This window comes from Geotrypetes seraphini, chromosome 3, assembly GCF_902459505.1.
Source record: "Geotrypetes seraphini chromosome 3, aGeoSer1.1, whole genome shotgun sequence".
Classification (NCBI taxonomy): domain Eukaryota; kingdom Metazoa; phylum Chordata; class Amphibia; order Gymnophiona; family Dermophiidae; genus Geotrypetes; species Geotrypetes seraphini.
Window position 1 is genome coordinate 223,173,817 of NC_047086.1, and position 72,089 is coordinate 223,245,905.

Below are 72,089 nucleotides of genomic sequence, written 5' to 3' on the forward strand. Positions count from 1 at the left end.
GTCATGCAATTTTGTTTTAATTTATGTGTTTTTATACATGTTTTAGATTGACAATTTAGTTTTTTGGGTTGTTAGTTGTTTTTTGATTACTGTATTAGTGACCCCTAATGTTGGGTCTACTTTATACTGTATATCCTGGACTGAAATAAACAAGCTTTGTTTTATCCTGCTGGCTCCTTTGGATTGCTTGTTCCTACTTGTTTCCTTGGTAGCAGTCATGAAGCCATTTTGAGAGAACAGAGAATTGCTCCTGTCCCAACTAGACCACAGGAATTGTAAGACAAGCCTGAAGAGGGTGCTCAACAATAGCACAAGTTTTCAGCTTTTCACTGAAAAAACTAGTTTAGCCAATACTGAAACCAAGGCCATAGCTTTGGTCAAAACTAGGCAAAAAATGATTTGGGGCCCTGTTTCAACACCATATCCAAACCCAAAATGCCGTCAGTCACCAGCCCCCAAAGCAAAGGCTTCACACAATCAACTGGGATCTCTATGAGCAGGGAAAATGAAGTTCTAATCAGAAATGAAGTGGAATTGTCCAGAAGAGAATGAGAATGATGTGCGCTAAATAAATACCCTTCGATATGTCTGATGATTTGAAGATCTTTATTGTTCAAACATCAATAAAATATATTCACCAACTCGACATGTACATGTTTCGGCCATCAAGGCCTGCCTCAGGAGTCTTGAAAGTACAGATGACGATTTGAAAAGTAGGTTCGTATTCGTGAAAATATGTGACCAAAAATCAAAGAGATATCATCCCGCGCTAACATGGGAGATGTTGGTTTCCACCTTATGTATTTTATTGATGCTTGAACAATAAAGATCTTCAAATCAGACATATTGAAGGATACTTCTTTAGTGCACATCATTCTCTTCTGGACAATTCCACTTTGATTTATGCAATTTTGTGATTGTGGTGTGTTCACCTGTTTTTTTTTGTGTTCTAATCAGAAACACCAGATGTGAGAAGAAAGCAAAAAAATAAGAAATCCCACGAAGCTGATGCTGCAGCCTAGGTCGGCACTAAATATTTTGTCCAAAGCTCACAAGATACCACACCCCAATAAGTAATGAAAACCCTTTCTACCCCCTCCAAAGAAAGACTCTCAGTACTCACATACCCTTAGAGCAAATTAACTGTAGAAAGTTCTTTTCACTCAGAGAATAAGCTAATGTGGGAGGGGAGAGAGGGAGTAGCCGACTCCTCTCAGAAGTTCCCAGGCTCCTGAAAAACTAAGAACATAAGAAAGTTGCCTCTGCTGAGTCAGACCAGAGGTCCATCTCGCCCAGCGGTCCGCTCCCGCAGTGGCCCATCAGGCCTATTGCCTGAGCAGTGGTCCCTGACTATTTCTTTAACCTACCTCTACTCCTATCCCTAACTAACTTCTCTTCAAAAATTATTTTTTAAGTAAAGAGAAAGGAGCACCCATTCCCTCAACTGATTACTGTATTTACTCGAATATAAGTTGAGATCCACATTTTTCCCCAAAAAAAGATGAAAAATGGTCAACTTGAATATATGATGAACGGTTTAATATTCAAGTGCCTTGCCAGGATCTACACCCAGCACCCCCTCCCTGCCTATTGTACCTCCTCTCTGCCAATATCCTGCATACCGCCATGCCTTCCCTATACTTGTGTACCTGGAATCCCTGGTAGTCCAGAAATAGTGGACAGGAGCACACTTTGAGTGATGTGTGGCTTCCTGAAGGCTGCAGCAAGTCTCATGAGAATTCGTGAGAGCCATTCAAAATTGTATATTTCGTGTTAAACATTAAACTGTACCTGCTGTGCACCTCCTTGCATTAATCTCTTCATAAGTGCAGTTAATAAATTCCAATTAAAGGACAGAGCCTTAAAAAGTTTTTAATCTGTCTCCATCTGCTGGCTGATGGGCATAACTCACAAGGTTCTGAACTGGTCTGGTAAGGATGCTAAGGAAGGACTAATTTACTAAGCTTTTCATCAGACAGAGAAGAGAAAAGCTTTAACACATCAGGCCATAGGTATTTCCAAACACAGGAAGTGCCCTCTTCTAGAGGCTTTTTATGTTAGCTCTACAAATTCTCAGCTCTGGCCAACAACCTAGCTCAGACTCGGGTCTCTGGCACAGCAACATTCAGCTAATTAAGGTGAGACCAACATGGAGATTAAAGTCACTCAGGAAAAGGAAAATAAGACATTTATGGATTCACCTCGTTTGCAGTTCAATGCTTTACTGAAAAAAACAGTACACCTTCACCACAAATTTTATAATGCAATTAAAATATACTGGAAAGATTTATAGAAAGACCAGATCTTGTCAGAAAGGTGCATGTTAAACAGGTCATACATATTTTTTATAACAAGGGATGAAGTCTGTTTTACTATAAGGCATGCTTTCAGAGCATTCTACCTAGGTTGAATAAGATATACTAGCGAAATACTAGTGAAATTCTTGTTATACTATGCAGATGCTCTATTTCAAGTAAGAATTGTTCAACACCATATGTACAGATTACTTTACAGACAGAATACATGAAAAGCAGCCATTTGTATTGCCATCTACCTTTATTTCTTGCTATCTACCTTGCTGAAGAGCATCTTATCTTGAGGTACAACCTCAGCATGAGATGTGATCTGTCCTCCCTTCTTGAGCTCAGTATACTGTACCACCCATATCTGAATAGCCCATATGGACAGGGGATCCAAACTCACATCCACTATGCCAAAGCCCACAACATTCTGACCAGAGCAAAGCTCTGGTTTGTTATTATTCAGATCTAAAAGGAGATAAAGATAAGATAATTTTCTATTACTGGACTGTAACCTGCAAAGAACAGATTCAGAGAGATGGCTAATATAGTCCTCAAAGCTAAAAGCTGCTGGCACTGAGAGACTTTGTACTCCGAGGGTTTTAAGATGAGGGTCAACTGAAATCAAGAGCATTTGTGAAACAGTAGTGCTGCTGTGGAAAGGAGTGCTAAGCATGTGGCAGGTACATAAAGCCCTAAAATTCCTCTAGTTCACTACAGTGCAAAAGGTGCAAGAATGAGGAATACCCCTTCCAATAAGTAAAATTACCAACTAACCTGCGCCCCCCCACCCTAAGCTATATACCTTTAGTATAACAGTCATCAGTACCAGATGTTTCTGCCTCATTCATAACTTTAAGGAATGATCAGATAAAGAACCAAGTCAGAAATATACAAAAACTTAATACTTCTTTTTCCTCAGTTATGTACTCTTTCCTTGCCAGCTGGCTACATATAACCTTTGTAAATTACGCCACCTACAGCAAACTGAGGCTGATCGCAAAATCTCCCCAACAAACTGGTAATTGTACAATGAGTGGCTTTATCTAGAGAGCCAGTGTGTCCTTGATCAGTCTTCACATTGTGGTGATACAGAGGTGCCAAGTGAATCTGTAATTTGGTAGGAGATTTTGTACAAGTAAGGTTGAACATCTTTTAAACTTGTGTCAAAAACATTGTCCACCTCCGACTGTGTTGGCATCTTTGGCAGGTACTCATGCCTGTTCATCACTTCCACAATATTGATGATCTTTTCACCAAGTTTCTCCCCCACCTTTTCCCGGCATGTCTGTTGCTCTTGCTCATTGGCCAAGTTCACCACATTGACCTTGATGGTCCACACCTCCCAAGGGATGCACTCATCTTCAAGTGGCCAATATGACACTTTCTGATAAAATTCCAGGGATATTTGTCCTAGTCCATCACTTCCAGAATTCTGCAGAGCATCCTACAAAGAACAGAAAATATTAAATATGGGCAAAATAGCCAAAAATGCATATACAACCAAATATTAACTTTTTTTTGCTAATGTGTAAACTAAATTTTATGGAAAGATTAGGTTCTTAACTCAATCTTATTTTTAGTAGCTAAGACACTATTCCTGAACCTGTGGGTCGTCAATCCCTTTCTGTAAGAATTCCTGTAGATGCTTCATTAGCATTCTTTTGCTCCTCCTTCCATCCCTCAGTTCATATCAAAGCAGATAGTCAGACCTGGAGAGGAATCAGAATAGGGAGGGGTATGGGGACTCTTCCTGAGAAACATGTCAGTTCGTCTTGTATCAGTAAGATAAAAACCAAATAAAAAAACAACTTACCATTTGCAATAACATAAAGTGAACATGAACAAGTTGCCTTTCTGAGCATAACCTGCACTAACTGCCTCTTTTACAAAGCCACGCAGCCCTTAAAATCTCTATGGGCTTCAGGGCCATTAGCCCAGCACAGCCGCTAGTGTGACTTTGTAAAAAAAAAAAAAAAAAAGGCCACAAGAGTGTGGGAGATTCTACAGATACCCCCTAGATTCATCAATGCAGCAGTTGTATCCTCTATCCTTGTTAGAACTAGATAAAAGAAAGAATCAAAGGTCCATATGCCCCAGCACATTCGAGGCAGTAAGCAGGCAAATGAACATCTGACAGGGTGGGCTTCAGGAATAGAGTGTCTGTCTACTAGAAAACAAGATTAGAGGTAAGAACCTAATCTTTTCCTTCTAGTACGACAGACACTTATTCCTCTCAAGTTTAGGGCAGGACAAACGAGCCTGCTAACAGAACAGATGATCCGAATGTGAAGACCTGTTTGTCCACCACAGTCCACTCTTTTAAAACTAAACACACACCCAAGATAAACAAATTTTGTGAATGTTTGGAGAAAGTAGCAAGTTGCCTCTCCACAGATTTCTTCCACTGAAGATTCTGTCCTTGAAGCAATGCTTCTAGTGGCGTGTCCTTTCATGGATATAGGTGGATGCTTTTCACTTCCGATACTGGCTGATATGTACACTTGAGGCCGTCAGCCTTTACAGGCAGTCCCTGCTAAAACAAATGATCTGACAATTTAAATTTGTTCGTATCCTCTAAATACCGCAGTAAAAATCTGCAAACGTATAACAATTTCACAATTACAACATCCAATCACTGTTTCTCGATCCTCAGCATATTTCTTGGTTGATGAGGAAGCTGGAAACCACTTTCAGTAACAAAACAAAACAAAAAATGAAGCCTGAATAAGACCATACCTGAAACAAAAATAAGGAAGGGATCTCTGCATGACAAAGCCTGTAGTTCAGACACTCGAACCGAGGCAATCGCTACCAAAAAAACCACCATTCTGATGGTAAGGTCCATCAGATAAGCTTGCTCCAGAGATTTGTAGGGTGCTCTAGCTAGCACCCGCAGGACCAAAATTAATACTTCATGCCGGAAAAGGCTGTTGCACTGGAGGAAGGGGGCATAAGGTGCCCTTCAAAAACCTGGCCACATCTGGATATGCAGCTATGGTGCTTATTAATCCTAGGTCCAAAAGATGAGCCCCACAATCTGAGTTTTCAGGGAGCCAACTGCTAGGCCTTTTCAGACCTTCCTGCAGGGATTCGAACAGAGATTGGTGCCGAGCTCAGGTCATCACTTCTGAGCACACCAAGCTTGGAAGCATTTCCAGGCTTTTGCATATGCTGCTATAGTAGTCTCCACCCTTCTAAGATATAGGAAGAACACGTCTCCATCCGAATAGCCTTTACACACTAGCAACATTTACTCAAAAGCTATGCCATAAGACCAAAACATTTGGGACCCTGCCTTATCAGCCAGGGACGACAAGGAAGTCGAGACCTTGATCTCTTTGTAGACAGACCAGGTCTGCATACCTTAGTCATCTTGACCTGTAACTTCATCGTGTCACCTGGTCTCTTGTCATTTTTGACAGTGTGAAAAATTGATCCACTAGTATCCATTCTACTCCACTCAGGATTTTGTAGATTTCAATCTTATCTCCCCTCAGCTGTCTCTTTTCCAAGCTTTTTAGTCTCTTTCCTCATACAAGAGGAGTTCCATTCCCTTTATCATCTTGATCGCTTTTCTCTGAACCTTTTCAAGTGCCGCTACATACAGTGGTACCTCGGTTTATGAGTGCACCGGTTTGCAAAACATTTGCAAAATCAGCACCTCGGAAACCTGAGCATGGCTCGATATACGAGCACCCCCCCCCTACCGCATCTGGATGGATGGATACATACACACACCTTGAGATAAGGAGACCAGAACTGAACGCAATACACAAGGTGAGATCGCACCATGGAGCGATATAGGTGCATTAAAAACATTCTTAGTCTTGTTAACCATCCCTTTAATAATTCCTAGAATTCTATTTGCTCTTTGACTGCCGCCACACATTGGGAAGAAGGTGTCATTGTATGTCTCCGATGACACCCAGATCCTTTTTTTGGGGGGGGACAATGGTATTAATAACTTTTTGCTGAGATGTGCTAAAGACAATAGGGAAGAGGGGTGAGGTATTTATGGGAACACAATGCCTCCAGTAACTGTATAACATAAGGGCTTTATTAAAACAAGTTGAAGGATGCAGCACAAAAATGAGCATGTGATGGGAGGATCGGGTAACCATATATGGGGAATAGAAAATAGAGTTGGTGGTCCAAGAAATAAGGATAATGGGAGAAGTAAACAGATACATGGATAACTGAAGTAGAGTGAAACATTTGACAGATTATTCAACGCAAATTCAGCCTCCTTATAAGTAATATTTGGCTTATGAATTTAAGCTGGTTATTATAGCTTGCTTAAACAGATGAAAAGCATTTCTTACTGCTGGATGCCATTACATCTGCTACATTTTTATTATGTTTTGATAAATACAGAATAAGACATGTGGCAGGGATAAGGCTCCCAAATGAAGTGCTTTCATAGTTCTTTCCCATTTTATTTACATTCTGCTTTGTATACTTCATAAGCATATCTGCACATAAAGCATTTTAACAGTGTCTCATAATCTGTTTACACAGATTGGAAACTACTTTACCTTGAAATCTCCCACAGCCTTTTTTAAAATCTGGTCAAGTTCCTCAGAAGACGCTCTAACATAAGTGAACTCGATGAAATCACAATCTATGTCTTGCATTCCCACTGTTCCAATGGAATAGGTCCCTTCGTTCTTGTAGTGGAATTTCCCAGTGCTCCGGTGGAAGAGGATGGTATGAAGCAAAGCAAGCACTGCTTCCTCAATCTGCCGACCCTCCACTGACACTTCCAGCACTTCTGACCGACAGTTCATTGTAGGAACTGATGTGCAATCGGGAAGCCTTTCCTCTTGACAAACTTGTTCTGAAAATCAGAAAGAATAAAAACCCAAGAATTATTTTTAACAAATGAAATCTGCTCAGCTCTTCTATAGTAACACTCTTGGGAAAGTTAATACACTGTTCCAATAAAAAGTTATTTTACTGTCTGCAAAGACCTCAAAAACAGCAAACAATACAAAGCAAAACTAGACTTGGTCATAAATGGCATTACTGGAAGGGCAGCAGATGTGGAAGTTTCGGCCCCGCTAGGGACAAGTGATCATAATATGGTCAATTTTACCTTGGGCATCCAAAAGCGAAAACCAATCAAGACTGAAACTACGATCTTTAACTTTAAAAAAGGCAATTATGACAGCATGAGAACTATGGTTAGAAAACGACTCAGGAAGGACATAGCAGACCTCCGAACAGTTGAACAAGCATGGTCTCTACTGAAAAATACCACCGTAGAAGCACAGAAATTTACACATTCCGAAGATATCCAAAGGAAGGCAAAAAAAAGAACAAAGGAGAACCAGCTTGGTTATCCAAAGAGGTAAAAGATGCAGTGAGGGAGAAGAGGAACTCGTTCAAAAAATGGAAACGAGAAAAAACGACGGAAGCCTGGAACAGTCACAAAATCAATCAAAAAAAGTGCCATAAGGTGGTAAGAGATGCCAAGAAAGTCTACGAGGAGAAGATAGCACAGGAAGCCAAGAACTTCAAGCCCTTTTTTAGATATATAAAAGGAAAGAAACCAGCAAGAGAGGCAGTGGGCCCCCTCGACGATCTAGAAAGGAAAGGGTCAATAAAAGAGGACAAACAGGTTGAATTCATTCTTTGCCTCAGTCTTCACAAATGAAGACACTTCAACAATGCCAGCCACAGGGAGAATATTCACCGGGGAGATAGAGGAAAGCCTCACAACAGTAAATGTGACGTTGGAAATGATTTACGTTCAGATTGACAAACTTAAAAGCGACAAATCCCCAGGACCAGATGGAATTCACCCGAGGGTATTAAAGGAACTTAAGGAGGAAATTGGTGAACTATTGCAATCCATAGCTAACATGTCAATTAGAACTGGGCAAATACCAGAAGACTGGAGGATAGCGAACGTCATCCCAATTTTCAAGAAAGGATCAAGAGGGGATCCAGGAAACTACCGACCTGTGAGCCTCACATCGGTCCCAGGGAAGATGATTGAAGCACTAATTAAAGAAAACATTGTACAACACCTGGAGGATCATAATCTATTAAGGGCTAGTCAGCATGGCTTCAGGAAAGGGAAGTCATGTTTGACAAATTTACTGCAATTCTTTGACAAAGTGAACAAACAAATGGATAGTGGCGATCCAGTGGATATAATTTACCTGGACTTTCAGAAAGCGTTTGACAAGGTCCCACATGCAAGGCTCATGAAGAAACTACTATGCCATGGAATAGGGGGAGAAGTGCACAAATGGATCGGAAAATGGCTAGAAAACAGAAGGCAGAGGGTTTGCATAAATGGGAAATACTCTGACTGGGAGAAAGTGACTAGCGGCGTGCCCCAGGGCTCGGTTCTTGGACCTATATTGTTCAATATTTTTATAAACGACCTGGAGGAGGAAACATCATCCGATATAATTAAGTTTGCTGATGATACAAAACTATGTCGGGCTGTTGGCACTCAAAGGGACTGTGAGGACCTTCAAAAGGATCTGAACCAGCTGGAAACTTGGGCGAACAAATGGCAGATGAACTTTAACATAAACAAATGCAAGGTGATGCACCCTAGGAAAGAAAAATAAAGAACATGAGTATATGATGATGGGGGTGAAGTTAGCAAAATGCACACAAGAAAGGGATTTGGGGGTACTGATTGACAGTACCCTTAAACCATCGGTACAATGTGCAGCGGCGGCAAAGAAAGCTAACAGGATGTTGGGCATAATTAAGAAGGGGATTACGAGTAGATCGGAAGAGGTCATAATGCCACTTTACAGAACAATGGTCAGACCGCATTTAGAATACTGTGTTCAACACTGGTCTCCATACCTTAAGAAAGATATAACTCTGCTGGAGAGAGTGCAGAGGCGAGCCACAAAACTAGTCAAAGGGATGGAGCATTTGGATTACAAAGATCGACTCAGGAAACTGGGACTGTTTACCCTCGAGAAGAGAAGACTGAGGGGGGATATGATAGAGACTTTTAAAATATTAAAAGGATTTGATAAAATGGACCAAGATACAGCATTACTAACATTCTCAAATGTGACACGGACTAGAGGTCATAGCCTGAAACTGAGTGGCAGTAGGTTCAGGACAAATGTCGGGAAGTTCTGTTTCGCGCAATGCGTGGTGGGTGCTTGGAATGCACTCCCCGGGGAGGTTGTGGAGGAGACTACTGTACTGGGATTCAAGCGCAAGTTAGATGCACACCTACTTGCATATCATATTGAGGGATATGGTTAATTATGGGTCTCCAAAAAGGAGTACTTAAATGGGCCGCCGCGGGTGCGGATCGCTGGACTAGATGGACCTCGGTCTGATCCGGCGAAGGCGTTTCTTATGTTCAAATCAGATTTAAGGTCTATAGAGAAAGACAAATTTCATAAACAAAAAAAAACAAACACACAAAAAAACAACTTTAGAACAAAAGGAAAAAATGATTCAAAAATAAAAATGATTAGGGATGATATTCAACTAATGGGAGGGGGGAACTCGGGTTTAAAATCATATAACCAGAGAACAAATTAATATTGGGAGCTGGCCGAGTCAGAGAGAGAGCAAGAGAGTCAGGAGGCGGGACAGCAGGAGAGCAGGAAGGAGAGAAGGGAGAGTCGGAAGGAGAACCGGGAGCAAGGGGCAGCAGCAAGAGAAAGCTCTGCCCACCCCCACCGCATCATTGCCTGGGCTCCCCCTTAAAAGGGAGTGAGCCAATGGCGTGCAGCCGTTCGGTGTGCGGCAAAGGCGCTCGCCTTAGTGAGAGTGCCTTTGCAAAGGATCCGAAATCTAGGACACCCAGAGTGACCTAGAATGTAAGTTACAAGTTCTATTTGTAGCTGCTGCGAAACAGGGATCACTTCTTGCACATCACACACCTAGAGGAGGAACATTCACACAGACACAGCAGCACCAACAGACCCACAAACAGGAAGTCAGGTCACATCCAGCTGACAGAGACAGAAGGTTCACAGCAAGAAGCCCACATAACTCAGAAGGGGAACAAGAAATGATAGCCCAAGGAAGTCAGAAGATGAGCTTTCCAGTCTTCTGCACCAGCTGTAATATGTATGACTACCTCCCCTCGGGGACTCGGGCATACATATGCAGTCGATGCATGGAGCTGGATAGCCTGATACAGCAATTCTGGCTGCTAGAAGAGACAGTAAGGGAACTAAAAGAACGCCTCACCTTTGAAGAGGAAATCCGCGAGCAGGAGAAGCTACTAATGGAGTCCAGTACCAACGAGGAGATCGAGGAGCTAGAGAGAATTCATTGAGGAAGTCCACTAGCAACATGTAGAGGTCCCAGGGCTGGAAAACTGTACCCAAGCAACCCAGGAAAATGGTCTAGATGGGTTTGGAGGAGACACCACTACAACTACAGTTGTGACAGAAGCGGAGTTAGAGGGCAACCACTCACCGAGAGGAAGAGGGAGACCGCATGGATACGCACCTCAGGAGAGAGAAGATCAGCCCTATACTATGGATGTGGATCTACGACCCCTGAAGAACCCCCGAACTGAGAAGATGGGGGATTATTGTAGGAGACTCCATTATATGACATGTAGACAGCCACACTGCAGGAGGAAGCGAGGATAGACTTGTCACCTGCCTGCCCTGGAGCAAGAGTGAAGGATGTGGCCAACAGGATCACGAAGATCATAAACAATGCAGAAGGAGAGGACACTGCTGTGCTTATTCACGTGGGAACTAACGATGTGAGCGGACGGAAGTGTGACAGGGAAGAACTGAAGGGCCAGTTCCACTCGCTCGGAAGAAAGCTGAAAGTCAGGGAGGTGAAGATGGCCTTCGCTCTTGGTACAGGGAGGATCTCGGAGGACGAGAAGAGGCAAGAGGAACTGCGAGCGATCAACGCCTGGATGAGAAGATGGTGCAAAGAAGAAGGCTTAAGACTTCGTGCGCAACTAGACGGCGTTCTGGGGAACTAACAGGTACCACAGAAAGGATGGATTACACCTCACCAAGGAAGGAGCAAGAGTATTGGCAGGCAACATGAGGAAGGCCATTGACAAGGCTTTAAACTAAAGTCAGGGGAAAGCCGACAGTCGACCACCAGTTGATGGCCCAGGCAACAGAATGCCCAAAGAAGGATCGGCAGACAAGTACCCAGACATAGGGGGTTAAGACCACAAAGCAATTGAGGGAGACAATGTAGGAGCACATACTGATACCGTGAAAGACACAGTAGAGGTATTATGTTTTAAAAGATTCCTACAATCCAGAACCTATAGAGTCAAAACAAAGAAAAATCAGAACCATGGTCCAACCAGTTCGGAGTTCCAAGGATCACCTATCTCCCATGCTATTCAACCTATACATTGCCTCCCTCAGCTCCCACCTAGATAAACTAAACTTAACCTCTTACAGCAATGCAAACGACATAACCATCCTTCTTCCTTTTGACCAACCAATACCCTTATGGCAGACTCAATACACATAACATTCAAAATAGCAACAGGGATGAAAGAACGCAAAACAAACTTCATTCTACTTTAAAACAGCAAAACCACAACCATAACAAATCTAGTCATAAACTCTCATACCCCATTCAACTCACTTTAAAAAAAAGTCCTGGGAGTGCTGATACAGACGCTGTACCATGCAGCCACAAAACAATAAAAAAATCATTTGCAGTTATGAGAAACCTAAGGCAAGTTCAAAAATGTGACAGGAAACACCTCTTGGTACAATCCCTAGTCCTAGGACAGACTACTGCAACATACTATATCTCCCATGCCCAGCAACCTTGATAAAACAACTTCAAATACAAGACACAGCCTTGAAGACTTATCTACTTGCTGAAAAAATACGACCATACGGAGGCATACCGCGAAACACACTGGCTCCCAGTTCAAGTGAGAGTAGAGGCTGTGAAACTTAGAAAGTCCAAGAAGGGACCACAAAGGGAACTTAAATGTATGTATACGAATGTTAGAAGCTGGAGGAACAAAATGGGAGAGCTAGAGATAATAGCAAGACGTGATGAACTAGATATCATTGGCATAACAGAAACATGGTGGAATGATGAAAATGAATAGGATACAATACTACAGGGATACAAGCTATACAGAAAGGATAGAACAGGGCAGAAAGGGGGAGGTATTGCCCTATATGTTCAGGATGGAATAGAATCTGTTAGAGAGGTAAAGACAGAGGGGAAAGAGAAACTGGAGTCCCTCTGGATCAAGATTCCTAGACGCAATTTTGCAGACACAAAAATTGGCCCCCAGGACAGACGGAGGAGACAGACTCAGAAATGATAGAGGAAATCAAACAAGGATGTAAGATAGGAAATGTAATGATCATGGGAGACTTCAACTTCCCGGGGATCGACTGGAACCTGGGAACTTTAAACTGTGGTAAGGAGATGAAGTTCCTGGAAATGATAGGGGACTGCTTCCTAGAACAAATGGTGGGAGAGCCGATGCCATCTTGGACTTGGTCCTAAATGGCATTACTGGTCAGACAAAAGATGTAGAAGTCACGGTCCCGCTTGGGACGAGCGATCACAACATGATCAACTTTAAACTAGACATCGAGAAAGGGAAACATACCAAAACCTTAACTACGACTTTCAACTTTAAAAAATGAAGATATGATAGCATGAGCCACGGTGAAAAAAAAAAAAAGGCTCAAGAAAAGGATGGATAAAATCAGAATGATTTATCAGGCATGGTCCTTACTAAAATATACTATCACTAAAGCACAAAACCTCTACATTCCACAGATAACCAAAGGACGGGAAAATAAAGGCAAAAGAGAACTTGCATGGCTTACTAGAGGTGAGGGAAGCCATAAAAGGAAAGAAGGACTCCTTTAAAGAATGGAAACGTACGAAAACAACCGAAGCTCGGAACACCTAAACCATGCATTGGTTTTTGTAACTTTTTTTTTTTTTTTTTTTAAACAAATATAATTCTGCATTATTCATGCTGGCATGGTTGCTAAATCCTCTCCTACAACTTCTTGTCACTTTTGACGCCTCCTATACTTTCTAGCCACCCTTGTTCTCTTCCGGGGGACTTAGTAAAGCTTCTGGTCTCTATGGACACTGCTGGTGGCCATGCCGAGATGCAGATCTCAGCTGTCACCTGGGCTGACAGACTCCGAGGAGCAGTACTGCACTCTTTTTTCTTAAAAAAATAAAAATAAAAAGAGCCTTCCCCACAGCGCCCTGGAAGACCGGTTGTTTGAGCCCATGTTAAGTCACAACTTTATTATAATAATAATTTTTATAAACTGCCAATCATTTCATGGCAGTTTACATGCAGCTTGTGACCTCAAACCATTGCCCCATACCTACTGAAATCCGCCAGTACGCTGTTTCACACCCAGATTTTACAATGGATCCAGACTATACTCGGATGGCCTTTTCCCACAAGACCTCTGTGAAAAACACCCAATCATCATCACCCCAATCCTAAAAGACCCCAAAGGAGCAACAGACCAACCGTCCAACTACAGACTCATAGCCTCAATACCGCTCTATGTCAAGCTAATAGAAGGCCTCATAGCCAAAGCCCTAACCTTATACCTAGAAAACCACAATTTACTCCACCCTACACAGTCTGTATTCAGAACCAACTACAGCACAGAGACTCTCCTAGGTTCTCTCAGGGACACCGCTAACACCTCTCCACAGTCAAAAAACGCCGATTATTCAACTGGATCTCTCTGCAGCTTTTGACCTCGTGGACCATGACATCCTTCTACAAATACAAGACTCTATAGGAATCACCAGCAAGGTATTATGTTTTAAAAGATTCCTACAATCCAGAACCTATAGAGTCAAAACAAAGAAAAATCAGAACCATGGTCCAACCAGTTCGGAGTTCCAAGGATCACCTATCTCCCATGCTATTCAACCTATACATTGCCTCCCTCAGCTCCCACCTAGATAAACTAAACTTAACCTCTTACAGCAATGCAAACGACATAACCATCCTTCTTCCTTTTGACCAACCAATACCCTTATGGCAGACTCAATACACATAACATTCAAAATAGCAACAGGGATGAAAGAACGCAAAACAAACTTCATTCTACTTTAAAACAGCAAAACCACAACCATAACAAATCTAGTCATAAACTCTCATACCCCATTCAACTCACTTTAAAAAAAAGTCCTGGGAGTGCTGATACAGACGCTGTACCATGCAGCCACAAAACAATAAAAAAATCATTTGCAGTTATGAGAAACCTAAGGCAAGTTCAAAAATGTGACAGGAAACACCTCTTGGTACAATCCCTAGTCCTAGGACAGACTACTGCAACATACTATATCTCCCATGCCCAGCAACCTTGATAAAACAACTTCAAATACAAGACACAGCCTTGAAGACTTATCTACTTGCTGAAAAAATACGACCATACGGAGGCATACCGCGAAACACACTGGCTCCCAGTTCAAGTGAGAGTACTCTTCAAATTCTGCCGCCTACTATTTAAAGCCATAAATGGAGACAGCCCAGCATACTGAAATAATCAATTAAATCAATCCTCCTCAACCAAACACAGGAGAACCCACACACCATTCATGCACCTGCCAACCAAAAACGTCAAACAAAAGAAGCTGTACGACAACCTCCTAGTCACTAGAGCTGCAAAACTGGACCACCAACTCTCCAACCTACTAATCACGACCACCGACTTCAAAACCTTCAAAAAAAAAAGGAACAAAAACCATACTATTAAAAAAAATAACTAAACTAAACCTTAAGTTTATATACCGCATCATCTCCACGGGAGTGGAGCTCAACACAGTTTACAAAGCTAAAAATATAGGAAGAGAGAGGGGAAAGATTTACCAGGGGATATATAAAGAGGGGATGAAACAGAGGAAGAGATGTTATATGTTAGAGAAAAGCCAGGTTTTTCAGTTGTTTTCGGAATAGTTGGAGGGAGCCCAGGTTCCTCAGCGGGATAGTGAGATCGTTCCAAAGGCCCGTGATTTTGGAGAGGATAGATCTTCCCAGTTTTCCTGCATGGAGAATGCCTTGTAGAGAGGGGAAGGATAGTTTATGTCTGTGGGCTGATCTGGTGGTAGCAGGCGTCAGGGCGAGGAAGGATAGGGGGATTAGGGGCGGAAGGATGCCGTGAATGATCTTGAACGCCAGGCAGGAGCATTTGAAATGAATTCTGGAAAGTACTGGGAGCCAGTGAAGATTGGTAAGTAGTGGGGAGACGTGATCAAATTTGCGTTTAGCAAAAATCAGTTTGGCTGCAGTATTCTGGATAAGCTGGAGTCTGCGAAGACTTTTTTTTGTTAGGCATAAATAAATGGCATTACAGTAATAGAGTTTGGATAGGATAATGGATTGTACAAGGACGGTGAAACACACAACCAGACTTGACCTAAGCACAACCTGCAATAATCTCTGATCCTTACCATCTTAAATTTCCAGACTACTTATGTATCTCCAAAAGACCTAATACCCCATATGTAATACTATCGTCAAATATATTTTATTGAGCACCAAGAGAAACATCAGAAACAAGTACAAAGAACAAAGCAGCTCTATGTTTCACACAAAAATCTAGCAAACCCACCCCACCAACCCAACCTCCAAGCCCTCCCCCCCTCCCATTCTCACTGACGCCAAACAAAACATAATAAACAAGAGGATAAAACAATACCAGGGGTAGCAGTTCAAGATGCGACTACGAGCCACCAGAGACAATGTTGTCCAAAAGGGCTCCCAAATTCGCTGGAAGGCCTGTCCAGACAAGGAAGAAATATCCTGAACTCCCCTCCGTTCCCAAGAAAGCAACGTAATCATGTGACTATGCCAAAGGGAATAGTCAGGTGCCTCCACTTCCATCCACCTAAGCAAAGTACATTTGATAGCAATCACTGCAGTCCAACGAAGGAATGCGGAGGCCCCGGGTCGGCGAGGATGAAAATGTAAGGAGGCACCAAATACCAAGGTAGATCTCTGAATTGTAATGTTCCAGGTGGTAATCAACAAAAAGAAAAACAGCATCCCAAAAAGTCTGTATGGATGAACAAGACCAAAACATATGGCCGAGACCTGTGTCTGGAGCACCACAGCGCCGGCAGTCCAGTCGAACAGAGCCCCGCCAGGAAAGCTCTCCGAGGAGAAATACAGGTGGAGAGTCAATTTGTAGTGTTGTTCCCACAAAATTGTATATTTACCATACAAAGGTAGCTTTTTGATGGCATTCGAAATTACTTCAGAGAATTCCATATTTAAATCCCCCATCCAAGCATCCCGCAATCTGAGTCAATCAAACATAGGGGATTTGTCCTTCAGATGTCTATGGTGAAATTTCAATGGGACAGGCTGTTGGGAACCAAATGTAAAGGCCTCCATCAACAATTCCCGACAGGAGGCCGAAAGATGAGTACTCGACAAGGAGGAAATGTAATGGCGAATCTGAAGGTAGGCATAGACATCTGTGCGAGGAAGAGCAAATTCCTCGCAAATCAGATCAAAGGGTTTGATTAGACCCTCATCATCAACCAAATGAAACAAGAAATGAATCCCTTTTGCTTCCCAACGCACAAAGCTAACATTGTCCACCCCAGGAGGGAAACGTGCATTATAGCGTAATGGTAAAAAGGGAGAGACCAGTAGAGCTAAGGGAATGAAACCTACAGACCCAGTGCCAGGCCCGACGGAGAGGGCAATGCAACAACGCACTGGGCGCAGATTCCCATTTAGAAAGCAAAGAGTGAAGAAACGCACTAAAGTGGGTAGAGGTAAAGCAAGAAAGTTCTAAGGAGGTGTTAGTAAACGTGGAGGTGCCACTAAAGAGATCATTGATATGGCGCATGCCACAAGCAATCGTTAAGAAACGAATATTCAACAACCCCAAAGCACCCTTATACCAAGGGGAGGCCGCCCTCCTATAGGGAAGGCGAGCACGCTTGCCTAGCCAGAGGAACCGTTGCACCATGCACTCAAGACGCTTTTCATCATGGGAGGACAGATAAAGGGTAAGAACCTGAAACACATACAGCCACTGTGGTACAACAAGCATATTATATAGGATCACCCGGTCCAACAAAGAAAGGGGAAGACCCCGCCACAGCTGTAACTGCGCCCCAAAGGTAGAAAGCAAAGAGCTAACATTTAAAGAGTAGAGGCGGGAGAGATCCATAGGAATGTGGACCCCTAAATAGCAAAGTTCAGACTCCACCCACCACAAAGGGAAGGAACCCCGCCAAGAAGTACGAACTGTCGGGCACGAAGGCAAAGCCAGAGATTTATCCAGATTCAGAGAAAGGTCGGAGTGAAAACCAAATTCTGAAATAAGATCTAATGCAAGGGGTAAAGAAACCTCAGGATTGGTCAGGATTAAAAACATATCATCCACAAAGGCCAGCGTCTTCAAGGACTCACCCGCGACCCGAAGGCCCTGCACCTCATCAATGTGGCGCAAAGTACAAAGTAAGGGTTCCAAAAAGAGCAGAAAAAGCAGAGGAGATAGGGGGCAGCCCTGTCTAGTACCTCGGAAGATAGGAAAGGAATCCGTACGAATACCATTAACCAAGAGATGCCCTCGGATTAGAATATAAGGAACAGATTGCACTGAGGTAAATATGTAATACTATAAAAACTGTAATAATGTAATCTGCCTTGAACTGCAAGGTAATGGCGGAATAGAAATCACTAATGTAATGTACACAATAATTACAAAGCCATATAATTAAGTGAAAATAACAGTTCAGAATAAAATACTAAATAGCAAAATACAACCCTATAAAAACTATAAAAGAAAGTAATTACACAATACAAGTTGATTATACTAAAATTGTAAAAATAGTCTGTAGAATTGTCTAAACGAATGATCATAAGATAGTAAAAACTGACTACTAGCCTGTGATTTTTTTTTTAAATTTGGTTTTTTACTACTCTACTTTGGATAGAATTCAAATTATTTGAACTCTCATCCTTTCCATATTCTCAATCTGTACATCTTCAGTTAGCATTCTTTAAACAATTTGTTAATTACATTCCAGGAAGGGGGATTGTAGACATCTGCAATTTCTGATAGCTTTAATTGAGACCTGCAGCCAGGGCAGGATTAAAGGGTAGGGCTGAAAATGTCAGGAGGGCCAGCCAATGTGGTGCTTTAAGGCTGATTGGGTCCTTGCAGTCCCGGCATTTCTCCCCTTAAACTGGCCCATCTCCCTCACCATCGCTGGATTCAGCAACATCAGCGCTCCTCCATCCCTCCCGTCATACAGCTGAACCCCCGTTGACCCTCCCATCTTTCCATCTCTCCCTCCCATTTGAACCCTGCCGACCCTCCTGTGAGACGACCAACAAATCTCTTTGCTGTTTGTTTTGAATTTTATAAGAAAAAATACATACAAGTGGAAATACAGTAGTAAATAAATAGGGGTGGGGCAGGGCTAGAAGGCCCTGTGTACTTGTGTGCCTAGGGGCCCTCCAAGAATTAATCCTGCCCTGCCTGTAGCGCTGATTTTAATGAGCGGACTAGAGACAAAAAAATACCACTGCTTTAGGATGCGATTTCAGCACCAGGACTGAACAAAAATCTCCCTATTTGAACAATTTGTTTATGTAGATATTAGCTAACATTTTCAGCTTGAGGCATGAGCTTTCAAATTATTTGGAATTTCATTTACCATTTATAGCGTTATTGGGCTCCAAGCTAAGGTCCTCAGGGCCAGCTCAAGAGGCTGTGACACCCTGGACCAGCTTTTGGTTTTGTGCCTTCCCCACCTACTTGTTTGTCTCTTCCTTTGCAACCCAGCATCTCTCCTTCCCCCGTCATGGCCCCGTCTCTACCCCACCCCAGTCTGACATGTCCTCTTATCTTCACCCCTAGACCCTCCTCCACCTCCCATGTTCCTGAACTCCCCCCTCCCGTGTTCCTTCACTCAAGGGTTGGCATCTCTGCTGTCCCCCCCCATCCTATCCTGCAAGTCCAGCACCTCTTCCTTGGCCTCTGAACCAGCTAACCTGTTCTTCACTGGCAGCAATAGTTAACACACTGCCTGAGTAGAGCCTGCTCCTTCCCTCTGCAGGGACCTACCAGTATGTAAACAGGAAATTACTGGCAGGCTCACAATCTAACTATGGTACCTGGGGTAATGGAGGGTTAAGTGATTTGCCCAGAGTTACAAGGAACAGAGCTGCAATTGAACCTACAACCTCAGTCTGATTCAGGAGGAAAAAGAAAAAAAAAAAAAAAAAATTAAGTTTGATGCGATTTGAGACAATTCAATTTGCTTTCTATGATACAACTTTAAAATGAGCTGGCAGGTTTATTTTGCAACATTTTCACCCACCCCACACACCGTTCTCCTCTCCAACCCCACACCAGCACTGTCATGTGTAAACAAAACACACAGTTATGTCCTAGCTCTCGTACTCACTATCTTATCACCAGCTCTGGCAGGATACACATTTCAAATCTGACATTGTAATCACAAAATAGAAAATATTTATTTTTCTACCTTTTGTTGTCTGGTCATTTTATTATTCAAATCATGCGAGTTCCAGGCTCTGATTTCTGTTCGTCTTCTGTTAACTCTCACGCTAGGGTCTCCTGCCCATTTGATATTTTCTTTTCTTTCTCCATGCTTATAATCCATCTTCCATCTATGTACCTTCCCTTCTCTTTCCTTCTCCCTTCAGGTTCAATACCCTCTCTCCAGCACCACCTACATCCTATGTAACCAAAACCCTCTCTCTCTTCCCTTTCCTTCAGTCCATCCCCATCCCATGGTCTGACATCTGTCTCCTTCACCCCATAACCTGGCATCTGTCTCCTTCCCTTCCATGCTCTTATCTCCTCTCCTTCCTATGGTCTGGCATCACTCATCTCCTCCCTCCACTCTGCTCTGGACAACTTTCCTCCTAACTCTCCCTCCCCCCAATTCGGGTAGGGGGGATAGAGAAAAGCTGCACCCAATTGGTACCTCTCTCTCTCTACCCTCATTGGCAAGCTTCACAACTCACTGTTCTGCGAGCGTCGGGCCTCCTGTGCTGGTCCCACTTACTTCCTGTTTGAGCAAAGGCAGGACCCAGCACAGAGGAAGGCCCAACGGCAGATGAAAGCTGCCGCCACCACTGCTGTCAGAAGGGGGAAGAAGTTTGAATGCCGATGCTGATCCCAGCCCAAGGAAGGCTGCCCCCCCCTGCAGTGTCTTAATCAGTGAGTGATTTTTTTACTGAATCTGTGACACAATTTGAGTTGTGAAACAGACAGCACTAGCTCAGGGTGCTGAGACAGCAGCTCTAACCACTTAGCCACTCCTCAGAGAGAGGGCAAGAGTATCAATTCTACATCTATTGGCAGTAAAGCATTTTTAGCTTACATCTTGATTGGAGAATCACAACCAGATATAGTATCATGACCGAGAGGTGACTTCTAAATTTAAAACTGAGATTTCTGAAATCCAGTTGATTATAGGACCCGAGCATAGTTTTACTAAAGGTAAGGACTTGTCATAGTTGGATCAAGAGAGCACTACATGTGGTATACTCTAGATTTTAGCAAAGCCATTGATATGGTTCTGAATAAGCAACTTTATAAATACAATAAACCGCTACTTTTCAATTATATAGTTCAGTGAGAATTACAAATTAAGAAACTAGCCATAAGCTAGGAATACAACATTACAAAAAAAGAAACATTTAACAAATAAACCTAAACAACCTAAAACAAAGGAATTGGAACAAAAATTTCAGACATTATTTAGACAGGATAAATACCGACGCTCCTTCTTAACAGTGGGTGGCAGAGTTCCAATGTATAGCTGCCTGATAAGGCAACAAGGAATTCAGTTTCATCTTAGATGTTATTCCATGTACTGAAGGAATGTATAAATGAAGTGACTATGGCTCGCAGGAGTCTATTCAAAGAAGGCCGAGTCAATGGTACCTTATAACTTGGTGCCAATTTGGATAAAATCTAAAAAACAATATGCATAATTTGATTTGAATGCATTTTCTTATTGGAAGCCAGTGTAGCTCTTTCAATAAAGAAATCATTCTATCAAACTGAATATTCTTGGTATGAACTCAAATGACTGGAATCTAAACTGGTTGAGTGGAAGGTGACAAGAGGGTAGTGGTAAATGGTGCCAACTCTGAGGAAAGGGACGTTGCCAGTGGTGTGCTGCAAGGTTCAATTCTTGATCCAATTCTTTAACACTTTTGTGAGCTATAATGTGGAAGGGCTGCCTTGTAAAATTTGCCTTTTTGTGGATGATACCAAAATATGTAATAGGATAAACACCCTTAATGATGTGGATAACATGAGGAGGGATGTAGTGAAGCTTGGCAAAGAGTCCAAAAATTAGCAGCTAATATTTAATGCTATGGAAATGCAGGATCATTATATGGGCTCTAAAAATCCAAGGGAGAGGTACAGTAGAGGGGGTGAAGTGCCCAAAAGATGAACAGGACTAGGGGCGTGAATCAGTATCTGAGGATCTAAAGGTGGCCAAACAGGTAGAAAAGGTGATGGTTAGAACTAGAAGGATGCTTGGGTACATAGGGAAAGGAATGTCCAGCAGAAAAAAAAAAGGTGCTAGTGCCCCATATATAGTACATATCTAGTGAGACTTCGTTTAGAATCCTGTGTACAATTCTGGTGACCTTCAAAAGATATAAATAGGATGGAGGTAGTCCAGAGGGTAACTACTAAAATGGTCAGTGGCCTTCATCATGAAGCGTATGGGAACAAACTTAAAGATCTAAATTTGTATGTCATATAAGAAAGATGAGGTGAGATATAGAAAAATTACTTCCATGGAAAAATACACAGGAGGTGAGTCTCTTAATTGAGAGAAAGGTCTGGAATGAAGAGACGTAGGATGAAGATAAAAGGGGGCAGACTCTGGAGTAATCTAAGGAAATATTTTCTTTCCGGAAAGGATGGTGAAGATTGCATGATAGGGTAAGTAAAAAGGGTAGAGGAGTGGCATTGTATGTTAAAAATAATATTAAAGTGACAGAATTGAGAGACCTAGGGAGTAAAGAAGAAGCACTGTGGGTTAATCTGAAAGAAAGAATGGAAAACGCATTTATGTTGATGTGATATACAGGACTCCTTTAGCAGAAGGAAACGGACAAAGATTTAATTAAAGACATTTGCAACATAGCTATTGTGACCGGGCGTGGCCAAGCTGGACACAGCAAATGGCCCGGCCCAGTGCACATAAACCTCAGCCGAGTGTGAGCGAGGTTGTTTGGTAGCTTGATATGCATTAATAAAGAGTTCCAACAAGTACTGGTGCAATTCTTTTATAAGTTTATTGTTCTAAACACCATTAACAAAAGCTTCAAAAGTGGCCTTCAGGTTTGTATCACCATTGCCTTTGTTTCACCACACACAAGCTTCAAAACTTCAGTTCAAGCAAAAAGACACAAAAGTCATACACAATAAAAGTTTTGCCTTTAAAGGCAAAACTCCTTGGGGGTCACAGCATTAATACCCCCAAGGGTGGGTTCTACTCCAAGTTTCCCTTGAAGTTTGGGTTCCTACTTGTGCTTCTCACTGAATTGGTGGTGTGTGGATATTCATTCTTAGCCATAACTTCCCCACAGCACATAAACCATACAAGAATAGCCAAAAGGCAAAAAAAATAAGAAAACAAATGTTCTCTACTGGTTTTGTAGGCTTGCCACTTGCCCTGGTTGCATTCCAGCTTAAACTACTTTAATCAATGGCACTTATCTTAAAGTTCAAAAAAACAAACTTCCTTCTGCTTTATAATTAACCTGCAGCTTGCAAAACGAGTGGCTAAAAAATACCTATGCTGTGTAATCCAGACTGATAGTATACAGTATATCAAGGAAATGTCCAGATTTAATTTTAAATAATCAGTTCTTGAAAACCCGACGCCTCAGCCCCACCACTCCACCGCAATATTCGATTCAAAAATGCGGGAGATTTACTGTGGGAACTTCATCATTGGCTGTCGGGTTTGAAACAGTTTTTATTCACCTATTTTTTAATTTTTTTAGTTTTTTTTAATTTTTTCAATTCAAAGAACTATTAAAGAATAAATATTCTAAGACTCTTCAATTCAATTCTTATAATTAACCTGAGCAGACCTTTATCTTCAATAGCCCTTAGCTCATTTCTATAATCTCTATACTGGATAATTCAGCCACTTCTGTGTCCATTGCACAGAAACTCACATCATCTTCCATTTCATTTACAGATGATGAGTCAAAACTATCCATAGCTTCTTCACTAAGAGCATGTACCTGAGCTTTCTGCCATGCTCTGTGGCTTTCAGTGGCTGTAGTCTGCTGACTCTGCTCCCTTCCAATTGCACTACTGCTCTAGGTTGCTGGAACTGCTTGGGAATGTGGGTTACACCCTTTTCTTTCCCTGCAGTGAGCTGATTACTACTCACTGCAGGTGAGTTTGAGAAACCTGGTTTCTGGAGCCTTTCTAATCTGGTTTAAACCAGTCTCAAACAGATTAGGATTGGCTTGTGTTCCAGTCCTGTTTTTCCCCTTCACTATTCCCTGTGCTACTGGGAAATGTAGTTTCTCTTGCAGAGTTCCTACAGCTGTTTGGGAAAAGCTAAACTAGTCTTTGTCTTCTTGGGCATTGTTTGAGGAAGCTTTAATGAAGGAATACTTTGCCCTGAATATTCCTGGGAGCTGCTATGGGTGTTATGCTAGCAGTTTTAGGAATCATTTTACTGTTTTTCTTAGATTCCTGTTCTGGTAAGGATTCCTTACAGCTCACAGGGGCTGCCCTGTGACACTATGTAGGAAAGGGGAAGTACTACTGATAGGTGATTTTAATTTGCCAGACTTTGAATGGACCATCCCAGCTGCAAGGAAGCGAGGAGATCTTGGATTAGCTACATGAAAAATTGCTCCAGCAATTAATTACAGAATGATCTTCTTCCACTGCAGGTAATTGACAGAGATTTTAAGAAAAAATGGGATAAGCATGTGGGATCTCTTCATGGAAAACCAAAAAAACCTCTGTGGATTTTCTTCTTTGTGGATATTTTGGGGTCAATTCCTTTTGTTTTTTGCTTATTTCTTCATAGAAGAAATTAGGGGGGTGGGTCATTAGAGTGGGCAGACTTGGTGGGCCGTGGCCCTTTTCTGCCGTCATTTTCTATGTTTCTAACCCACGCAGGATAGAACTGTTCTAGAATTGATGCTTACAAATGGGGAAAGTGTTTCTGAGGTTACGTTGGGTGATCATTTGGCATCTAGTCACCACACCTTAAGTACTGTGTGCAGTTCCCACATCTCAAAAAAAAGGTAGAGAAAAGCAACCAAAATGTTTAAGCAGATGAAAAGACGCTTATATGAGGAAAGGTAAGGGCTCTTCAGCTTGGCGAAGAGATGGCTGAGAGGAGCTATGATTGAGTTCTATAGGGTCCTTTAAAAAATATTTTTAGTGAGATTATATTTTCTTCACAATCCAAGTAATTTACTTCTACAGAAACTATATACCCTCCCTTTTACAAAGCTTTTAGTCTTTATCACCAGTCTCAGCGGTATTAGCTCCAACACTCATAGGAATTCTATGAGCACTGGAGCTAATACTGCCGGGGCCGGCGATAAAAAAGCCTAACACCGCTTCATAAAAGGGAGGTAATTATTTATTTATTTAATTCATTTTATATCCGGTTCTCCCCAAAGAGCTCAGAACAGGTTACAGGTTAATATACATAACATAGTAACATCGTAGATGACAGCAGATAAAGACCCAAATGGTCCATCCAGTCTGCCCAACCTGATTCAATTTAAATTTTTAAATTTTTATCTTAGCTATTTCTGGGCAAGAATCCAAAGCTCTACCCGGTACTGTGCTTGGGTTCCAACTGCCGAAATCTCTGTTAAAACCTACTCCAGCCCATCTACACCCTCCCAGCCATTGAAGCCCTCCCCAGCCCATCCCCCAGCAAACGGCCATACACAGACACCGACCATGCAGGTCTGCCTAGTACTGGTTACAGGTTAGCAGACAGAGCGGGTTCTAGGTAAATGTGCATAATATATACACAGAACAGTTTACAATTTGCCATACTTATAATACAGTGTGTTCATCCTAATTTGATATCTATATGAACAAGGCAAACTCTAGACTTTCAACACACTTAATATAAAAATAAAAAATAAACACCTCAGCCATGAATTGCTAGGCTGGTGGCAGGCAAATATTGATAGATATTCAGTGTCTTGAAAGTCTAGAGTTTGCCTTGTTCATATAGATTTCACTTTACTGGCAACGGATTGAATTAAAAAGCACCATTAACATCCTAATTTGATATACATAGATGATCTCAGTTTAATATACAGGTTAACTTACATAGTAGACATTTCTTTCGTATTCATACAGGCATTATGCAGGACTATTGGAAAAGAGGTAAGTTTTTATTGCTTTCCTAAAGTTCAGAAGTCCCTTTGAGGGATCTGATCTCTTGGGGGCAGTTGATTCCAGTAGCTTGGTATGAAATGAGAGTAGGATCCTTGTCTGCCATTTTGGAGTTGGAGGGAGATGTGTTTCCTCCAGGGAGTGGAGCGGCCTGTTTGGGATGTATGGGGGAAGCTAAGCTGAGATGTATTCAGGTGTCATGCTATGTAATGACTTGTATGCTAGCTGGCCTTTCACCTCACTCGCTGGGCTCCCATAGCTGTTCTTCTTGGTCCTTTAAAGGGCTTAATTTGTTCTTCCATCATTTAAGGCAGTGACAAAATTACCTTCAGGCTCCCGATTCAAGACCAGCTTGCACCTTGAACCCCCATGCTGTCATAACCCCTTCCCCCCTTTTTATATAGCCATGGTAGAGGTGCCTACCACAGCCCAGAGCGCTAAATGCGCGATACTACTCCAATGCTCATAGAATTCTTGAGTGTCGGAGCATTTAGCTCCACAGGCCATGGTAGAAACATCTACTGCAGCTCAGTAAAAGAGGGCCATAATAAGAAGAATAACAAATTTCCAAATAAAAAGGAAATAGAAATAACTATTCTCAGGTCCAGAATCTTAGGAAAAGACCAAGAAAAAATTTAATTCTTTCAGACATAAAGGCAAAAGCAGCTAATTACAAGCCTATAGAAGGGAAATAAATATATCCAGATCTGCTCCCCCTTGTGGAAATTAAAGTACCGTAGATATGTGTAGCTTTAATAAAAACTAAAATACTGTACATATTTATGCATCTTAAATTTGATGATATGTTTGCAGGGAAACTTTAGAAATAAAACAACGCCCTCATCTGTAAAACAGCAGAATGTATTAGAAGAAAGTATTTTCTCTTTGAGTCTCTCTAGAAACATCTGGGAACATCCATATCTTAAAATGAAGAAAAATCTTCTCTTAGGGCTAGATTCATGAACCTGCCTGATCCGGGCAGGTCCGATTAATTCCCTAAACTCAAATATGCAGATGGGGGCGATCGGAGGAACACCTCCATCTGCTGTAGATGGTTTGTGCATGCGTCTAACCCAACTTTTTTTTTTTTTTTTACTTTGACACGTGCCGACTCTCCTGCTCTTCCTTTCCAAGCCCTGCTCTTGCCGCCTTCCCTGCAGTGCGAGCAGATGTGAGAGCAATGAGAAAAAAACACTTTCTAAGTGATATATTTGAGATGAGCCAAAGCCATTGGTTCAAAAGGAGGCTTCATCAGTTGAGCAAAAACAACACTGAGATCCCAAACCACTGGAGGTGGTTTGATATTGAAAAGTGCTTTCATGAATCTAGAAACCACATGATGAGCAGAGAAGGGTTTCCCTTCATAGGCTGATGGAAAGCAGCAATTGCACTGAGATGCACTCAAATAGATGTTGATTTGAGGCCTGATTAAGATAAATGCAACAGGTAATGCCAAACTGAAGACAAGGAGGTAGATTGAGGCTCCTGGTGATGAATGGTGCACCAAGCAGAAAACCTAGTCCATTTCTGGTTGAAACACTGCCTAGTGGCTGGCTTCCTAGAAGCCTCTAAATGTCCTTAACAGATTGAGAAAACTGTAGAGTGGCAGTTAGGTTGAGAGGTACCAAGCTGTCAGGTGTAGGGACTGCAGGTTGAAATAAAGTAGAGACCCCTGATTCTGTGTAAGCAGAGAGGGAAAAACTGGTAGAAGTAGTGGCTCCCTGCTGCTGAATTGAAATAGAAGGGAGAACCACGGTTGTCTGAGCCACCGAGGAACTATCAGAATCATGGTGGCATGTTCGTGTTTGAGTTTGACAAGTGTCTTAGGATGAGAGGAAATGGAGGCAATGCATACAGAAACTAATTCGTCCATTCTCGAAGAAAAGCATCTGCCTCGAGGCAATGAGGAGAGTATATCCTGAAGCAGAATTGAGGCAGTTTGTTGTGTAGAGTCGCAAATGGATGTATGAGTCCCCCACTGAGAAAAAATGTGAAGGAGAGGCAAGGAATTGAGTGTCCATTCGTGAGGTTGCAGAAGACGGCTCAAGTTGTCCGCTAGACAGTTTTTCGCTCCTTGAATATAATCTTGAATATAACTCCACACCTTTTGAGCTTCTTGGGAGAGAGGGAGAGATCCAGTGTCTTCCTGCTTGTTGATGCAGTACATGACAACTTGATTGTTGGCCCGAAAAAGGACTACTTGATCTTGAAGAAGATGCTGAAAAGCTTTGAGAGCATTGAAGATCGCTCTGAGTTCCAAGAGATATATGTGACACTAACGTCTATGGATCTATGGTGAACCAGTGGCCTTGAGTACGGAGACCATCGAGATGAGCCCCCGAAGGGTAGATTGAGGTGCTGAGAGAGTAGGTCGAAAGCATGCGCCCAATGAGATGCCAGGATCCATTAAGGAATTCTGAGGTGAAATCTGGCAAAAGGAGTTATGTGATCTATGAGAATCACCATATGTCTTGCTGAAAGTAAAAAGAAGTATGACACTTGTGACAAAGTTGAATGAGAGCATCCTGATGCTGTGGAGGAGGGAATTGTCCAAGGTGCACAGTGTCCAGTACAGCTCCCTTGAACTGTAGGATTTTGAGAGGTTGGAGCTGAGAGTTTAGAAAGTGGATTTGGAAACCCAATTGCTGGAAAACCCAAATAATCCATTGGGTCACTACAGGGACCCCCAGAGATGTTGAATTGTTGAAGAAACAAACAATCGTCCAATTATGGAAATACGTAGAGATCAGGGCTGTGCAGAGCTGCTGACACCAGTACCAGGTAGTTGGTGAAACAACTGGGAAGATGATCTAGGCCAAAAAACAGTACTGTGTACTGAAAATGAAGATTTCCCACCTGAAATCCGTGGATTGAACCAGAGGCTAGAGGAGTAGAAATGTGTAAGCCTCTGAGATCCAGGTAACATAACCAATCGGTTTGATCCAGAAGATGATACAATGATGCTAAAGACAGCATTCGAAATTAATCTGTGACAAGGAAGGTGACTGGCTCGAGGATTGCCTATGCCTCAAGAGACAAGGTCTGTCTCAGGAAAAGAACCTGGGTCTCGATGAATACCTCGACAGATGGAATGGAGATGAACTGTGCCTCAGAGAACGAGATAGTGATCTCGAATGCAGTCTCAATGAGGAATGTCGAGGAGTTGTCACCCTGTGCCTCGAAGAAGGCAATGCCTTATGCGTAGAGGTAGGGCTGGAAGGCAGAGATCAAAGTTGAGACACTGAAAAGGACTCAGCTCCTTGTACAGACATATCTCGAGACCCTTGCAGACTCAACTCCTTGCATAGAGTGTATAGATTGATCTTGAAGCACTCTGAAGGACTCGACTCCTTGTATAGAGTGTATTGGTTGTTCTCAAGACACTCACAAGGACTCAACTCCTTGTATAGAGTGTGTTGGTGTTTCTCGAGACACTCTCAAGGACTCAATTCCGTGTATAGCATGTGTTGGATTTTCTCGAGACACTCGCAAGGACTTGACTCCTTGGATAGAGTGTGGTGGTGTTTCTCGAGGCGCTCTCAAGAACTCGACTCCTTGTATTACTACTGAGTGCTCAGGCTGGCCTACAGGAAGCAGGGTTGAGACAGGAGTGAATTTGGCAAGCATATTGACAAGCTCCTGATGCAGAATAACTTCCAACATACTCTACAAAGCCGGCACCGAGACCACTGAAGCTGGTACAATTGGTGTGGCTATAGACACCAAGGAAGAAGACCTTGAGGGAGAGTCTTGCCTCAATTTTGAGACACATGTCCTGGAGATCCCCAGACCCACTGGTTCTAGAGGTGGCATGTCCGTAAGGGTTGGCTGAGCTATTATAGGTGATGGAGACACCAAGGATAACGGCTTCCAAGTGGAAGAATTAGCTGAGCTCCCCAAAGGCAAAGACTCCCTGATCAAGGGAGATTTGATCGAGGTTGAGGTTGAAGATTTTGACCCCATTTCAGGACTCAATAACATTAGTAGCACAGCGGGCGCCCGACTCAAACCAAGGTCAGGCTATACTTTGTAACACTGAGACCGGCCAGAAGTGGAATGAAACCCGGGTGCGGTAAAATTGAAGCCCGCAGGCTGAAGCCGCACGTAGGCCCCGCTGAAGTAAAAGATAGAAACTAAATATATATATGTATATATATTTTTTAAAAGAAACGCGCAAATAAACACAGCGACCCTGCAAAGAAAAATACATGAGTTATGGTGAGAGAAGGCATGAGTAGAACTAAGTCTAGCACAGAGTGTCGAAATGAGTGGCTTATTGGCTCCGCAGAAAACTGAGAACTGAGGAGATGCTGAGGAGGCACGCGCCCTACCTTGGGCGGGAAGGCACTCGTAAAAAAAATTACACTTTGACATATAAGGGGATGGGCAAAGAAGTCTTAAAGAAATCTGAATTTGAAAAGGGGTTAGGGAAACCAGTTGTAAAAGGGTGTGTTTCCTGGTTGTACAAAATGATACATGATGATAAAAAAACAAAAACATCATGTATGAAAGCATGGGAAAAAGATTTAGGGAAGGAATGGTCTATGGATGAGTGTGGGGTAATTGTATTACATCTTTTCCATACAGCCAGAGCAGCCACTTTGGAGGAAAATGCTATTAAACTTTTAGTACGATGGTATATTATTCCAGTTCTAATTAGTAAATGTACTAAGGAGAACAAGGCCGTTTGTTGGAAAGGATGTGGTGAACGAGACACATTCTATCATATGTGGTGGGAATGTCAAAAGGTCCAGAAGTTCTGGGAGCAAGTATTTGATTATGTGAGTAAGTTAATCCAGACTCCACTTAATATGAATGCTGAAAGGGCACTGTTGGGAGTAGGAGTAGAAGGCGTAACATCTTCTCGATCTAAACTTATGGATTTGGCATTTATAGCTGCCAAACTGACACTGGCTCAGCAATGGCGCACTTCAAACGCATCCACAATTAGAGATATGAGAGACCATTTAGGAACAGTGTGTGAAAAGTATAGACTATCGGCCCTTTTAACAAATCAATGGGCAAAGATTAAAGATGTATGGGAGAGGTATATTGAATTGGAAAAAGAAGTTTTGTAAAAGATTTGAGTTGTACATTATCCTATCCTTATGAATTGGGAACCCAGGCCTCCAGAAAGGGGGGGGGGGGAGGTAGGGAGTGGAATTGTTTTCATTGTGGTGATGACAAGTTGGACTTTATAAGTTTATTAAATTATGAATCGTGTTAAATGTTATTCATATTATGTATTGTGATTATTGTATTAAATTTATTAAAATAAAGAATTTTAAAAAAAGAAAATGGCTCGGCAGTTTTAAAGAATCCACTGGAGTGCTCATTTTAATGTTGAAGAGCCTATTTGCATGGCAGTGTCGGAGACTGCTAGAAAGCTCGCTAAAGACAGAGATAAGCCATTTTGATAATCTGCCACTAAAGTGTGTGCATTGGAAACCAGTTAGCAATCACGTTAAAGTTTTAAGAATCTGGACCTCAGTCCAGTGGCGTACCAAGTGGGGGGGAGGGTGGTCTGCCCCAGGTGCACGCTCCAAGGGGGTGCTCAGCCAGCTGGGTCGGAGGCTCCCACACTGCTGAAAATGGCACCTCAGCGCGGCTGCCATATTTATTCCAGAGCATAAATATGGTGGCCACACTGAAGTGCACGAAGGTCCCGCGATGCTGACTACTACTGCCACTGCTTCGGAAGAGATAAGTGACGTCGGAAGGGGGTGGACCAGCAGCCGCAGTCATCGCGGGACCTTGCCGCAACTCCCTGCATCTGTCGGGCTAGCCCCCCTCCGTCACTTATCTTTTTCAGAGCAGAGGCAGCAGTAGTCATCATCGCGGGACCTTGCTGATTTTGATGGAAAGAGAAAGAAGCATAGTAGGGTGGTGGAAGGAGAAAAAGGGGGTCAGGGTGGTATGGAAGCATGGTGAAGGGTGATAAAGGGGGTCAGGGTGGTATGGAAGTGTGGTGAAGGGTGAGAAAGGGGGGTCAGGGTGGTATGGAAGCGTGGTGAAGGGTGAGAAAGGGGGTCAGGGTGGTATGGAAGCATGGTGAAGGGTGAGAAAGAGGGTAAGGGTGGTGAAAGGATGAGAAAGGGGGTCAAGGTGTTATGGAAGCATGGTGAAGGGTGAGAAAGGGGGTCAGAGTGGTATGGAAGGGTTAGAAAGGGGGTCAGGGTGGTATGGAAGCATGGTGAAGGGTGAGAAAGGGGGTCAGAGTGGTATGGAAGGGTGAGAAAGGGGTCAGGTAGTATGGAAGCATGGTGAAGGATGAGAAAGGGGGTCAGGGTGTATGGAAGGGTGTGGAGGGTGAGAAAGAGGGTACGGGTGGTGAAAGGAGAGAAAGGGGGTCAGGGTAGTATGTAAGGATGAGAAAGGGGGTCAGGGTGGTTTGGAAGCATGGTGAAGGGTGAGAAAGGGGGTCAGGGTGGTATGGAAGGGTGTGGAGGGCGAGAAAGGGAGTCAGGGTGGTATGGAAGCATGAAGGGTGAGAAAGGGGGTCAGGGTGGTATGGAAGCGTGGTGAAGGGTGAGAAAGGGGACAGATGCTGATGGAAGTGGGGGAAGGGAGAGGAAAGAGTGATATGCCAGACCAGGGGGTGTGGGAGAGATGGAAGGGGGAGGCATAAAGTTTCTGGAAGGTGAATAGATGGAGAGAAGATGCCATATAGAAGGGGCAGAGAGAGGGTAGACAGTGGATGAAAGGAAGAGAGTGACAAGAAGATGAAAGCAGAAACCAGAGAAGACAAGGTAGAAAAAAAAATTATATTTATTATTATTTTTTTTGCTTTAGGGGAGATGCATTGCTGTTTCTGTGGTGTTGCATTGTATGCAGAGTCCAGCTTCTTGGTGCTTCAGTTTAATCTTTGTCTAAGTATTTTTATTCTATCTCCCCATTTAAAAACTGTAGAGTGTTTTTTAGCATTGGCATCTGAGGTGTTACCACCATGGCTAAAAGCTACACTACAGTTTTGTAAAAGGGGGATGAGTTAGTTTGTGATTACATACTAGGCAAAGGTATTTTTCTGTGTTCTGTGTGTTTGAAAAGACATGGTTTTCTGTTAGAATTGACTGTGTAGGATTGATCTGTACTAGTCTTGCTTGTTTAGTTTTACAATGGGTTTATTGATGTACTGCTCACTACAGTATGTAAGATGCTCTCTTTTCCTAGGTACACTCTAGTGTGACCTGTGGATTGTTACTAAAAATCATGTTTTTCATACAGATGGGGGGTATCAAAAAATGATGGGCCCCGGGTGCCACATATGCTAGGTATGCCACTGCCTCAGTCCTCTTTGTCCTGAGAAAATGTTACTTTTATTTGGACCAGAATAACAACTTAAAACTCCATTCTCTCCATCACTCTCAGAAGAAATACTTACAAGACTTGCTCATAGAAACATAGAAACATAGAAATAGACGGCAGATAAGGGCCCACGGCCCATCTAGTCTGCCCACCTTAATGTCCCTCCCCTACCTTTGCCCTGTGAATAGATCCCATGTGCCGATCCCATTTGGCCTTAAAATCAGGCACGCTGCTGGCCTCAATCACCTGTAGTGGAAGACTATTCCAGCGATCAACCACTCTTTCAGTGAAAAAGAATTTCCTGGTGTCACCTCGTAGTTTCCCGCCCCTGATTTTCAACGGATGCCCTCTTGTTGTCGTGGGACCCTTGAAAAAGAAGATATCTTCCTCTGCCTCGATGCGGCCCGTAAGATACTTGAACGTCTCGATCATGTCCCCCCTCTCTCTGCGCTCCTCGAGCGAGTATAGCTGTAATTTGTCAAGCCGTTTTTCATATGGTAGATCCTTGAGTCCCGAGACCATCCGGGTGGCCATTCTTTGCACCGACTCCAGTCTCAGCACATCCTTGCGATAATGCGGCCTCCAGAATTGCACACAGTATTCCAGGTGGGGCCTCACCATGGATCTATACAATGGCATAATGATTTCCGCCTTACGACTGACGAAACCCCTTCGTATGCAGCCCATGATTTGTCTTGCCTTGGACGAAGCCTGCTCCACTTGATTGGCAGACTTCATGTCCTCACTGACGATTACTCCCAAGTCTCGTTCTGCTACCGTTTTTGCTAGGATCTCGCCATTAAGGGTATAAGACTTGCATGGATTCTGGCTGCCCAGGTGCATAACTTTGCATTTTTTGGCATTGAAGTTGAGTTGCCATGTCCTAGACCATCGCTCCAGTAGGAGTAGGTCGTGCATCATGTTGTCGGGCACTGAATCTTCGTCTGTTGTGCATTTGCCCACTACATTACTCAGTTTGGCGTCATCGGCGAATAATGTTATTTTACCTCGAAGCCCTTCTGCCAAGTCTCTTATAAAGATGTTGAATAGGATTGGGCCCAAGACTGAGCCCTGTGGTACTCCACTAATCACCTCCGTCATTTCGGAGGGGGTGCCGTTCACCACCACCCTTTGGAGCCTACCTCCAAGCCAGCTCCCAACCCATTTCGTCAATGTGTTACCTAATCCTATAGAACTCATCTTGCTCAGTAACCTGCGGTGTGGTACGCTATCGAATGCTTTGCTAAAGTCCAGGTACATGATGTCCAGGGACTCCCCAATATCCAGCTTCCCCGTTACCCAGTCAAAGAAGCTGATCAGGTTGGATTGGCAGGATCTCCTCTTAGTAAATCCATGTTGTCGGGGATCCCGTAGATTCTCCTCATCCAGGATCTTATCTAATTGGTGTTTGATTAGAGTTTCCATTAGTTTGCTCACTATCGATGTTAGACTCACTGGTCTGTAGTTTGCTGTCTCCATCTTTGAGCCTTTCTTGTGGAGTGGAATGACGTTAGCCGTCCTCCAGTCCAACGGGACGCTGCCTGTACTAAGGGAGAGGTTGAAGAGCGCGGACAGTGGCTCCGCCAAGACATCACTCCTTCGTCTCTTGGCATCAGTAGGAGTCTCTGCTCCGCCAAATGATATTCCCTGTGCCAGGGAGCATTCTTTTGAGTTTGGTGTGTCTTTCTGCACCATACGTTACTGCAGCATCTCTGGCTCCAGAAGCTGTAATGTAGGACCAGATGGGGCATTTATGCTCATCGGGACTGAATTATGTTTCTAATCCACTGAGGCTCCTACTTCTAGTGGTTCTTTTAAGATTCCAACAAAGCTGAAATTGGGAAACGAGCTGAAGGGTTGTGGCATGGCAGCAAAGCAAATTTATCTTGCAATGTAGAAGGAAAATTGCAAACGGTCCATTTATGCATCCCCATACTCCCTCTAGCAGAAGGAACGTGGTTTTCCTCAAGCCATCATCTTGGCCCTGAGCTATGCCTTTAAAGTTGCTGTAAGCAGCTTAAGGTACACAGAAGCAAGGAGCAGGTAAGAGGGTACACATTCACCAGTAGAGACACCGTACTAGCTTAAACCATCCAGTGCAGTGACATGCAACTGACTTCCAACAAATCTAAGCTAGTGCAAGCATAATCGGTACACAGGTGTCTTCCATTATTTCAACAGCATGCATATTATCATCTGACTTTGCCAATATTTCCTAGAGTTCATTTAAATTTGAAAGTTGAAAAATCACATGACTCACACTTTTGGGAATATTTATTCTGAACAGGGACAGCAGAACATCTTTATGGTTGGAGGAGCCAAACAAACTGATCTCCAGCCTCCACGCCCCCCCTCAAGTTCTCTAGTTGTTGGTGGAGTTATGGCTCCTGGGGCCCACCCCATTCTGCTGCCTATGGTTTTGAAAGTCACAAGAAGAAAATGATCCTAAATTATAAAAAAAATAAAAAATGAAGTTCCAATACTTTCACCCTTTGAATTAGTAACTTATTTTTTTTATAGCTGTGATATTTTAGAGGTGCCCTTGTAACAAGGCAGCTATTTTTGTAAGGAATTCCTTCCTGGCCATTCTGTGGAAGAGAGGTAGTGTGCTATAGACACCAGAAGGAGCCCTCCCAGAGCAACCGAGTCCCAGTTGTATCCATTAGGTGGCATATTGTCACTGCATAGTTGGAAGCTTCGACTCTGGCCAGAGAGAACAGCAGACAATTTAATCACGGAAATTAATTCCCACAGATCCCAGAGAAGACTACGGGCAAAAGGTTTCAGATTCCCATGAATATTTACTTGCTGAATGTTTAGTGCCTAGATTACATTTAAAAAGTACAAATGAACCTTTGATACATTACAGGTGCATGTGTTTTGTTAAGGAACTTGAGGCACGGTAGGATTATGATTAAAAGATTTCTGGTCTGTTCTATACAGCTGTGGAGGTTCTTCTTTAGCTCCTCTTGGGACTACCAATATGGGATGCTTCCTAATAGCTGGGCAGTACTGTATTGTGTTGGACTTCAGAACTTTTATAATTTGTTCACAGTCCTCACCCCTTCAGCTAGTTGGATTTTCAGGAAAACCTTAATAACTAGGATTGAAGGCTGTGCAGGCAAATATTTACACATCTTTCATGTAGATATCTTTGAAAACCTGATTGGATGGGCAGAGGAGGGGACAGGGGAAGGTTGATTTGAACAACTCTACATTAGGCAAAATTAACTAACATGCATGAGAGCCTAGTTACAGCTCTGTGATAATCCATTATTCCTGTGGAACAGGGGAGGACTGACCACTTTGTCAACAGGCAGTACCTGAGGGCCCAGAGCAATAGGAGGCCCACTCTCCCCTAACCAGTAATAGCTAATGGTATATGTCAGATAGATGGTTAGGAGCCCTTGGCCTTTATTGCCTGGGGACCCAGAACAGTGTCAGTCTGCTTCTGCTCTAGAATATTGTTTCTCAAATACCTCTTAGCTAGTCTGTTTTTCAGGTTACCTATAATAAATATGCGCTCTGTTGCAACCATTACATGCAAATCTAGCTCATGCATATTATTGTGCATATTTTGAAAACCGGACTGGCTAGGAGGTACTCTTGGACTCTGATCTAGAAGGTGCTGCCCAGATGGATAGGAGGCTGGGACTTCCCCTCTGAAATTACATATTTTTCTTGTCTTGTTGGATGCAGAAACTGTGCATTAGAGCTGTGCTTTAATGCTTAACAGATTCCTAATGCCAGAGTATTGTCATAGTTTTGCTCCTCAATGCAGTCACCAAATTGTTCCCCCCCACACATCCTTTTTTACGAAGCTGGGTTAGGCTTTTTTATCGCTGGTCACAGCGGTATTAGCTCCGACGCTCATAGGAATTCTATGAGTGTCGGAGCTAATACGGCTGCAGCCAGCAATAAAAAAGTCTAATACAGCTTTGTAAAAGGGGGGTCTATATGCAAATCAATTCTAGGCAAAAGAAGCACGCTAACATGAGAGAGCACATGGACACACATGCATACAGGTTTGCTTATGTCTTATGCATAAATCTGTCATTGGAGTTACATGTGCTGCAATGCTAAGCATACATTTTTGTGGATACCAATATTTACGTATAGTGTTCCAGCATATCTGCATGTAACAATTTTTTGTGTGCAAATCTGTGTTTTCCCAGTTCCATTCTCTCCCACTGCCAAACACTCTCCTGCCTCCAATACCTCTCCCCTGTAACTTGAATTAGATGGCTGACCGTAGGGATGCCTACTCCCTCCGGCCAGCTGGCCTGCTTCTTCAAAATGGGCCTTCCCCTCCCTGGTGGGAGGGGAAGTGGGAGGTTACAGGTGATTTGGGATTTTGGGAGTGTTTTCATGTGTGTTTGTTTAAATCTTATGATTTTTATTTTGTGTAAACCGCCTAGGTTTTTAGGTAGATAATAAATGGCTTTAAATAAATAACTAAATTATGCTGACATAAAGGGAAGAAACAGGTGTGAAATTCTCACTAACTCTACCACAGAAGGTCCCAGCTAAACTCCATGCTTCTTCAGACCTAGTGCCTTGTCGCACTTCTCTGCATCTGCGCTAAGGGAAAATTCCACAAACAGCGCTCAAAAATGAGTGCTGAGAAAAATCGGTGTTAAGCGGAAATCCATGCAAAACTTACACCTTAAACGGGGAAACACTAGCTAGGACTTCAGAAGAACGGGACTTGGGAGTAATTGTCAGTGCAGATATGAAGGCTGCCAAACAAGTGGAGCAGGCCTCATCCAAGGCAAGGCAAATGTTGGGATGTATCAATAGAGGCTTCATCAGCCGCAAACCTGAAGTCATAATGCCGCTTTACAGAACCATGGTGAGACCTCACCTGGAATACTGTGTGCAATTTTGGAGACTACACTACCAAAAAGATGTGCTTCGAGCTGAATCTGTTCAGCGAATGGCCACTAGAATGCTCTCCGGACTCAAGAGTCTCTCATACGAAGAAAGACTGGGCAAACTACAGCTATACACTCTTGAGGAGCGTAGAGAAAGGGGAGACATGATTGAGACATTTAAGTACATCACAGGTCGTGTCGAGGCGGAAAGCGATATATTCTTTCCCAAGGGACCCTCGGTCACAAGGGGGCACCCGCTCAAACTCAGAGGAGGGAAATTTAATGGTGACACCAGGAAGTATTTCTTCACAGAAAGGGTTGTAGATCACTGGAACAAACTTCCGGTGCAGGTGGTCAAGGCCACCAGCGTGCTCGACTTTAAGAATAAATGGGACATCCACGTGGGATCCCTATGGGGGTCGAGCTAAGGATCTGGGTCATTAGCACTCAGACTTGATGGGGTGGGTCAGAAGAGTGGGCAGACTTGATGGGCTGTAGCCCTTTTCTGCCGTCATCTTTCTATGTTTCTATTCTAGGGTTGCCAGATTTTCCAATCAGAAAATCCGGACTCCCTAGACCAGGGGTAGGGAACTCCAGTCCTCGAGAGCCGTATTCCAGTCAGGTTTTCAGGATTTCCCCAATGAATATGCATTGAAAAATTTAGGCAGCATTGAAAAAAATAGGCGCTATGCGTGTTAGGCATGGCTTCGAGTTAGGCGCCTTGTTACACAATTGCCGCTCTTAAGCGTGCTTAAGCGCGCGCATGGCCACCTAACTTTTTAGCTGGCCTATTTATTGGGCGCCTCCAAAATAGGTGCTGCTCAGTGTGATTCACTAAACAGCATCCAATTTGACTTGAATCGCGCTGAACGGTGCCTGTTTCAGTGCCTAACATTTGGGCGCTTCTTATAGAATTTGTCTCTTAATCCCCCAATTGCCCCGGGTACATTAGACAGATTGTGAGCCCGCCGGGACAGACAAGGAAAAATGCTTGAGTACCTGAATAAATTCATGTAAACCGTTCTGAGCTTCCCTGGGAGGACAGTATAGAAAATTGAATAAATAAATAAATGCTGGCACCCAATTTTAGGTGCACTTACCCAGTATTCTGTATTTGGAATGCCCCTGACATACACATGCCCCTTCCATGACCATGTCCCATTTTGAGATACATGCTATGAGAGTTAGATACCCCGACTTAAAGAATAGCACGTAGCCAGAAACATACGAGCGAGTGCTGAAAAGTTCTCCGCCTTACCAACTTCCTAAATTCTGAGCAATATTTTGCCACTATACCTGAAAACAGAGTTACTGTATTTTATTTTGCAACGTGCCGATTTGCAGACTTGTAATGCTAAGTTTTGATATTGTTTCAGATTATCGATTGAACCATGTCAACCAAAAGTGTGGAATTTTCAAGTGTGGAACTCCGAGCCGTCACGAAGTTCCTATTCCTGCTGAAGAAAATTCCAAAGGAGATGCCCACTCTCTCCCACTGCCAAGCAAACCGCCCTCCCCCCCCCGGCAGCAGGAGAGATGCCCATTCTCTCCAGCTGCCACACAACACCTCCCCCTGCAATGGGAAAGATGCCAACTCTCTCCTGCTGCCAAGCGAACTACCCCCCAGCAGCGGGAGAGATGCTCATTCTCTCCCGCTGCATCACTATGCTCCCCCCTGCCTCCGACCCCTCTCCCCCATACCTTTAATTAGATGGCTGACCGGAGGGATGCCTACTCTGTCCAGCCAGCTGACCCACCTCTTCCAAAATGGGCCTTCCCCTCCCTGGTGCATCCTGGGATGTACCAGGAAGGGGCCTTAGGCTCTGATTGACCCGGATGCCTCATAGGAGGGGGGCCTTAGGCCCCTTCCTGGTGTTTCCAGGGAGGGGCCTGAGGCTCTGATTGGCTTAGGTTGTTTAAGGCCCCTCTGGGGCCTTATATAACCTGGGCCAATCAGAGCCCCAGGCCCCTCCCCCAGTGTATCCCAGGATGCACCGGGGAGGGGAAGGCCCATTTTGGAAGAGGTGGGCCAGCTAGCCAGAGGGATTAGGCAACCCTCTGGTCAGCCATCTAATTAAAGGTACGGGGAGAAGGGTCAGAGACAGGGGGGGTGTTGAGATGCAGTGGGAGAGAGTGGGCATCTCTCCCGCTGCAGGGGAGGGGGATGTTGTGTGGTAGTAAGAGAGAATGGGCATCTCCCATTGACGAAAAACGACGTCAAGTAGACACTTCCAATTTGATTTTGCAGCTTTTTCGCCAAGCTGGTGCCAACTTTTTGGAATGACTAGTTATTGCTGATGAAACATGGTTACACCACTATGATCTTGAAACAAAACAATAGCTCATGCAATGGCGACACTCAGGTTCTCCGAGGCCAAGGAAATTCAAGACTCAAAAGTCAGCAGAAAAGTTCATAACTACAGTGTTTTGCGATCAGGAAGGTTTTGCAATGACAGACTATCTTCGAAGGGGCTAAACAGTAATGCAGAATACTACTGTAATTTGCTGTGCCGATTAAAGGAGGCATTCAAAGAAAAAAGGAGATGGAAACCGTGGAAAATAGTTCTCTTTTTGTAAGACAATGCACCTACTTACAAGACTGACAAAATGATGGATCTTTTGATGCAGTTGGGGTTTCAGTGCATAGACCATCCACCCTACTCACCAGATCTTGCTCCATCTATTTTCTGTTTCCAAACCTTAAAAAGAGTTTGAAGGGGCGACAATTTCGAGTGATTCGGAGGTGATTACAGCAGTGGAGCAATATTCCAGTGACCAGACAAAGTATTTTTTGGCAAAGTTACAGAAACCTCTGACACGATGTGCTAAGTGTGTTGAATTCGGGGGTGAATATGTGGAATAACTTATAAGTTTCATGACTCCACATCATTCCCTTCTTGGATGGGCCGAGAACTTTTCAGCACCCCTTAGTATGCAAATTTTAATGAGTGCCAATTAATATCAATAATTGTTTGTTGGCACCCAATTATTGATGGTTAAGAGCTTGTTAACCAATTAATTTGCCTGCACATCTCAGCAATGCACCCAAATTTAGTTGCCTTGTATGGAATCCAGGAGTAAATGTTTAAAAGCCTCATTACCATGTATGTCAGTGTGTTCACTAGGCATTGTGCAATGTTAGTTCATGTGCAAACCCATTACATAGACCTCCCCCAAAATGATGTGCTATAGCCCAGCTAAGCAGGGCCAGCTCAACCTATGGACCAGGTGAGACACTGGTCCAGGGTGCTTGTGATAAAAGGTCTACCTTCAAACTCCTAAAGGGATAGATGCTGGACTGGGATTTGGCAACCTTTAATCAACGCCATGAGACAATTCCTCAGCTGGTTCAGCAGTGCTGGGGGGTGGTGGGAACTTGGGAGAGAGAGAGAGAGAGGGGGGGGGAGGTGATACCGGATCACAAGTGTGTGTGTGTGTGTGTGTGTGTGTGTGTGTGTGTGTGTGTGTGTTTGGGAGGATATCAGATTGTGAAGGGAGAGATATCAGATTGTGTGAGGGGGGAGGGATCCAATGCAACAGTTAGCTTATGGCACCACCACAGTCCCTTGAGCCAGCACTGCAGCTAACCACTGCACAAAGTCTAATTAAATACAGTTGTCTGCATCGGGCCTCAAGGTCAGTGAGAGTATGTTAGCATCTCCCCCACCTTGAAAAAGTCTTGCGCCTGGTTTAAAAGGAAATGTAGGATTTGCAAACAAAATGCAGCATTCAAACGCAATCCTTACTTCTTCTGGATCATCTGGTTTCAGATTTCATTGAAGTTCCTGCTGCACTCCTCCCTCCCCCCATTTTGTCACACAGAGAAATAATTATTCTCCAGTCAAATGTGTGGAAAATGGTGAGTAGTCTTCGAAACTGTAGTTCTTTTGCACCGCCCTTCAGAGAAAGGAGAATTTTTTTTTTTCAGTAAGCGCCCCCAATTTCATCTGAAAATGTATAAATTAGTTTCAGTAGCATATGTCTTTAAATGTTTGGTTGACACACAGAGGACAATTGAACCTAGGATATTGTTTTATTGAATATTGATAACGTCTGCGGTACTGCAAGGGCTCTGTAATCTGAGTCCTCCTGGCTGCCTACTGGAAGCAGCTGGGAGTTTAGGACAGTATGTTCTGGAAAAGGACACTTGTCCTCTTCTTACACTTTGGAGTGATGGAAGGGAGACTTCTCCAGCTCTCTCCAGCTGCTTTCTTATTTTGGTTTACAAATTAATTTATGACCTACTGTCAGCTCTAAATTTATCACCTCTGCTGGTTCTTACGTTGCTGGGCAACGTCTACTGGATCTCCTGCGGGCCTAAGGTCATTTTAGTGGCTTAATTTATTATCCCAAAATAAACTGCATTAAGACTATCACACACCCTCCTCCTTCCTCGATGTGCTTACAGCATGGCAGTGGAATTTTTTCACCTTGAATTTTGTGGTAGAACCGGCACGCTGTACTGCGTGTCCTTCTGCATCAGCCTTCATAGTGTAAAAGATCCTGCCACATTGACATCATGAAACACCATGCATGCTTTGTAGGACTACCCTTATGAATGGGTTCAGCTTAGGGTGCTGACATAGGATTGATTTATTTGCAGTTCTTCCTATACTGCCAGTCCCAAAAAAGCTTCAAGGTGGTATATGCAAATTAGGGTGCAACAAGTCTGTACCAGTATACAGTACTTCAAAGGGAATTTTCCACCCCAAAATTCTGCAAAATTCTAACTAGTTTATTTATAATTTTTGTGTGTGTGTGCAGACTTCCCCCATCATAAGGGCTGAAAATCAGACTCCAGCCTCCCCAATTGCTTCTCTTACCCCCAACTACAGTTTTCTCTCTAATTCCAAGAAAGATCCCTAATTCTCTCAACCCTTAAAGTCTTCTGCATGCAGTACCCCTACTTCTCATTCTCCCTGTCCCCATCTGCATGGCGCACTCACCTTGCACTACCTCCTCTTTCATCCCTATGACATACTGTTAGCCTCGATCTCTCCTCTTCCCACCCCCCAAACCTGCTCTAGTAACCGTTACCTCTCTGTGGTATTCAACTCAGTTTGGGGTACTTTTCTTCCCTGCCCTGATCATGCATCAAGAAGGAGGAACACAATGCCACATCAAACTGCCTTCTCCTCCTGTGCTGCCCAAGATCTGACTGTACTTTGTGAACTGTGCAGGACTCCATACAGCCCCGTGGGTCAAATGAGCAGTCAAGTACAGGCTAGCAGAGGAGGAGGCAACCCAATGTGCAGTCATTCACCATCACCTCCTCTTTCTATGCAATTCTTCATGGGAAGGGGTAGAAAGATTGAGTTAAACCGCTGATGCCAGTGACTGCGGAGATATGATTCAGACGTTCAAATACTTGAAGGGTATTAATGTAGAACAAAATCTTTTCCAGAGAAAGGAAAATGGTAAAACCAGAGGACATAATTTGAGGTTGAGGGGTGGTAGATTCAAGAGCAATGTTAAGAAATTCTACTTTTCGGAGAGGGTGGTGGATGCCTGGAATGCGCTCCCGGAGAGGTGGTGGAGAGGAAATCGGTGACTGAGTTCAAAGAAGCGTAGGATGAACACAGAGGATCTAGAATCAGAAAATAATATTAAATATTGAACTAAGACCAGTACTGGGCAGACTTGCACGGTCTGTGTCTGTATATGGCCGTTTGGTGGAGGATGGGCTGGGGAGGGCTTCAATGGCTGGGAGGGTGTAGATGGGCTGGAGTAGGATTTAACAGAGATTTCGGCAGTTGGAACCCAAGCACAGTACCGGGTAGAGCTTTAGATTCTTGCCCAGAAATAGCTAAGAAGAAAACATTTAAAAAATTTAAATTGAATTAGGTTGGGCAGACTGGATGGACCATTTGGGTCTTTATCTGCCGTCATCTACTATGTTACTATGACTGCATTCTGCAGTTGCCCAGATACATAGAAATACCCCCCAGGAGTAAATAGAGCAGAGGAGAAAATAGGTTACAATACTGGAACCAAAGGGGAGGACAATATGAATAAGATCGACAAATCAATATTCAGAGAAATATCCATGAAATATCCCGGAACCAATACCTCAGCAAAATGCAGCAGTCAGTACAAGGAAGAATAAGGGTAAGGGGAGGAGAGCAATGCAAATTAGCAAGAATTAAGGGAATGCCTTTGCAACCCCTCTTCCCCCCACCCCCCCGGGATGGGTTGATTCAAAGTAATTGAAATGGATGGTACCAGAAATGGTTCTTGGCTGCTTAAATCATCTGTATAGGGCTAACTGCTCATTTTCAGCGGCATGTAACCAGTTAGTGCTGCTCATAGATGCCAGCTGTGTGGGTGCTTGAGCACTCCCAATATTGAGCAAATATCTTTACTTTGTCTAAGGACGGGTAATTGTGATGGTTCCAGTTCTTCCAATCATTCTAAAAGGTTGGCTGCTATGGTGCTGCTGAAAATAATCAGTTAGTGCCAAACTAGAAAGTAGGTATTTGGGGGGTTTTCAGAGTGTGGAATCAGCACTTGGGTGGTTAAGTGCCGATATGCAGCAGTTAACTGGCCAAGTTAATGGCATAAATAGGACCACATAAAAGTCAGTCCTGTCTTTATGTGGTAACCTGAAGCCGATAAAGTGATGAATATCGCTCTTAATTGGCTATGCCTTAGCTGAATCTGAAAAATCAGGAAATTCAATGCTGCTGCCCGAACATGGCCTGGCATTGAATTTCCAGGTTGAGTCTTTAAAGAAAGTTTAAATTTTTTATAGGATGGCTATAAATATGGCTATAGAGATATGTTTTTATCTCTGTTTAGTGGTGCTAAATATAGAAGTAGACATATCATACATGTACACTTCTACATATAATCTATATGTATGACCATCAAATATCAGTTGCTTTACGTCCAGATTATATTTCACTGTGCCGTCTCATAACTACTTTATGACTGCAGAGCAAAACATATAGATCTGTATTCTGTTACATCTACACAGGAGTCTGTATTTCAGGTGATCAATCCCAAGCCGTGACCAAATTTGCAGAAGTGTGTTGCTCATAGCTTTCTGTACCTCCCTCATTCCCAGTGGAGTGGAGTGCCCCCTTCATCTTTTTCTTTTGCAAGTGAACTGATCTGCTCTGTTTAGTTTTTATTATTTTCAGTTGTGTTGAGTGCGTAAACATTGGCTAGCACCATTTTCTGACGATGGACTGAAATATGAGTTATAATGAATCGTCCTTGGGCATCTTTATAAACAGAGTGCTTCTCCACAGCCAGACCCTTCCTGAACAAGATGACTACCCCCGTTTTTTTGTGCAAGGCAGGATTATCTGTCATATCACCCACCTACCATCTATGAAGTTTTATGTGTTCTAGTGTACACAAATGAGTTTCCTGAATTAGAGCTATATATGCCCCATGTCTGTTTACCATCTGTAAAATCTTACTGCATTTTATTGAGGAGTGGGTGCCCCCTAATTTCCAAGAAATAATTTTACAAGCCAGAGTGCATTGACCAGGGGAGCCAGTGCAAGGTACAATAAATTCCAACTGAAGGGGCTCAGGCATCCCAGCCTATATCCGTTCCCCTATAGATTAGTCAATCCCAGTGCTTCCTAAGAAGGTTACCTCTTATTAGCTGTTCATATGAACCATCACTCATGAACCCCTCATTCAGCAACCCCCCACCCCCATTCAATCCCCATCCCCCTGGTCCCCTCCCCCATACCCCTCCCCCTCCCCTTCAAAGCTGCTTGGGCTTCTATCCCTTCTACCCCCACCCACTATGTCAAAAGAGTCTAAGATGGCTCTATGGAGTCTTTCATGATGCCATCTTCCCTCTGAGAATGATTGTCACCTAATGCAAATCCAGAAACAATTTAAACAATCAATTGCTGAAATCATGGGTATAGAGTATCAAATAGTACCCTTTCACAAAGTAGTCCCTCAATGTGAAAGGAATGCTTCATAGGAAGCCCAGGCTTACAGTATGGTCCCATAAAATCATTATCAGTCATGATGTCAATGGGCACTGGGCTCCCAGAGGGTGAGTCCCATGACAAGGAAAGTTGAAAATTCCACTATAACAAAGTGGCAAAGTGAAACAATAAGGAGCACCAGTTGAAAAGACCTACGAAGGTCCAGGTTCTGCATTCAGAGTGTTCAAAAATCCTGAGCGGGCCAAGCTCTTAAAAAATCCGGTCCTTGTCAGCATGTTGTATTCTTAGCTTTGTGGAGAAAAACAATGAGAATCTGATCTTCTTCGCTGCCAGGGATGCACAAATCAGTACAAAGGCTTTCTGAGCAGTCACCACCCGTGCCAAGTAATCTTAGAAACACAAAATTTTGTGTTCCTCGTATCCGAGATCAGTCCCGAAGCGAATAGCACACAGGATAGCTTGTTTGTGGGTGAAGTGTAGAAGCCACAAAATTATTGCATGTGGCTTGGTGCCAGTTTGGCATGGCAGGCCCATTCGGTGTTTGCACTCAATTCTCAAAGGTCCTAGTTGTGAGTTGAGAGGTATGAATTCTACAAACCATTTTTCTAGTAAATGTGAAAGATCACCCTCTTGAGATGTTTCGGGTATGCCAATGAGTCTCAGGTTATTTCTTCTAGAGTGATTTTCTAGATCAGTGTTAGGACCCGTCGCTGCTATAGATTGATCTTCGCCTTCAAGTTCGCCCACTTGTTGCTGGATATTGTCGATTTCAAGTCCCATGCTATCCAAACATTTGTGTGCAGCATCCACTTTGTTGAAAATAGCTTGTAATTTTTTTTATCAAGAGCTGCCTCCACTGCCGCTGTTACCTCGGCAGTCCATGCTGTACACCCATAGGATGGCAGCGAGGGTTGGGGATCCACCATCTTATGGTCTGGGCCCTTCGGTTTCTCACGGTCCTTCCATTGTGATTTCGATGCCATAGGAGCGTCACTCAGAGCAAATAACTCACCAATTGATGCTCCAACTAAAGGCAAGCTCACCCAGGGGCCTGGAATATATAAAAATTCAAATGTTGCTGGATGTTGCACGAAAAGGCTGGGGGAAATACGGCGCTCAGCCACTTAGCATCCTCTCCATCTCAGGGCACCACTGTCTCAGGATTTATACGAGCCTCTGCAAGACATGTCCCTTTTGGACCTTATGGTCAAGACAGTATTCCTGGTGGCCATAGTATCAGTAAAATGAATCTTGGAATTACAGGCTCTTTCCTGCAGGGAACCTTTTCTCAGGTTTACAGAGTCTGGTGTTTCTCTGCAAACAGTACCTTCCTTCCTACCAAAGGTGTCTTAGCTTTTCACATCAATCAAGAGATTTCTTTGCTCAATTTTCACTAAATAGGACAGCTTTTCAGCTAAATAGGACAAGATTTTGTAGAGGCTAGATGTGTGAGGGATCCTTCTTTACTAACTGGAGAAGGCCAATGATTCTTGTCTCTCCGACTACCTTTTTGTGCTGACCAGTGTTGCTGCTTCTTGGGCAGAGTCCCAGGTTGTACCACCCAATTAAATCTGTAGAGCAGCTACTTGGTCTACTCTCCATACCTTTGCAAGGTTCTACAGAGTGGATGTGGCAGTCCAAGAGGATGCCACTTTTGGGTCCTCGGTGCTTCAGGCAGGCTCATCTGTCCCTCCCTAAACGTCTGGCACTGCTTTGGTATGTCAGCTTCAGTACAGAATCCTATGTCTTTGCAACAGCATGGCAGATTAGGTTCTTACCTCAGTAATCTTCTTTCTGTTAGAAGATATAGGATCCTATATGGCCCACCCTGTGCAGAATTTTGATTCGCATGTTACTGTCTCAGTCATTGCTGGTATTCATCACATGTCTTCTTTCCCTGTCAATTGGATGAGTGAAAAATAAAGATATTACAGCTATTCTTTTTATCCTTTGGAGTTTTATAGGATAGTGCTCATTGCAAATAGCAGGTTGGTTCCTGGATACCCTTATGTTCAATTTAATGCTAATTATTGTTAATCATTGTTTGTTTGTTTTTTGTCATGATTTACAGAGCAGAATAGAAATGTAGTTTGTCTTGGGGAAGTTCCCTGTGCCCCTCCTTCTCTTTTCTTCTGTTTCAGTAGAGTTCGATTGCTTTGGTACTAATTGAAGAGGGAGCTCTTCTCCACTGGTGAAAAAGAAAAGTTGAGAGTTTTGAGTGACATCCTTCTGCAAAGTTTGCAACTATAGGAGGACAGCAGCTTCAGTACAGAATCCTATGTCTTCTAACAGAAAGAAGATTATCGAGGTAAGAACCTAATCTTCCAGTACCATCTCAACAGTTTACAAAATATCAATAATACAAAAGAGCCAGAAAAGAATTACAAATCTGATAGTACAGTGGAATAAAACAGCAAGGTTAGGGGAGCTTACAATAAGAGCTACATGACATATAAGAAAAGGAGACAGAGCACAAATGCACATAATGCAGACTCCATGCCTCAGCCCAGACCCCCAGTTGCACAAAAAAATGCCTCAGAGAGAATGTATAAATGTCTGCCTGAACAAATGAGTCTTAAGTGTAGCCTTAAATGCCCATATGCAAACTAAAAACACTCATATATTTAATTCTCCATGTTTCTGATTTTGGGTATTTTAAATCTGTCTACTTTTGATAATTACCTTTGATAATGATGCTGTTTCTACAAAAGCAGCAACTCAGCTCGTAAATGCCTAACAATTGAGTCAGTCCAGAGGAAGGCTAATAACATGGTGCATGTCTTCGTCATAAGGCATATGAGGTCAGACTTGCAGATTCTTTGGAGAAAAGGTGGGAGAGGGGGAGATATGATAAGAGACATTTAAATACCTACGTGTTGTAAATGCGCAAGAGTTGAGTCTCTTTCATTTGAAAGGAACTCTGAAATGAGAGAGCATAGGATGAAGTTAAGAGGTGATAGGCTGAGGAGTAATCTAAGGAAATACTTTTTTTTACAGAAAGGGTGGTAGATGCATGGAACAGTCTCCCAGAAGAGGTGGTGGAGACAGAGACTATGTCTGAATTCAAGAAAGCATGGGATAGGCACATGGATCTCTTAGAGAGAGGAAGAGATAATGTTTACTGCGGATGGGCAGACTAGATGGGCTAATTGGCCTTTATCTACCATCTTGTTTCTATTAAACCAGTTGTCCTAATCATTCCCTACTGAGCAGAAGCCCCTGGAGAAACATCTTTGTAATGAGACTAGGGTTACCAGACATCCAGATTTCTCCAGATGGTTTTTCAAAACCCGAAACTTTGTCCAGGTTTTGAAAAGCTTTCCTTCGTGTAGGAGGGCATCCACACATGCGCGGGGATAGGGTGAGATTGGAGGCGGGGCTTGGGGGCATGACAGGGCAGAACTGGGACATGGTGGGGTGGGGATAGGTGGGATGGGGTGAGCCTGGGGGGGCGGGACTAGGGGGGTCTGGATTTTCCAGATGGAAAATCTGGTAACCCTCTTGAGAGCAGGTCCTGGCTACATGATTGCTTCCTGCTTCAACAAGATGATGCTCTCTTTTAGCACAAAGGCTGCCAGACTGGAGGTGGGACATCTCTACTTTGTCTTTGTAGGTCTCCCCTTTATACTTCTCCGCCTGCCTTAGCTCCTTCAAGTCTGCTACTGTAGCATCAAGAAATAGTCAGAAAAGCAAAGATGTATATGAAAGAAAAAAAATCAATACTGTAATTTGGGGAGAAAGGGACAAGACTTTTTTTTATAGATATGTTAGTGATAGAAGGAAGTAGAAAAGTTGCATTGTGAGGCTCAAGGGTGAAGGGGAGAAATATGTAGAAGTTGATAAGGGTAAAGCAGAATTACTTAACAAATATTTCTGTTCTATGTTCACAGATGAAGGGGCAGGAGGACTAGAGAAGACAAAAAATAGGAATGGAAGTATGGTAGATCCTGAATAACTTTGAAAAGACTGTTTGTGGAGATCTATCTAAACCTGGGTCTCAAAGTCCCTCTTTGAGGGCCGCAATCCAGTCGGGTTTTCAAGATTTCCCCAATGAATACGCATGAGATCTATGTGCATGCACTGCTTTCAATGCATATTCATTGGGGAAATCCTGAAAACCCGACTGGATTGTGGCCCTCAAGGAGGGACTTTGAGATCCCTGATCTAAACTAAAGGTAAAAAAAGCTATGAGGCTGGATGGGATACATCCTAGGGTAGTGAAGAAACGTAGAGAATTCTGGTGGCTATGCTTTCCAATCTTTTCAGCGCTTCCTTAGAAGCAGTCCTGGAGGACTAGAGAAGAGCAGGAGTGATCCCTTTCCACAAAAGCAGAAGAAAGGAGGAGGTTAGGAAAAACAGGTCAGTTTATCTGACCTGTTTGGTGAGTAAATTAATGGAAAACAAAGGGAAATTTACTCACACATTATGATTTGGTTGATGGATGAGTTCATCAGAAGGGGACTGGATGGAAGAAGGTAGAATAAGGTCAAGGGCTATAATTTGGGAGATTGCAGCTAAGTAGTAGAGTACATGTATCAAACACAAGGTCCGCAGGCTGAATCTGGCCTGCCTGGCCTTTTTATGTGGCCCGCGGCAATGCTCCCAACTTTCCCTTCTCACAGCCCAGCGTATTCTCCCTCCCATGCTGGTCTGATGTCACCATCACGCCGGAAAGAACATAAGAATTGCCGCTGCTGGGTCAGACCAGTGGTCCATCGTGCCCAGCAGTCCGCTCACCCGGCGGCACCCCAGGTCAAAGACCTGTGTCCTAACCGAGACCAGCCATACTAGCATTCGTTCTGGTTCAGCAGGAACTTGTCCAAACTTCTCTTGAATCCCTGGAGGGTGTTTTCCCTTATAACCGATTCTGGAAGAGCATTCCAGTTCTCTACCACTCTCTTGGTGAAGAACTTCCTTACGTTTGCACAGAATCTATCCCCTTTTAACTTCAGAGAGTGCCCTCTTGTTCTCTCTACCTTGGAGAGGGTAAACAACCTGTCTTTATCTACTAAGTCTATTCCCTTCAGTATCTTGAATGTTTTGATCATGTCTCCTCTCAGTCTCCTCTTTTCAAGGGAGAATAGGCCCAGCTTCCCTAATCTCTCACTGTACGGCAACTCCTCCAACCCCTTAACCATTTTAGTCGCTCTTCTCTGGACCCTTTCGAGTAGTACCGTGTCCTTCTTCATGTACGGCGACCAGTGCTGAACGCAGTATTCCAGGTGAGGACATACCATAGCCCGGTACAGCAGCATGATAACCTTCTCCGATCTGTTCGGGATCCCCTTCTTAATCATTCCTAGCATTCTGTTCGCCCTTTTTGTCATCGCCGCACATTGACTTGTCAACCAGTACTCCCAGGTCTCTTTCCTGGGGGGTCTCTCCAAGTACCACCCCGGACATCTTGTATTCGTGTATGGTATTTTTGATACCGACATGCATTACCTTACACTTATCCATAGGATAGGGAGGACACAAAGGCAGGCAGATCGGGGTCGCGGCGAGAGTTAGCTCCGCCCACCCCCGCGCGTCACAGGTCGCATCGGCCCGGGCTCCCCTTTAAGAGAAGGAGAGCCGGGGCACGAGGCGGACTGCGGCGGCGTCTCTAGAGGGAGTTTTTTTTCTTCTTTTTTCTCTTGCAGGTTTTAGCCGGAGAGAGAGGAAGCCGGACAGAGGGGAGGAGGACACAAAGGCAGGCAGATCGGGGTCGCGGCGAGAGTTAGCTCCGCCCACCCCCGCGCGTCACAGGTCGCATCGGCCCGGGCTCCCCTTTAAGAGAAGGAGAGCCGGGGCACGAGGCGGACTGCGGCGGCGTCTCTAGAGGGAGTTTTTTTCTTCTTTTTTCTCTTGCAGGTTTTAGCCGGAGAGAGAGGAAGCCGGACAGAGGGGAGGAGGACACAAAGGCAGGCAGATCGGGGTCGCGGCGAGAGTTAGCTCCGCCCACCCCCGCGCATCACAGGTCGCATCGGCCCGGGCTCCCCTTTAAGAGGAAGGGAGCCAACGGCGCCCAGCCGTTCGGCGCACGGCGAAGGCGAGCGGCAAAGGCGCTCGCCTTAGCGAGAGCGCCTTCGCGAAGGAGCCTTGAGAAGGAGCCCAGGCAGCCCAGCAACAAACCTAACTTTAACTTTAACAAAAAAAAAAAAATTGTTTCTTCTCACTATTTTCTTCTTTCTCTAACTTTTCGGCTTCTCATTCTTCTCTCTCTCTCTCAACCCCTTCAGCTTCTCATTCTTCTCTCTCTCTCTCTACTCTTTCAGCTAGCTTCAAGCCGAAAGCCACTCTCAACCACCGAGGGACCGTAGGAGCAAGGAGAAAGAAATGGAGGCTACAGGAACCCAGCAGAGCTACCCAGTTTACTGCATTGAGTGTCATATGTATGACTACCTCCCCTCCGGGAGGCGGGCATACATTTGCGGTCGGTGTCAGGAACTGGAAAGCCTGAGGATGGAGGTCGACAGACTGAGGGTCAAGGTCCAGGAACTGGAGGGACTGGAGGGACTGCGCAACACAGAGGAGACGAGCTGGTCAACCGAAGACACAGACGGAGCAGGCCTCATTGTGGACCAGGTGAGGGACCTCGAGAAATTCATCGAGGAGGCCTATAGGAAGGTGGAAGGACAGGACCAGCAGCTGCACAGACGGATGTCGGCAGACGAGACCCAGGATCCACAAGGCGACACCGGGGAAGGACCTAGCGGAGGAACCACACAAGAGGAGGAGACCGTGACTCACCGAGACCCCGAGGGCGAGACACCACACTACACCGAGGACACGGACCTGAGACAGAGGAGGTTGCCGAGGAAAGGGAAGTCTGCTATTGTGGTAGGAGACTCGATCTTGAGAGAGGTAGATAGTCACGTAGCTGGAGGAAGGGAGGACCGGCTGGTGACTTGTCTCCCAGGGGCCAAGACACGAGACGTCTCTGATAGGATCGAGAGGATCCTGGATGGAGCAGAGACAGAGGAGACAGCGGTGATAATCCACGTCGGAACGAATGATGTGAGCCGGAGGAACTTCAGCATGGCCACGCTGACTGACCAGTTCAGGGTCCTGGGACGAAAACTGAAGCGGAATACCCGGAGGGTAGCATTCTCAGAGATCCTACCTGTACCGAGAGCAGATGCAAAGAGGCAGGCAGACCTCCAGGCTGTGAATGCATGGTTGAGGAGATGGTGCCAGGAGGAGGGCTTCCACTTTGTGAGGAACTGGACGTCCTTCTGGGGAAAGAGTAAGCTCTACCGGAGGGATGGCCTGCACCTGAGCACAGAGGGAACTAGACTACTGGCTGCCAATGTGAGGAAGGAGATCGAGAGGGCTTTAAACTGAGGAGAGGGGGAAAGCCGACAGCTGATCTGATGTTGACGCTTCGGACAACAGTATCCAGAACAGATACTGAACGGGCTGACTGCAAGGAGGAAGTAGAGAGACCGGTGGATCTCATGATCAGACAGCAAGGGAAACAACAGGTAAAGGGAGCTTGCTGGGAGGAGGAGGAGACTGAGGGGCATGGAGACACAGGGGGACTGGATGGCAAGAAAGCGAAAGCTGAGGGCATTATAGGGGCTACACAAGGCGAGGGGGATCGAACAGAGGCCGGGGCCCAGGAGGGGGCAAGAAAACCCAGAGGAAAAGCGGGGAAGTGGAGTGGCGGAAATGTGGGGAAGCTGAAAGCTACAAGGGTAAAGGCGGAGGGCAAAGCAGAAGTACAGGGAACAGGAGAGGCGGCCCAGGTGAATGCAGAGGTGAATGCAGAGGTGGAGGAAAAACGACGAGACCTGCGGTGCTTCTACACAAATGCAAGAAGCCTCAGGGCCAAGATGGGTGAACTAGAGGTCGTGGCCAAGGGGGAAGACCTGGATATAATTGGAATTACAGAAACATGGTGGACTGAGGAGAATCAATGGGATGTGGCGCTGACGGGGTACAAGCTCTACAGGAGGGACAGGACCCACAAGAAGGGGGGAGGCATAGCACTATATATAAAGAACTCTATCGACTCAGTCGGGATGGATATGGCAAAGAAGGCAGAGGGGCTGGAATCGCTATGGGTCAAATTGCCGGGAAACAAGGGTGCAGACATAAAACTGGGGATGTACTATCGCCCACCTAGTACGCCAGAAGGAGTCGGACACGACTTGGAAGCTGAACTGAGACAGGAGTGCAGGACTGGAAGTGTAACAGTGATGGGGGACTTTAACTACCCGGGGATAGACTGGAGTACGGGTCACTCCAACTGCACTAGGGAAACAGGATTTGTAGAAGCTGTGAGGGACTGCTTCATGGAGCAACTGGTCAGGGAACCGATGCGAGGGAGTGCTACTCTTGACCTCATCCTGAACGGATTAGGGGGGCCTGCAAGCGGGGTAGAAGTGGGAGGACCACTAGGCAACAGTGACCACAATGCGATCAGATTCACATTAGAAAGGGGGACACCCATAGTAAGGAGGACCGCAACAACTGCGCTCAACTTCAAGAAAGGGAACTATGTTGCTATGAGGAAAATGGTGGGGAAGAAGCTCAGAAATATCTTTAGGATGGAGACTGTGGAAAGCGCCTGGACCCTATTCAGGGACACCCTGCAGGAAGCACAAAAAATGTACGTCCCCAATTTCAGGAAAGGCTGCAAGAACAAGCGGTCAAAGGACCCGATTTGGATCTCAGCAGAAGTAAAGAGGGCAATAAATGACAAAAAAGTATCCTTCCGGAGATGGAAAAAGGACCCAACGGAGGAAAATCACCAGGCGCACAGGAAATGCCAAAAAGAATGCCACCGAGAGGTTAGAAAAGCAAAAGGGAAATACGAAGAGGGGCTGGCCAGGGAGGCGAAAAACTTCAAGGCATTCTTCAGTTACATAAAGGGGAAACGACCAGCGAGAGAGGAGGTGGGGCCGTTGGACGATGGGGATAGGAAGGGAGTGATTAAGGAGGATAAAGAGGTAGCTGAGAGGTTGAACACGTTCTTCTCGTCGGTTTTCACGAGAGAAGACACATCTAATATACCGGACTCAGAGGAGCTCATGAGTGGGGAACAGGCTGAAAAATTGGAGCATATAGAGGTAAGTAAGGAGGATGTCCTCAAACAGATAGACAGGTTAAAATGCGGCAAATCACCGGGTCCGGACGGGATCCACCCAAGGGTTCTGAAGGAACTAAGACAGGAAATAGCGGGCACAATCCAGCATGTTTGTAACCTATCCTTGAAAACTGGAGAGGTACCAAAGGACTGGAAATTGGCGAATGTCACACCTATCTTCAAGAAGGGATCGAGGGGTGACCCCGGGAACTACAGGCCGGTGAGCCTGACTTCAATTATAGGGAAGATGGTGGAAGCTATGATCAAGGACGGCATTTGCGAGCACACTGAAAGAAATGGTCTACTGAGAACAAGCCAGCACGGATTCTGTAAGGGAAGGTCGTGCTTAACGAACCTTCTGTACTTCTTTGAGGGAATAAGCAGTCGGGTGGACAATGGGGAACCCATCGACATCATTTACCTCGATTTTCAAAAGGCTTTCGACAAGGTGCCACATGAAAGGCTGCTTAGGAAGCTGTGGAACTACGGGGTGGGAGGAGATGTGCACAGATGGATCAAGCACTGGTTGTCGGGTAGACTGCAGAGGGTTGGAGTAAAGGGCCAATATTCTGACTGGCGGGGAGTCACAAGCGGTGTGCCACAGGGATCGGTGCTGGGGCCGTTGCTCTTCAACATATTTATCAATGACCTGGAAAAAGAGGCAAAGTGCGAGGTCATAAAATTTGCAGATGATACCAAACTGTGCGGCAGAGTTAAGTCCAGGGAGGAGTGTGAGGACCTGCAAAGGGACCTGGAGAAGCTGGAGGACTGGGCAGACAAATGGCAAATGCGCTTCAATGTGGAAAAATGCAAGGTCATGCATATAGGGAAAAAGAATCCGTTGTTCAACTACAAAATGGGGGGGGCATTGTTGGGAGACAGCAGACTTGAGAGAGACTTGGGTGTGCTGGTGGATGCATCACTGAAGCCATCTGCACAGTGCGCAGCAGCCTCGAAAAAAGCCAACAGGATGCTGGGCATCATAAAGAGGGGCATCACAACCAGGACGCGGGAAGTCATCATGCCATTGTATCGAGCGATGGTGCGTCCGCATCTGGAATACTGCGTTCAGTATTGGTCGCCATACCTCAAGAAGGACATGGCGGTGCTTGAGAGAGTCCAAAGGAGAGCGACGAAACTGGTAAGAGGACTGGAACACTGTCCATACGCCGAGAGGTTGGATAGGCTGGGGCTCTTCTCCCTGGAAAAAAGGAGGCTCAGGGGAGATATGATAGAGACCTTCAAGATCATGAGGGGCATAGAGAGGGTGGATAGGGACAGATTCTTCAGACTGAAGGGGACAACAGGTATGAGGGGGCACTCGGAGAAACTGAAGGGAGATAGGTTCAAAACAAATGCAAGGAAGTTTTTTTTCACCCAGAGGGTCGTGGACACTTGGAATGCGCTGCCGGAGGAAGTGGTCGGGCAGAGGACGGTACAGGGATTCAAACAGGGATTGGACGGATTCCAGAGGGACAAAGGGATCGTGGGATACTGAGAGAAGTATCCAGGAAATAAGTATAGAAACCCGACCAGGTCGTGCATGTGCAAAACCGGAGGGTTAGGACTTCGATGGGAAGATAGGACTTCAATGGGAAACCAGGGTGGCAAGGGGGCCCCTTCTGGTGATTCAGACAGGTGACCTGTTTGGGCCGCCGCGGGAGCGGACTGCTGGGCATGATGGACCTATGGTCTGACCCGGCGGAGGCACTGCTTATGTTCTTATGTTATGTTCTTATGAACCTCATTTGCCATGTCGCTGCCCATTTCTCGAGCGTGGTTATGTCGTGTTGCAGATCTTCACAATCCCCCTGCATCTTCACTATTCTGAATAAGTCTGTCAGCTTAGACAGCGATTCGGCAGTGTTGTCCGTGGCTCCTCCTCCTCCTGCTTTACGTCCACTGCGGTCCACCCAGGTGGAAACAGGAAGTTGCGTGTCATTGGAGACAGACCGCGGCTGGTGAAAAGCAGGAGGGGGGAGCCACATACAACATGCCTAATTGCTGAGGCCGGCAGACTCCTTGGCTTGGCAGCGACATCGGACCGATGCCGGAGGGAAAGACACACCGGGCTGTGAGGAGAGAGGGACCGGCGCTGGAGGGAAAGGCATCCAGAAGAGAGCGAGATGAAAGAAGAGAGGTTGGACCTGGGGTAGTGTGGAGAAAGAGGGAAAATGATACTTGAAGGGAGAACCGTTGGGAAGAGAAAAGGAGAAATGGTGGGAGAGAGGGAGGCAGGCAGATGGGGGAGAGATGGCATGGGGGGGGCAGTTGGGAAAAGAAAAGGAGAGAAGTTGGATGTGGAGATGGAGAATTAATAGGTAGCTGAAAATTTTAAAAGGAGAAGGATGAGAAAGAAGGTGAGATTTGAGTGGACAGGGGCAGAAAAGAAAAAAGGAGAAAAGTTGAAAGGGAAAAATCAATATGTTGGAGACAGGGACTGGAGCAAGAGAGAAGAGAAAAAATATGGACAGCAGACACTGGAAAGAGAATTAGAAGATAGACAAAATCAGAAAGAGAAACTGGGACTAAAAGCAAAATGACCAGACAACAAAAGTTAGAAAAAATAATTTTATTTTCTATTTTGTGATTACAATATGTCAGATTTGAAATGTGTATCCTGCCAGAGCTGGTGTTAGACAGCAAGCGTGAACTAGGACCTAAAAGAGAGGAAAAGTCTTTTTTATTTATTTTGTAGCCAGTGTGGGGTTGGAGAGGTTGTATCTCTATACGTCTACTAAGACTAACCCCTCCTTTGCTGGTGCGCAGCATGGGTTTTTGCGTTGGCGGCAGCAATTGATCTGATGCTTACAGAAGTCTTATGAGCATCAGAGCAGCCTCCGGCAGTGCTGGGGCCCACGCTGTGTGTCAGTAAAGGAGGGGGTAAGTATCTTAATAAAAAATCTGGCGCGTGACTTAGCCTGTATTTTAGATTTCAGCCCCTTATGTGATTTGAGTTTGACACCCCTGTAGTAGAGGAACCATTGCTACTCAGCAGACTTCATAGTCAATGTGGACTATAAGCTACTGCGACTTGGGAGTGAAGGCCAGAATAAAAATAAAGTCGTCTGATGTAAAGGAGTTCTACACAGGAGAGACTTTCAAAGTGAGGGGAGGAGGTGTAAGAGGGAGACAAAGATCTATGGATAAAAGGCAGGAGAAGGAAGATGTGATAGATACATTTAAATACCTCTGTGGCATAAATACATAGGAGATGAGTCTTTTTCAATTGAAAGAAAGCTCTGGAATGAGGCAGGGGTGTAGCCACGAATGGGAAGAACACAATAAGATGCCAGCTCTCACATGGGAGAAGACACGAAGCAGATCAAATGTATTGAGATGTGTGTAATTTATTAACAAGCAAAAACCCAACGTGGACATTTCACCTTCAGGCTGCGTCAGGGGTAGATGCTAGGTTACAATTAAAAACAGATATGAAAGTTACCAGAATCTGGTAAATCAAGGAGAGGAGCCAAGATGGTGGCCAGACCTTGATGGCGTTCTAACTTGGGTTTTACCTTAGAAGTTGCTGTTTGGGAGTTCTTTGGAATAATAGTTTTCTTCTTCTTAGAAGCCTCACTCCAAACAGAAGGGAACAATCAAGGCTGTTCCACTGCCAGCACCAGTGTCGTCCCCATTATTCTTCAGGTACTGGATCACATCGCTGCCAACTCCCAGATGGATGATTGGGATGAGGGTCCTGCTGTGGGGCAGAAGGGAGGAGCGTATGACTCCCTGGGACTTGATGTCTCCTTATTCCCCCTGATGGCAAACATCCCACCATGTCCAGAAGAATCGAAGGGATTGGCACCAAGCTCTGGGAAACAAGAAGTTAGGCAAGGATTTGGCATCGGTGGAGTCTTGTGGGACACCTGGATGAGACTGTTTAAAAGTTTGGAAGGTAACCCGGTAGTTACAGATCAGATTTCATCGACGGGAAATGTGGCCTTTGAGCTGAGGATGGAGAATGCTACATTTGTGCGTTGGGAACAAACAGAAATAATGTTATTGGAACATCTTTTAATTGAAGAGGGAGAGCTCATTTCTTTTGAGGAGCTTCAACAGTGTTTAAGATATAGATGGGGGACTGGTTTGCCTATGGCATATATGCATATATTGCATTGCCTCCCATGATGAAGAATTGTTAAAACAACATATGGAACTAAGGTTCAAGAATTTTTAATAACATTTCAGAATAGGAGGATTCTGTATCCAGGTTAAACAACGCCTTAATTAAACTGGAACCAAAGAAGGACTTGGCTGAGACACATAGAAAATGTGCAGGAGACTTGAGCATTGATTTTGAGGATTGGGACATGTTAGTTAATATTAAGGGTATTTCTGCATGTCTAACTAGGTTGGTAATGATTTATTTTTTTCTAAGTTTGCTATAGTATTATGACAACAGCTAATTTGGGGTGTTTTACAGGGGAAATTCCTTGAGACAACGTTTAAGCAAAACGTGGATTCATCTTGGAGTCCCTGAAGAATACCAAAGATGAGTTTTTTTCTATACAATTTAAAAAGTTTTGAATATTGAAAGGAAAATGTTAAAAAATTGAATAAGTTATCTATTGATTGATGAAGAGGTTGGCTTTGATAAAACTCTTAATACTGGTTACAAATTGAACATGGGAAGTTATGAGCAAAGTTGCTGAGGTTTATTAACGCTAGATCTCTAATAATATTATTAAATCTTTGATTAGTACTACTATTTATTAATTCTATAGCACTGTTAATTCTATAGCACTGTTAGATGTAGGCAGTGCTGTACAATAAACATGTAAGAGACAATCCCTGCTCAATAGCACTTACAAGTTATAATTTAATTAAAACAGACAAACAGGGGTGATGGGACAAAAGCACGTTAGACAAACGCACGCCGACAAACGAGCGCCAACAATTCAGCACAAGACTTCAGTGCGCCGCAGGAAAACCTTCTTTTAAAGGGCTCCGATGGGGGGGTGGGGGATCGTGCTGCCTCACACTGCTGTGTTGGGGGTGGGGTGGGGGGTGTAACCCTCCACATATATTGAAAACTTATCTTTTTCCCTAAAATATAGGGAAAAAGTTAAGTTTCTAGTATAATGTGGGGTTACAACCCCCAAAACCCCCCCAACACCAGGCGTGATCCCTATTAAGTAAAGTGGGGGGGTTCCCCACCAACACCCCCCATCGGAGCCCTTTAAAAGAAGGTTTTCCTGCGGCGCACTGAAGTCTTGCGCTGAATTGTTGGCACTCGTTTGGGAACTATACAAGGTTTGAATCATTTGAATAAATCCGGATCCTATACCAAACCAATCCGTTGCTTGATACATGAAGGTCCATTCTACACGATCAAAGGCCTTCTCTGCATCCAAGGATACAGAGAAGGCCATATCTTCCATGGCTTTAGTTAAATTTAACATATGGAAAGCCAATCTAGTATTATTTGAAGAATGTCTTTGAGCAATGAAACCCGTTTGGTGTATGCCAATAATAAAAGCCTTGGCTAAGCGTAAAGCCAATAACTTAGCCAGGAATTTTCCATCTACATTAATCAAAGAAATAGGCCTGTAATTTGAAACCAACATGGGATCTTTCTTTGGCTTTGGTAAAACAATAGTTCAAGATTCTGCCATAGTACCTGAAATACAACCTTTAGTTAGTTGTGATTGATATAAATTTAAAAGATGAGGTAATAATGTAATTTGGAATGATTTATAAAACTCCACAGTGAATCCATCACCACCTGGAGTGGATCCAACTCTAAGGAACTTCAACGCTGTTTGAAGTTCTTTAACTGATATAGGCGCCGCAAGTTTCCTTTTATATGCTCAGGAATTTTTGGCCCCTTGATTAACTTTAAAAACTTTAATCCCTCAATTTCTTTATTTGAATAAAGCTCAGAAGAATATAAAGCTTTGTAATAGTTCAAAAATTGTTTAAAAATATTTCTAATTTGCGAATGAGTTTTACCCTTCTCATCTTTAATAGCCACAATCCTTACTTTTCTTCTTTTGGCTTTGAGATAATTAGCCAATAATCGTCCCGCTTTATTCGAGTGTCCATAATACAGAGCCTGTTGAGAAAACAAATCTTTCCTAGCCAATTGTGAGGAAATCTCATTATATTTATATTTAGCTTTCAAAAGGCCTGCAAAGTAATTTGTTCCCATTTCGAGGTCAATTATGACTCTAAAATCTTAATATGTTGTTCCAAATTAGAAAATTCCATTATTAACATTCTTTTAATATATGCCAAATATGAAATGATTTGCCCATCTAAGTGTGGGTAATATAAATATTGTAGTAGAATGTTAGAGCATAATTTATACTCGTCAAAATATGTGAATTTCTCCAGAAATTATGACTTCACATCCATCAGATAGCTTAAAATTCATGTATGCTAGCTCATTAGATTTTTAAAACCTGTGTTTTGCTAAACATTGTTAAGTGGGCTGCATCCCAAGATCAGGCAAGCTGTATTTGGCCCATATTGGTTTCCTCTGTTTTAACCCCTTCGGTCTTTTGATATCCGCATGTTTACTGGCAGTGCAATGTGATCTTTTCTCTTCCCTGTATCTGTATAGCAATGGAAAAAGTTCTTCACAGCCATGGGCGTCTTGAGGTGGAACAAGACGTTCCAGCATGAAATCCGTGCTGTGTTAAAGCTGGCAAGAATGCAGAGACAGGATTGTATCACTGGCCTCTGCACAAAAGGATTGAAGGGTGGATGTGCAATGGGAACTCTGAGAGTCCACTGAGTGAAGCAAGGCTCTCTGTTTGCTGTGAATAAGGATTTCCTAAACCCACACAGTGAAAAACGGCCGGCATTCAGCCCTGGAGAAAACAAGCTGGGATTCCATTTCTGCTGTTACGTCAAATTCCCTTTGACCATTGTACACTTTTGGAAATTAATGATCAATATGAAACAAAATGCTCATTGTTTTATGGCTGCTGAAATGCTGCCTGTTGATGTCGAGGCGTTCAATGCCTCTCTTGTTCTCTCTTGGTTTTCTAGTATATTAATTAGCATGTTTTCTATAGGCCAGTTATTCTGGTTCCCAAATGAAATATCTATATCCTTACATTTTTTTTAGTAAAATTTACCCCCCTCCCCCTTCAAGTGAGAGATAGAACTTTTCGGAAGGACAACGGTAATGGAATGACGTTACTGAGAACCTTCGAATGAAGATTTTTAAAATACCTTAGATAAATAATCTGAAGGTCTCATATTGCAGGAAAAAGTGTAACTCTTACTTGGCACATTGAATTTCTTTATTTGTCCCTTGGTCTTTTTGTGTGCCATTGTGGGCAGTCCATTTTCCCTTCCTTCTCCCTAGTTTACTCAACTGGAACCCTGTAATGATAATGGTATTCTGCCTCTTCCTGCCCTTATTCAGAAGCAGCTTTGTAGTACCCAGTAGCCTTCACCACATCCTTTCCCTTTCAGAAATGGCTGGATATCTTGTTTTTAGAATTCCTTGATTATAAAGTACTGTATATCAAGTTCACGTTATTATTTTTACATCATCTTATATGTACACTTTGACAGAATGATGAACCCAGAAACTAAACAGTCACATTTGCCAGGATTTTGTGGTAATTTGGGTTGATCAAACTTGCCTGTTAGTTTCAGACCCACAACTATCTTTTGGTAATTTGAATTAATGGAGGGAAATTATTTGAGCCTTTGTCATTGTTACATCTTGGTCTCGCCCTGAAGTTCATCGCCTACCCAGAAAATATAGGCTGAGTGAACGTCGCACCTGATCTTGTCTAGTCACTCACTGATTCCTTTTGCTTTATGTAGTCACTTGGGTTGCCAGTCCCCACTCGTTGCACAGCTCACTACCGGTCATGGCCAGTTAAGGTTTATTGTTTATTTAAAGCTTCTACACTGCTAACTAATGACTATGAAGTAAGTTGAGTACTCTGGTCCCTTTGGGACTCACCGGTCATTCCAATCTCTACTGGTGACTGCTGGTCATACAGTTCACTACCAGTCATGGCTGGACAAGTTTGAGTACTCTGGTCCCTTCCTGGACTCTCTGGTCACTCCATTCTTCACTGGTCACTGCTGGTCACACTTTTCACTACTGGTCACAGATGGTCATACAGTTCACTACCAGTCAGGGCTGGCCAAGTTTGGGTTTACTGAGGGTTAGGCTATCTCTCTTTTCCTCAATTCCAAGACACAACTCTCTTAAGGTCCTGCTTCTCACCCCCTGCTTTGATTTAAGGTGAGAAAAGTAGTACTTGTACAATCCCCCTCTATTCCTGGACAAATGAATTATGCATCTATAGTGGCCAGACAGCTTGTAGAAAGCCTCATTTACATAATATTTTCAGCCCCTCCCCTCTTACCTCAGGAGTGTCCACCAGGAATCCAGTTGCATTCCTACAAGCCAGACAGTAGGAGGTAGTCTTTTCTGCTTCTGTTTATTTTTTCTTTAAACTCAGTCTTTTGATCATGATTCATGCCTTTGTACTACAGAGGTTCCCCGCAGGGACAGCTCTGAATGCAGGAGATCACAGGCTTTGTGGGGGTTTGGCTGTCTAGCAGTACACCCTCTGGACTGGACAGCCTGCATTTTCAGATCAGGGCTTAGGGACCGTTCCCTTGGGAGCTTGCTCACCCCAGGTTCATCCACTAGTGGGTGTACTCTGAGCACAGGATGTGTGGTTCCATGGTGTTGTGCCTGGGATTGAAGCTGACTGCGTCCCTCCACCCAGTCGCATCCAGTGGGTATCTGGTGGTGGCAGAGGTTTCTGGCCATTGGTTTTGGGCCAGTAGGGCAGTAGAAGATCTGCAGTCTAGTTTAAATGATTGTTGAGGCAGAGGATCTCCCTGTAAGCTGTTTCAGCTTCCTTCCCTGCAGTTTCCAGCACCTCATGGCACAGTGAGTACAGAGCTGACAGCCTGGTTTTAGTGATTCTGGAGGGTCCCCAAAAGTGGATTTTGGGCAGTTTGAGAGTGAGCCCTAACCCCCACCCCTGCCCCTAAAATCCCAAAGTCACCATGCTTTAGGGGTTCCTGTGCATTTTCTGGGCTGTTTTTTTATTGAACATTGCACCCATGGTAGCCATCTTGGATTTGCCTGATTTTAATTTAAAGTTATTTTTGGCCTCTATAAGCTTCATTTTTGCAAGAAAACTACTCAGATGGACTCCCCAGTGCAGGATTCTTTGGATTCATACCCCATTTGCGGTAGATGGCAGTCCAGTGAGCAGCCATGTTCCATGTGCATGTGGAGCGGGAGGGGGCGAAATCTTATTGGCCAAATTCCCTCCACCTCTCAAGGGGGTCCTGCTGCTCTTTTTGGCTGAGGGCACCCTAAAAAAATTGAAAGGAGGTCCCGTGGATAGTGCCCTTCTGGTACCGGTGAAATGCAGCTGCAATTCATCGTCCAAAGCTCACAAGTTCAATGCACAAGTTTGTAGATGTTATCAAGCATGGTGCATCTAGGAAAATGTTGATTCATCTATACCATCGGTACCTCTGGTGCTGGAGTTCCTTCAGGAAGGACTGGTGAAGGGACTGGCTGAGGCTTCTCTTAGGGTACAGCTTGCCGGTCTCTCCTGCCTGGGGCCCAAGCCTCTGAGAGATTCCTTGACCGCTCATCCGGACCTAGTTCGTTTTTTGAGGGGCGCACTGAGCCAACCCTGCCCAACTTGGAATATCAACCTAGTTCTCCGCTCTCAGGCTCGTCCTCCTTATGAGTCCTAGAAGCAGTCATGCTTAATGGATCTCATTGTTAAGAGATCCATTGTCTTCCTGGTAGCCATTACTTCAGCTCATAGGGTTTCTGAGTTTCAGGCTCTATCCTGACCGGAATCCATTTCTTAGGATCACAGATTCCAGTGTGTTTTTCTGTGCACGCTTCCCTCATTCTTTCTTTCTGAATGCCTTCCACATTAACCAGGAAGTTTGATTCCTTACCTTTACTTCCTCGAGGAAGCGGGACCTGGTGTTGTGGTTGCTGGATGTGCGCAGGATCTTGTTGTGGTATCTGGGAGGTCATGACTGAATTTCGGGTCTCTGACCATCTATTTGTACTGGTGGGTCCTGCCTGGAAGGGCAGGCCGGCTTCGAAATCCACCATTTCAAGATGGATTCATATGGCTATTTCTTCTGCCTACATAGCGACTGGTAAGAAGCTCCCCCTTTCAGTGAGATCTCATTCTACCAGAGGCATCTCTTCCTCTTGGGCAGAGTCTTTGGCAATCTCTTTGGAGGAGATTTGCAGGACTGCTATCTAGTTCTCTTTGCATACTTTCACCAGGTTTTAAAGGATCTATGTGGCAGCCAAGTGCTGCTTTTGGTTTCTCCGTTTTGGCAGCTGGCTCATCAGTCCCACCCTGATTCGACGGAACTGCTCTGTTACATCTCACTTGTCCAGGAATAGAGCGGGATTGTACAAAAATGAAAGATTAGGTTCTTACCTTTGCTAATCTTCTTTCTTGTAAATCCATGCTGTATTCCTGGAACCCGCCCTAGGATTTGCTTATTTGCCGATTGTCTGCCTTAAGAAGTACATGTAAGTTGGACTTCTGCTTTCTTGACCAGCTTTTCTAAGAGTACCATCCAGATATGTTTTGCACTTTGCCTTGGGGGTCCCTACTTGTAGCGCCCCCTTTTCGGTTCTATGGAAACTCAGAACCATCAGAAAATACTTTGATGCACCATCCTTCCGCTTACTGGTTCAATCATCCATCCTGAGCTTGCTCGATTATTGCAATATTATTTACTTGGGTTCCTTCAAAAAAACCATTCTAAGACTCAGAGTTATTCAAAATTTGGCAGTTCGACTGATCTTTAGGCTGAAAAAATGGGAACACATAAGCCCCTACTATCAAAGACTCCATTAGCTGCCCCTAGAGGCACGAATCCTGTTTAAGTTCGCTTGTCTATGTTATAAATCAATATTTGGTCTGGCTCCCACTTACCTGGTTTCCCACTTCAATCTGACAAATTATCTTAGGCCCACACGAAGAATTCATCTGTTCACCTATCCGACAATAAAAGCCTGCCACTACAAAAGATTCTTGGACAGAATTCTTGCCTTCCAGGCAGGCAAATGGAACGACTGGCTTAGTAACGTTTTCGCGCACTCTTCATCCTACTTCAATTTTAGAAAACTATTAAAAACAAGTCTGTTCAATCGATTTGTTAACTAAGACTCTACTCACTACTTCTTATTCAATCCTGTAACCCTATGAACCTTTTAGCTTTCATATTCTTTATTATGTAAGATTGTATTGCTGACTTTGATTGTAACTTCTTCGCTGATTGTCCAGCGCCTCTTGCTGTAAACTGCCTCGAACTTATATGGCTTTGGCGGTATATAAGAATAAAATTATTATTATTATTATTATTTTATTGGTGCAGGCTGTGTCCCCTTATAGCATGGTTTATTTCAGGTTTATACTATTTTATAACCTGTTTCAATTGTTTATGATTGTTATAATATTTCATGTTATGAGCAGACTAGACTGATGTGTCGGGGAGTTTCCCCATACCCCTCTATTTTGTCTGTGTCCTCTACAGGTGAATGATTTTAGACAAACTGGATTCCTAGGAGGCACTCCTGAGGTAAGAGGGGAGGGTCTGAAAATATTATATAAATGATGTTTCCGACAAGCTGTCAAGCAACCGTAGACGCATAACCCACTTGTCCATGAATAGAGTATGGATTTACAAGAAAGAAGATTAGCGAAGGTAAGAACCTAATCTTTCATTATTAGGATTGCTGATAAAGACTTTGAAAGCATTGAAGCTTGCTCAAAATGCTACCGCCCGAACTATATTTGAGCTGAGGCGTTTTGACCACATCTGTTCAATTTCGATGAAATTCAAATGGTTACCTATTGAATTTTGGATTCAATATTAAATATCATTACTAGTGTTTAAAGTAGTAACAAATGTAGTAATATCTGTCATTTTGACAACCTTACATCTATGGCAACCAGTGCGAACCTTAAGATCTGCAGCATTAGATTTATTTGGCATCCCTTCATTGAAGATGGTACAACTTAAGAGATATAGGGCCTCAATTGAAGACTCATTTATTTCAAGCTGCTTTCTCAGATGTGGTAGTTAACCCATGTTAATTAACATCAAAATTGTGGGAACTAATCGAGAACCACTACATGAATCCATCCTTAAAACTAATGAAGGGACCATTGCTGGTTGGTGCAAAGACCATTGCTGTGTGGTTGTTTTATGTATATTTTATGTATTTCATGTATTTTGTTTTCAGAGATTTGTATGTATAAATGTACATTGTCTAGAATGGCAGATTGTGCGGTATAAAAATATTTTAATAAATTAATAAATTAAATATAAGGTTCTTTTTTGTATGTGTTTCCCTCACTACTCTGTTTCTCTTGAATAATACAAGGGCAGTATTAAACTTTGTAGAATTCCGTAGTCCAACATCCTGGGTCTTAAAACCTTATTCCTTAGCTCACATCTGTCAAACATAAGGCCCATGGGCTGAATCCAGCCCACCTGGCCATTTTATGTGACCTGTGGTCACTGTGCCGCAGCACAGGACTAACATTAGGGGGGAGTAAACAGTGCAGCTGCCCTGGGCCCTGAGGCTCTGGAGGACCCAGTGAGTCAGCATGTCCACCCCCTTCTATCCGTGCCGGTCCGACATCTTCCTCTTCTGGTCTTGCAGACACAACCATTTTTGTTATAGGGTGCTGGCATCGATTCTCAACCGTTACTTGCAGCCCCTCTCTGTGCTTTCCTTTTGCCACGATTCATCCATAGAAACATAGAAACATAGAAATAGACGGCAGATAAGGGCCCACGGCCCATCTAGTCTGCCCACCTTAATGTCCCTCCCCTACCTTTGCCCTGTGAATAGATCCCATGTGCCGATCCCATTTGGCCTTAAAATCAGGCACGCTGCTGGCCTCAATCACCTGTAGTGGAAGACTATTCCAGCGATCAACCACTCTTTCAGTGAAAAAGAATTTCCTGGTGTCACCTCGTAGTTTCCCGCCCCTGATTTTCAACGGATGCCCTCTTGTTGTCGTGGGACCCTTGAAAAAGAAGATATCTTCCTCCGCCTCAATGCGGCCCGTAAGATACTTGAACGTCTCGATCATGTCCCCCCTCTCTCTGCACTCCTCGAGCGAGTATAGCTGCAATTTGTCAAGCCGTTTTTCGTATGGTAGATCCTTGAGTCCCGAGACCATCCGGGTGGCCATTCTTTGCACCGACTCCAGTCTTAGCACATCCTTGCGATAATGCGGCCTCCAGAATTGCACACAGTACTCCAGGTGGGGCCTCACCATGGATCTATACAATGGCATAATGACTTCCGCCTTACGACTGACGAAACCCCTTCGTATGCAGCCCATGATTTGTCTTGCCTTGGACGAAGCCTGCTCCACTTGATTGGCAGACTTCATGTCCTCACTGACGATTACCCCCAAGTCTCGTTCTGCTACCGTTTTTGCTAGGATCTCGCCATTAAGGGTATAAGACTTGCATGGATTCTGGCTGCCCAGGTGCATAACTTTGCATTTTTTGGCATTGAAGTTGAGTTGCCATGTCCTAGACCATCGCTCCAGTAGGAGTAGGTCGTGCATCATGTTGTCGGGCACTGAATCTTCGTCTGTTGTGCATTTGCCCACTACATTACTCAGTTTGGCGTCATCGGCGAATAATGTTATTTTACCTCGAAGCCCTTCTGCCAAGTCTCTTATAAAGATGTTGAATAGGATTGGGCCCAAGACTGAGCCCTGTGGTACTCCACTAATCACCTCCGTCATTTCGGAGGGGGTGCCGTTTACCACCACCCTTTGGAGCTTACCTCCAAGCCAGCTCCCAACCCATTTCGTCAATGTGTTACCTAATCCTATAGAACTCATCTTGCTCAGTAACCTGCGGTGTGGTACGCTATCGAATGCTTTGCTAAAGTCCAGGTACACGATGTCCAGGGACTCCCCAATATCCAGCTTCCCCGTTACCCAGTCAAAGAAGCTGATCAGGTTGGATTGGCAGGATCTCCCCTTAGTAAATCCATGTTGTCGGGGATCCCGTAGATTCTCCTCATCCAGGATCTTATCTAATTGGTGTTTGATTAGAGTTTCCATTAGTTTGCTCACTATCGATGTTAGACTCACTGGTCTGTAGTTTGCTGTCTCCATCTTTGAGCCTTTCTTGTGGAGTGGAATGACGTTAGCCGTCCTCCAGTCCAACGGGACGCTGCCTGTACAAAGGGAGAGGTTGAAGAGCGCGGACAGTGGCTCCGCCAAGACATCACTCAGCTCCCTAAGCACCCTGGGGTGCAGGTTGTCCGGCCCCATTGCTTTGTTAACCTTGAGCTTTGACAGCTCACCGTAGACACTGCTGGGCGTAAACTCAAAGTTACTAAACGGGTCAACTGAGCCAACCCTTGTCTGTAGCTGAGGGCCGAGCCCTGGCGCTTCTCGGGTGAAGACTGAGCAGAAGTATTCATTTAATATTTGGGCTTTTGCCGAATCCTTTTCCACATAGTCTCCGTCTGGTTTCCTAAGACGTACAATCCCGCCTGAGTTTTTTCTTCTATCACTGATATACCTGAAGAAGGATTTATCTCCCTTCTGGATGTTCTTTGCTAGAGACTCCTCCATGAGGAATTTAGCCTCCCTGACTGCTGTTTTGACGGCTTTTGATTTGGCCAGGTAGTTTGCTCTAGAGTCCTGCTTCCCTGATTGTTTGTAAGAGATGAATGCTTTTTTCTTCTCCTTGATCAGGTCTGAGATCTCCGCAGTAAACCACTGTGGCTTATTATTCCTTCGCCGTTTACTTACTGATTTTACATAGCGGATTGTTGCTTCTTGTATGGTTGCTTTCAAAGTCGACCACATGTCTTCCACGTTATCGGTTTCTTCTTGGCTTTGTAGCGCCTGGTGAACGAAGTCTCCCATTTCTTTGAAATTTGTGTCCTTGAATTTGAGGACTTTGGTTAGTGTAGTAGATTTAGTGAAACCTTTCCTGATATTGAACCATACCATGTTGTGGTCACTGGAGGCCAATGTGTCGCCCACCGAGAGCTCTGTGACACTTTCTCCATTGGTAAGTATCAGGTCCAGTATTGCCTGATCCCTTGTCGGTTCCAACACCACTTGCCTGAGGCTTGCTCCTTTCATAGAGTTTAATAGCCTCCTGCTGCTGCCGGAAGCAGAGGTAAGTGTAACCCAATCCACATCAGGCATGTTGAAGTCACCTAGCAATACTGTGTCCCCACGCAAGGTGATATTTTCTATATCTTCGATTATTTCCATATCCAGGTCATCCTGTTGTCTTGGGGGTCTGTAAATTATGCCAAGATACAAGCATTTGTCCTTCCCTCTGGCCAAATTAACCCAAAGGGATTCCCCAGTATACTGGACATCTGAGATTCTCATGACCTTAATGTCATCTTTAGTATATAATGCTACACCCCCTCCCTTCCTACCCTCTCTGTCCCGGCGAAGCAAGTTGTAACCCGGTATGACCATGTCCCACCCGTGGGAGTCTGTGAGCCAGGTTTCGGATATCGCCACCACATCCAGGTCGGCATTCCTTATTTCTGTTTCCAATTCCAGGATCTTGTTTCCTAAACTGTGTGCGTTGACGTACATAGCCCTCCATGTTATATTTTTGTTATGTCTCAGTGGGGATATTCCTGTTTGAGCTATTTGAACACCTTTAGCATTGTTTGTGTTATTTGTGCTTTCCTGAGGCTCAGAACCACAATGTGTACTCCCCATATACCCAGAACTACAGTGTGTACTCCCCCTAGACCCGGAATTACAATGTGACCCATAAATATGATGTGACCCTACTCCCGACTCAAAAGTGTGTGCACTCACCCCTGACCCAGAATTTCAGTGTCTACTTTCCTCAGCCTCATAAATGTATTGGCATTTTAGTTCGCCTGGTATGTTGTTTGTGCCTGTACCCTCCCCCGACTTACCTAGTTTAAAGCCCTGTGGAGTAGGCGGGCTAGGCGGTGTCCAAGGACATTTTTCCCTCTTCTGGTTAGGTGTAGCCCGTCGTGTCCCTGTAGTCCTTGCAATGCTTCTCCATGGTGCAGAAACCCGAAGTTCATCTCCTTGCACCATCCTCGCAGCCAGTCGTTCGCCCTTTGTATTCGATCCTCTCTGGCTCTGCCCTTGCCCCTCACTGGGAGAATCGAGGAGAAGACTACCTGCGCATCCATCCTCCTCAGCTTCTCCCCCAGGGCCCTGAAGTCATCCAGGTAGAAACAGGAAGTTGCGAAATTGGGGACTGATCATGGCAGAAGGAAAGCACAGAAAGGGGCTGCATGCAGCGTTTGAGAATTACTTCAGAGGCTGGCAGTCCCCTGGAACAAAAATGGATGTGTCTGCAAGACTGAAGGTGAGGACGGCATTGGATTGGCACAGATAGAAAGGAGAGGAAATGCCAGGCCAGGAAGCTCCCTGGACCAACTTAAGTAGAATGGAAGAAGCTGGGTTACGAAAGAGGGGAAGGGGAAGAACTTATGATACCGGAAACAGAAGGGAGAGAGAGAAAGATAGTGGGCAATGGTGCAGAGCAGGGATGGAAGGGGAGGAGGGGAGAGAGAGATATGATAAACTGTGAGGAGAGGAGAGAGATAGCAGACCTTGGGAAGGGGGGAAGGGAAGGAGGGAAATGGAACATGGGAAGGGGGATAGAAGGAGGGACAGGAAGAAGGTGAGAGGGATATGCCAGACTGCGGGAAGGAGAAGAGAGTGATACCAGATCAGGGGAAGGGGGGATGGAAGGAGAGAGATGTCAGACCACAAGAAGGGGGAGGGAAGGAAGAGAGAGATATGCCAGACCACAGTAGGGGGAAGGAGGGAAAGGAATGAAAGGATAGAGATGCCAAACTGTGGGAAGGAGAGAGAAAATATGTCAGACCAAAGGAAGGGGGGAGAGAGATGTCAGAACACAGGAGGTGGGGGGGGGGGGGGGAGAGAGAGGAAGGAGATGGTGCACAGGGATCCGAGGAGTGGGAAAGGGAAAAGAGATGGAAGAAATGCTGTTTAGGATTGATGGGAATAGGGGAAAAATGAGGAAGGAGATGGTGCACATGTATGGAGAGGAGGGGAAGACATGGAAAAATAGATTGAGAAAGAAGCAGAAAAATGGAAGAAAGTTGAATGTTAAAGGTTAATGCCAAAGATGGATGTAGGTTTGATCCAAACAGACCAGGGATTTTAAATTACAGTCCACTTGAAGCGGACTATAAT

The 72,089-nt window shown here is 44.3% G+C and overlaps 1 protein-coding gene across 1 annotated transcript; it reads right to left on the reverse strand.

Moving 5' to 3' along the window:
• Positions 1-2,171: 2,171 nt before the first annotated feature.
• On the reverse strand, positions 2,172-23,705 carry LOC117357712 (autophagy-related protein 101-like). The gene is made up of 3 exons (XM_033938681.1): positions 23,548-23,705; positions 6,839-7,140; positions 2,172-3,747 (listed from the first exon to the last, which is right to left on the reverse strand). Exons 1-3 carry the CDS (start codon positions 23,561-23,563, stop codon positions 3,370-3,372), a joined length of 696 nt encoding a protein of 231 aa, XP_033794572.1. The 5' UTR covers positions 23,564-23,705; the 3' UTR covers positions 2,172-3,369.
• Between the last annotated feature and the right edge of the window lie 48,384 nt (positions 23,706-72,089).

What these genes read in the sequence shown, in the direction of transcription:
- LOC117357712 (XM_033938681.1), bottom strand. An exon ending in AGGCTGTGGGAGATTTCAAG is followed by an intron (nt 3,748 to 6,838) that starts GTAAAGTAGTTT and finishes TGTTCTTTGTAG; the next exon opens with GATGCTCTGCAGAATTCTGG.